General features: G+C 36.7%; 4 protein-coding genes across 4 annotated transcripts in view; all 4 read left to right on the top strand.

Annotated features, from left to right (window-relative positions):
- The first annotated feature begins 34,235 nt into the window (after positions 1-34,235).
- Positions 34,236-49,568, top strand: LOC110803251 (uncharacterized). Its single transcript, XM_056834316.1, has 8 exons — positions 34,236-34,809; positions 34,909-36,628; positions 36,736-36,934; positions 47,915-48,254; positions 48,336-48,421; positions 48,796-48,895; positions 49,071-49,127; positions 49,468-49,568. Exons 1-8 carry the CDS (start codon positions 34,236-34,238, stop codon positions 49,566-49,568), a joined length of 3,177 nt encoding a protein of 1,058 aa, XP_056690294.1.
- Positions 49,569-50,098: 530 nt separating this feature from the next.
- On the top strand, positions 50,099-51,489 carry LOC110780236 (uncharacterized). The gene is made up of 3 exons (XM_021984663.2): positions 50,099-50,690; positions 51,155-51,396; positions 51,445-51,489. The coding sequence occupies exons 1-3, from the start codon at positions 50,099-50,101 to the stop codon at positions 51,487-51,489; spliced, it is 879 nt and encodes a 292-aa protein (XP_021840355.2).
- A 1,118-nt stretch (positions 51,490-52,607) lies between these two features.
- On the top strand, positions 52,608-53,631 carry LOC110780237 (uncharacterized). The gene is made up of 4 exons (XM_021984664.2): positions 52,608-52,705; positions 52,804-52,896; positions 52,985-53,089; positions 53,209-53,631. Exons 1-4 carry the CDS (start codon positions 52,619-52,621, stop codon positions 53,350-53,352), a joined length of 429 nt encoding a protein of 142 aa, XP_021840356.2. The 5' UTR covers positions 52,608-52,618; the 3' UTR covers positions 53,353-53,631.
- A 17,050-nt stretch (positions 53,632-70,681) lies between these two features.
- The window catches only part of LOC110793171 (cytochrome P450 85A), a 3,281-nt gene continuing 1,873 nt past the window's right edge, over positions 70,682-72,089 (top strand). The window contains exons 1-4 of the mRNA XM_056836594.1: positions 70,682-71,068; positions 71,286-71,607; positions 71,852-72,001; positions 72,085-72,089. The exon at positions 72,085-72,089 is cut by the window's right edge and continues 241 nt beyond it. Of these exons, the coding sequence (XP_056692572.1) occupies positions 70,878-71,068; positions 71,286-71,607; positions 71,852-72,001; positions 72,085-72,089 (668 nt within the window). The 5' untranslated portion in view covers positions 70,682-70,877. The remainder of the gene's footprint in view (positions 71,069-71,285; positions 71,608-71,851; positions 72,002-72,084) is intronic.

Genomic DNA, 72,089 nt, shown 5'->3' with positions numbered 1-72,089 from the left:
CTTAATGCCATTTTCGCGAGGGTTAGCAGGATTGCGGTTTTCATACTTAGCCCTACCTCGAGGTATCAAAAGTTCAGCCGGCTCTTCATTTCGAGCCTTAGTTCTCACAGCCTTATCATCGGAACTCATCCACAACTTATAATTCTTGGAAAGACCCACAAAGCCATCTGCAGTCACGGTCCAACGCGGGAGGCCACCATAATACTTAGCCCACGCTTGAACCCGTGCTCGTGAAAAGACCGCTACTTTAGGTGGTAACGTATCAGCAAATGGGATAGTCTGCCTTAAGCCGTATTGTCGCATGGCTCGGTAAGGAAAGATGTAAACAGGCCGAGATAATCCCAACAAAGGAACATGAACTAACGTCTCGGAACCCCCCTGTCATATTAGTCAAACCCCACCACGGTACCACCCACTTGATAGAGCATATGCCATGAGTAAAATAGGAGGCCCATTCGGCCTCGTCCTGGCCTTGGTGCAAATACTTTCGGTTGCCTAAGGCTATAGGGAGATAATGTTTAGGATCGGCAGGAGCTTCTAGAAGCCTAAGTCGTTCCATGAGCCTAGTCTGCGTAAAAAAAACGGGTACGATCAGAAAAATAATAAGGCCTGGGATGCATTTTCGACGCCCAGGACCAGGCGCCAGAAATTCCGACGCCCAGCCCTGGGCGCTGAAAATCAGCTCCAGGTAGAGGCAAACGAAAAGAAAAAATAATTATATACGTGCAAATAAACGATCAATTACCTGCAGCAATAGGGGGCTCCCCTTAAAATTTTCAGACTTGGCATGCTTCTTTAACTCATCCGCACCCAACAAGGTCTCGGCAACAATCAACGGCATAATGGAATAGCAACTCTCCATCTGACTGATCAGGGGAATCAACCTTATGTCACCAAACTCATCATTGTTATTTGACAGTAAATAGTGGTTCAACAAGCTGAATACAAGTGCCGGGATATTCAATTTCTGTTCAGTCATATTTTTACCAGGCCTAAAGTGATGTTTTGCAAGCTTCGGCAAATTAACCTTATCACCCACAATGATCTCAGCAAGCGTGTCATCATCTAGTCCTAGGAAAGCCCCTATAGTTGTTTTACCCTCTTCAACAGTGCTAGGGGTAGCAGGAGTAGCATTGGTAGGATAACCCAGAATTGCGGCAAATTCATCTGGTAAAGGGCATACCTCATTGCCCCGAAAAACAAAAACATGGTGATCTGAATCCCAAAAGTTTAGGGCGGCATACAGAAAGTTATAATCAATGTTAATTTGTTGTAAGCCTAAAAGTGCTTCTAAGTGGTATCCTTTCAACAAAACCTTTTATGTGGAATTAAGGGCTCTAAGCCAGCGCCTAACAACTCGTTGGAGGGAGAAAGGAGGAATCGACATCGCAAGAGTGGAAAAAAATAAAGCTAGATAATTGTAGGAGAGAAGAAGTTGGCAGTGGTGAAAAAAAAGAAAGACGTACTTAATCCCCTATATATACACGAAATCATCCTGATCCCATTCGGAAACGCGTTGAGAAATCTGGAAAAATAAAAAAAGGCTGCTAAGGTAGCATTTTCAGCGCCCGAGGCTGGGCGCCGAAATATCTAACGCCTGTCCTGGGGCGATGAAAATGCAGCCCAAGGCCCAAATCTTTCAAAACGCGAACCAGGAAAATGCCTAAAACCGTGTTAGTAGACACGGGGCCCTTTTGTAATCAAGATCAAGCCCAAAGCACTTTTAGAGCCCAAATAGTGAAAGCAAATGTCGAAACTTAGACTCGTCTCAAAAATTATGTGTACATTTTTAAAAGCAATATAAAAAAAACGTATAATAAACAAGGTCATTCTTCGGAACAAAGAAAAATCATTACGTTATTGGTTTCTCAAATTAAAAGCGTTTATTTGTCAAAAAGATCAATCCGGGCCAAAGTAAGCTCGATGTATTAATCACTGAAAAATGAAGCAAACTTTGTCGCCCAGAAAATGAAGTCGCACTCCACGATTTCATCAAAGTAGCATACCACTACAAAGGTCGCTCGCACTTACGAGCACGATCTCAAACACGATCAAGGACGTTATAAAATACGCACTTTTCTTGGAAAAGAGCAACCATCAAGTACGAATGCTTGGGGGCTCGAAAGAAAGAAAATAAACGATGCAAGTTGAAACAACACTTCCAGGCTGCGTCCCGTGCTTGGGCAAATTCAAAAACGGACTCGACCTCAAAGCAAAGGTCTCCGTTAACATTCGCATATGGTCCCACCAGTCATTTCGCAAGGACCCAAGTAATGGCATAACTGGGCCAGTTCTAAATGGTGACATACATCCCATGGGCCGCAAAGACTTGTTCAAAACCATTACAGGCAGACGGCCACAAAACGATGGTCCGTTTAGACACGTTGCCAACCCACATTCAGGTTACAACTAAATCCGAGCATTTCTCGAGAGAACTCGCTCTTACAAGAATGAATGAAAAATTCTCAAAAGAAATCCCAAGGATAAATGAAATAAGTTCTGGCCCACCTCGATCAGGCAGGATCGCGTCAGAACCATGCGAGTCCCAAATCAAGAAAAACGAATTCAGGTTCGCCCACCTTCAGCGGGCGGGGTCTGTGTCATTAAAACGCGCAGGTCCTCAGTTTTCAAAAACAAAATGAAATCTTCAAAAAACAGGCTCGCCATCTTCAGTCGGCGGGGTCTACGTCACAAACCGCGTAGGTCCTTATTTTCAAAACATCAAAGCAGATTCGTCCACTTCTATCGGACGGGGCGTCCACCCTCAGCAGGACAGGCTCGCCCACCTTCAGCGGGCGGGGTCTGCATCACTAACCGCGCAGGTCCTTAGTCACTGTAGCGATAACTTTTCCTGGTTTCCCTTTTTCGAAAATCAAAGGATGGTTTATCTTTTTCCAAAAATCAAAAGATGGTTTATCTTTTTCCAAAAATCAAAGGATGGTTTATCTTTTTCCAAAAATCAAAAGATGGTTTCCCTTTTCCAAAAATCAAAGGATTGGTTTTCCGCTTTTCCAAAAAGAGAGATGTGCTGGATTTTCCTTCGTTTTACGTCCTATAAAAACAAGGGGATTTTCTCGTATAGCTAATCCTGAAAATGAGAATCTTTAAAAACATTTTTACCTCGTGATCGGGCTTGGCCAGGCCTGAATCCACCCTTGCGGATTTACAGTCGAAGCATCCTTCTTTTCCTGCTCCAGTCTTATCTGATATTCCTGTTGATCACCACCATATCACTGCTTCTTCTGTTGTTGTTTTGGACCGGATTAGGAGTTTTCCACGTGGCACATCTTGTGGGAGGGACGGTTTGCGTGCTCAACACCTTATGAACTGCTTGAGTGGAGCTCCTGTGGCTGTTTCAGATGAGTTAGTTGACCCCATTGCTGGGGTGGTTAACCTCTTTTTTACTGGAGAATGTCCCATGGAATTGGGACAGTTTATTGCTAGTGCTCCTCTCACACCTCTTATCAAGCCCGGTGGTGGTATTCGTCCTATTGCTGTGGGTATTGTTTGGTGACGTCTGGTTTCGAAGGTTGGTGCTGTTATGATTGGTCCGTCTTTGGGGAGTTATTTTGATGGTCTTCAATTCGGTGTCGGGGTACCTGCGGGTGGCGAGGAAATTCTCCATGCTGTGAATCGATTGATTGAGGATCGGGGTTCTAATGTGGGTCTTTCGATGTTGTTGGTGGATTTTCAAAATGCCTTCAATTTAGTTGATCGAACGGCCATGTTACGTGAAGTTCGCCTTCGTTGTCCGGGCATTTCGCGTTGGGTTGATTTCTGCTACTCTACTCCAGCCAGATTGTATTATGGGGAGCATACCTTTTGGTCGTCTCAGGGTGTGCAGAAGGGTGATCCCCATGGTCCTTTGCTTTTTTGCTTTGGTTTTACAACCCCTGATTTGTAAAATCAGAGATGCTTTTGATTTATGTCTTCAGGCATGGTATTTGGATGACGGCACTATTATTGGTGACACCTTGCTGGTTGGGAAGGTTCTGCAGTTGCTTATGGAGGAAGGGCCTTGTCTCGGATTACATCTTAACGTGGAGAAGACTGAGGTTTTCTGGCCTTCAGAGGACCCTCGTAGCAGGCTTGTGGGGGTCTTTCCTGCTGATATTGCTCGTCCCGTGCATGGTGTTAAGTTGCTTTGGGGTCCCGCTAGTTCCGATCCAGTTTTTAGTGGTGAGCTTGTGATGTAGAGGCTAACCAAGACCATTGGGCTTATGGATAAGGTTGCTCAGCTTGATGATCCTCAGTGTGGTTGTTGTTACTTAGGGCATATGTACTGGAGTTTCTAAACTCTACTTTGCTTTGCGTACTTGTCCTCCTGGTATCTTTGGGGCGGCTCAGCGCTCTTTCGATGAGGCTCTTCGTTCTTCCTTGGAGCGTATTTCTACTGCTTCGGGGCCTGGCTTTGGTGATTGGCAGTGGCGTCTTGCCACCTTACCTTTTTCCTTTAGCGGACTTGGTGTCTATTCCGCAGGTGATGTTCGTCATTATGCTTTTCTTGCTTCTCGTTTACAGTCTTCTGGTTTGCAGACAAAGCTTCTACGGCATGTTGGGATTGTTGGTCCTGGTCGAGCATTTGAGGATGCGTTGAGTCTATATAATAGAACGGTGGAGTATGACATTCTGAGTAACCCTAGTGAGATCGATGCCCCTAAACTCATGAAGAAACTGGCAGATATATACTTCACAAAGGTTCCTGCATCTGCAGAATCCACCTTCTCTTTATCTTCTCGACAGTTGGCGTTGTGGAAATCGCAGCAGGGAGATCACACCTCTGCTTGGCTTCGTGCAGTCCCTATATCAGGTTTGGGACAGACGATGAATGCTAAGGCTTACCGATGTGTGTTGTGTTACCGGTTGGGGGTTCCTTTGTTCTATGTTACGGCGCCATGTTCTGCTTGTTCCAGGGTCTTTGCGGGAGACATCTTTGGTGATCATGCGGTATCATGTGCCGGCATCGTGGGTATTAAACATCGGCATAATGTGGTTCCGGATACCCTTGTTGACGTTTGTTATCGTTCTGGCATTTAGGCGCGGAAAGAGGTTGATGTTGGTCTATCTGGAGGGAACGATGGGGCACTCCTACCAGCAGACGTGTTGCTCTACTCTTTGGATCGGGGCTGTGATGTGTGTGTTGAATTGACGGGATCATCTCCTTTGACACAGTCTGGGTTGGCTGGATTTGTTCCGGGACGGGTTGTGGCTGATGCGGCTATTCGGAAACGGGCCAAGTACGAAGCACGTTGTAGGGCCATTGGTTATGGCTTTCTTCCGTTCTTTTTCTCTTCTTTGGGGGAGCTGGATAAGGATGATGTAGCATTGCTGAAGCGGATCCAGAAGTTTTCTAGGAATCAGGACATTGGGGCTCGTGCTGCTGCTCATATTTTCACCAGGATAGGTTTTGCTATAGCCAGAGGAGTGGGGGCCCAGATTGTATCTCGGCTTCCCACTAACTATTTGTAAATTATTTGACTTTGTTGGCATTTGATTTATAATAATAATAATAATAATAATAATAATAATAATAATAATAATAATAATAATAATAATAATAATAATAATAATAATAATAATAATAATGTGGGTGTGGGTGTGGGTGTGGGTGTGGGTGTGAGTTCTTGGGCTTCTGGGGTGACCTTGCACAATGTTGTAGAGAGGAAAAAGAAGTATGATGCAAATGTGAGGAGAATGGATACAAGTTCATCCCATTTGCTTTCTCTACATTAGGGGAATTAGATAAGGAGGCTTTGGACACACTTTCACGTATCAAATATCTCTTTATTAGCCACTCGAACAATGCTAAAAATGGTGCATTTATCTTTCACATATTGAGTTTTTGAATTGAGAAGGGGTGAGAGCACAACATGTTTCTAGACTCTCATCCAAATTTGTGTAAAATATTTACACGTTTCAATAATAATAATAATAAGAAACTTTTTTACCACCTAAAAAAATCGAAATTTTGTTTTTTACCACCTAAAAAATTAAAACTTGTTTTTTACCTCATGAAAATGAAAAATAGATGAAAATATTACGTGTTTGGGGTAAAATAACGATAATATTTATGATACTTATCTTCTTCCACGATTTCATGTATTTAACTCCCTTCTCTTCCTCTGCTCTTTTCTCTCCCCCTGCTTCTTTCATGAATTCACATGATTTTTTCACCCATTAATTCACAAATTTAACAAAATTAAATGGCACTTAAGAGAGGAGAGTGAAAGAGTTAAAGAAACACGCAGAGAGAGTATAGATTTGGAGGAAAATTGAATTAGTGGGATACAAATAATGATTTCATCAATTTTCCGTTTTTAGATGGTAAAAAACAAGTTTTGGTTTTTTTTAGGTGCTAAAAAATATTTTTTCGATTTTTGTTGGTAATAAAAAAAAAATGACTTAATAATAATAATAATAATAATAATTAAAAAAAAAATTTAAAAAAAATGCCTGACAGCCATGCTAAAAAAACCTAGTCGTTCTCCTCCCTTTCTTTTATCTCCCTCTAGGGTTTATAAATCTCAAAGGGTTTTTAGGCCTGAAATTGTCAAACTTCTTCGGGAATTTGGTTATTTCCGGCCCTTCTTGTTTAATTATTCATGTTTTTGTCTTTAGACTCCATAAAACTATATCGTTTGAGTATAGTAAGTTCCGCTATGGTGGGGTTAGTTATGTATTTTGGGTTTAGTATAGTTTTGGTGGAGTATCGTCATGAAGTCGGTTCGTTCATAAAGAATTATACGAGATCGAAACAGTTATCAAGTTTTCAAATTAACTTAGATGTATGGAATGGAAATCGTCCTTGTGGCTACAACAAATCGTTAGACCGTCTCTCCAAAATGATTGTACTCCCTCTGTTCTATAATGTTCCTCACTTTTTCATTTTGCACGGTCTCCAATGCACTAGTTTGATCGTTAATAATTTTAATTTCACATTAGTAAAAAGTATAAAAAATTGATATTTAGAAAGTTTAAATTGAAATGAATCCAATGATATCCCACAAGTTAATATTTTTCTGTTATTATACTAATAATTGCGGTCAAAGTTTTTTAACATTGACTATAAGACTAGTAAACATGAAGAACATTATGGAACGAAAGGAGTATATTCCAGCGATATGTGCGAGAAATATCCACAGTACAAGATCTTTTCAACGATGATAGTTTTGATGAAGGAATACATTTTTTTTAATTAAATTGTTATGTACTTATTAAATTCGATTTCTATTGTTGATATCGTATGAATTTTTATTAATGAATTGGAAACATTACCATGGATATTTATTTCAGACTATTTACACTTATAACACATTTCCTTATATGCTTATTGTTATTAATATTACCTTCGTTTCCCTTTGTTCTACACTATTCACTTGCAATTTATATGATTTTCGATATTCTTTTCTAAAATTAGTCGATTAAATTTTTTTTTTAATTTTTTTTTACATAGGCTTAATTTGCAATAATTAAACAAGTTATATAGTACAACTAAAATTGAAATAAGAAGACCTGTTAGGGTCATTAGGACCTTTACATCACTTGAGATCGTAAGTAACTTAGTGAATGCTCTCCAAGAAGGGCTTAAAAATAAACTAAATACGAACCCCTAAAAGCCAGAGCGGTAGCATAGTCTTCGCCTTGATCGTTATTTTGACTTTTTACAACGCCTAATGATATATAACGCCAAAGCCAATCTTCCTTGTGATTTCCTTAACAAAGATTGAGTTGCGCACTACAAGAAATTGTACCATTAGTGATGGGATTTCATGTCGCTAACCCGTCATAAAAGAGGGGCGTCGTTGATAAAAAATACCGTCGTTATTCCGTCGTAAAAAGCATTTGTGACGGTTGTTCCCGTCTTCATATGATTGTTAACCCCGTCGCAAAAGGCTTTTGCGATGGCATATTTAACCCATAGTAGCGGTTGCGTTGGACATTGAGAGATACCCTTGAGTATTATGTATATAAATTGAGACTAATCTAAAAAATTCTCAAATAATAATTTAATTCTTCTACACAATTTACAAAGAATTGTTAGACGTTTTTATTACTTTTATCATACTAGTTGTTGGATCGTGCGCTAGCGCGCACGATCCTTCAAGGTATAAAAAAATTATTTTATAAAAAATATTACGTAAAAGACGAGCATTTATAAATTTATGGTAAATGCTAGAAAACAATGCTAAAGTTCTATTTGCACGTAATTGATAACGAAATTGATTATATGCGAAGTCTTGCAATAATGAATACTTTCCTACACAACTAGTATGCCTTGTACTATTTACATTACATTGTTTATAACCACATAGCGTTGATATCCAATAAAATCTTACTTTAATTCTTAAATAAAAAAAAATCATAACTATCAATACATATGTTGTCATATTTGTAGGAGTAGGACATTGAAGCAATGAGAAAGGACTCAGAATGAAAAGGGCGAGGAAAGGGTGTGGCAACAGATGGAAAGGAACGTGGCACATAAGATTATAATGAAAGAGAAGGGGTAAAAATATAATCTCACTATTACTAAGGAAAAGACAAAAATAAACAATAAAGGAAATGGGGGGTATATTCGTAAATTCATTTTTACATGAATAGTAAGCAATGTTCAATCCTTTATATATGTTAGGATTAGGATACTATGTACTATCTCTATTTCATAAATATATTTACGGTTACTATTTGAAAAAATATTAAGACATATATGGAAAAATGAAAATAAAATATGCATAAAGTAAGAGAAATGTGTAAAAAGGTGGGTGAACGGAAGAAAAAATAAATAAAGCAAGAGAAAGTTAATGGGAAATTGTAAATATTGTTGGGTACAAAGAATTTAAAGTAGTAATTTTTCATGTCCAAAAAAAGAATAAAACAAAGTGTAAAACTTTTTATAAAACGAAAAGTGTAAAAGTAATTTTGAAACAGAGGTAGTATATTCGAAAAGTGTAAAAATAATTTTAAAAAGGAGGTAATATATTGTATGATATATAAATAGTAAATTCGAACATAAAAATAATGCTCCGTATTTCATAGCATTATTTATACCCAGTTCTTGTTACCATTTACCAAACGAACATGCATGTTAATTCGGTAGAAGAAGGCAGATGTAATTGAAAAAAAGGTAAAAGGAGTGAGTGAAAGTAGTATAGTAGAGCTTGTGATTTTTATCTCTCTTATTTTGGTTGTCTCTCTAATCGGGAAGGACGACTATGTGCATGTGATGTGACCAACTTCTCTTCTGCTTTTCACCTCACAAGTTTAATAGTATTACCATCAATCTTTTCAGATTTCACAATTCTCACAAAAAAGAATGTGTAAAAACCAAAATATTGAAAAATATAGCCTATAGCCTATAGGTAATAAATAAAATAAATAAAAAGGTGAATGAAAATAACAAATTATTGTAAAAGAGGAGCAATAAACTGGCAAATCACATATCAAATTAAACTCTATCTAAATTGACATATTATGTTCTTTTCGCCTGTGTTTTTATATTTCGGTCCGGTCTTGTCAGGTCTGAATGTTTTTTGTAAGCATTTATCTCCTTTTCTAGTAGTCTAACTTCTTTAGGTCTTGTCTAGTCTTAATTTTTCCTTTCTTGTTGTGATAAGATTGTAAAATAAATAAATAATACTTCAATTCGTATTGAGCAACAATAATAAGAATCTATTACATCATACTAAAAAACAGACACCAGAATGACACATGTCATTTTATGGTGTAAAATTTTCCTGCCAAAAACTATTTTCCTAAAATAACATATCTATTTTATTTTATATTTCTCATTTTGTACAAACTGTTTATGTATGAAAAAAAAATTATAGGGTATAATACATCAGTATTTGACGATTTTGTAAATATTTTAGTCAAGTATTCATATAAATAATACAAAATATATTGAATCAACATTTTGGTCAAATTAAGAGATTAAGAATATCGAATATTTTGGTCAAATTATCATATTAAACATATAAAATATATTAGATGATTAAATAAGTACGATAAAGATTATTAATCATGCATTAGTTTTAAGAGATAAATATTTTATAAAAAATGGTCAAATAATAATTTTCGAATATCCGTGCATACACGAGACCTAATTTAGTTTTTTGAGAATTATATATACCTGTTTTTGAAAATTACCACCTAATAAAATCCTTTTTAAAATTACCCTCTTTAATTTACCAAAACATTGAAAATTACTACTCCATACATTTTAACAAATTCGGTTACATTTTCGTCAGATGGGTCATATATACGATTTTTATTAAGTTTCCTCATTTATTTCCTTAGTAAACCATTATTTTGCTCAATTTTTTTTAAAAAAATTACACTCTTCAATTGGTACATAAAATCTCAAACTTCCACATTAAAATTCAAATCGATAAAGACCGGAGTTTTTTCGGAGAGAATTTAGAACGTCCACATAGGATTTACACGTCATTACATATAATTAATTAATATTTTAGGTTTATTAAAAAAAATAAAAAAAAATTACCATGATTAATACGATAAGGTGGTAGATAATATGATAAAAAGATAGATTCCAACAAAAAATTATCCTAAATCTCTTCTACCAAAAATCCTACTTCTCTTAGCTTCGATTAAATGTCTAGAAGCAATTGTAATCTTTAGTCGTGGCATGCTGTGTACTGATGCCTACATGGCTCCATCCATCTTGCACCTATTAAAATTGATTGCTTGATTTTCATTAAGCAGATCCCATGAAATTTGTCTCTTAGTTTCTCTTACAATTTTCATATGTTCTTCGTTTTTCTTTGTGATCGGAATATTATTGATATTCCGTTGATAATACTTACATAGTTGTTTCTTGTTGGCTAAGGTCCCATACGTAAGCTATGTTTCAAGGGAAAACTTAATGGAAACCGCTAAGAGATGGTAATTTTCATAATTTTAAAAATTTAAGGTGGTAATTTCAATTTTGTTACGTTTTTATTATGCATTATTCTTGCGTGGACCTTAGCCAACAATTTACTCTATCACTCCTTTTACATAATAGTGAGTTTTGTTGTTCACAATTTCCATAGTGACTATAATAAATTAAACATCAATTTTCTTAGATATTGTAGACACCTACTTTTGTCCCCATTCCCGAAAGGGAAGGTTCGATGATGAGAACATAAATCTCCTCTTGGCAACGCATCTCCTATAAAATAACGAATCTCAATCACCCTTTCATTTCAGCCAAAACTGCTATTTATTGAAACTTGCTAAGAATAGTAACTGCCGTAAGAAGTAGTTGTTAAAAGTGGCAAAGTCATAAAGATAGAAATCTGTCAGAATTAGGTGTTGCACTCCAACATAAGTCCTAAAAGAGATAGAATTGGCAAAAGGAATTCAATTCCTGCTATAATTCAAAAATAAGAGTTACGTATTAATTAAATTCCTAACGAACCTAGAGTTCGTAACGGGCCCATACGCATTCCGTCATAATTTAATACGCACTAAGAAACTCGGATAAGTCTCAAAAAGCTCCGTGTTTAAGATTCCAAATCTGACAAAAAGCTCGGCCCAGATCCTATTTTCAACGCCTGGGTCCATAACCTCAAAACCGACGTGAAGAGGACACACAATTCCATAACCTGAGCATTGACTCTAGCCTTAAGCCTAGCCTCACGCTGCGAAATTGATCCGGCGTTCTGTCGCAATCGACCCAAAAGTCGAACAGAACGCATCATGTCCCTTGTAGCTGATGATTTAAGCCTAAATACTGGAACACTGCTTAGAAACCCGAGATTCGTTAAATAAAAGGAGAAATAGCAAAGCCAAGTGGTTAGTTTTCTGAGAACCGTGACGCACCTCTCAAGGGTGCGTTGTAATGTGTCCCTCATATGATTTAATCGCTTTCATCACCCTTTTATAAAATTGTCGAACTACTAACTTGATTGATCTATCACGCCTAATAAGATAATACCTTGGACAATTGAATTATCATGCTAGGTACCTTAAATCAATCTAAATAAGATAATCACGATCGACTTAGTATTATGTGTTGCCTATTGCTAAAATTAATTCAGAATAGTTTAATAGTTTAAACGCATGTCCCTTCAATTATTTATGTTGAGCTAGTAAGGATATCCTGCCTCTGGAGTTATCGATGAGCACTCCTCTCGGTAGTTACAGTCCCCCGAACTCTCAATCTCTGCCCTGCGGGTGTACGTTGAGCGATCCCCACACCAGGGATCACAAGGGAACCTATGGCCGTCGTGGTCGAACATAATTGCACTCCCTTTATGTCACGATAACCGGGTTTTGTCAGTTTTTCTCATTGTCGTTAAAAACTGAATGGCGACTCCTATATTACTAGTCGATTGGGTGTAAATTCACAGGAAATCTAACTACACTTGATCTGACGACGTCACGCCCATGAGGGACGAAGTCATGCATTAGCCTCGTGCTTTTTCGACCTTCTCACAGTGGCGACTCCGCTGGGTACGTTAATGAAATACTCGTGCTCGTAGGTAATCAAAATAGCCGAAGGGTGAAATGATCCTACTCCGCGTTTATTTCCTTATCAAGTTGGGACGACCTGAAAATCAGCATATTAATGTGAACGGACAGAACCGCATAACGAATCTCGGCTCCCTTGGCATGTTTCATCTCGGGAGTCGGGACTAAGGATACCCATCGCCAAACGGGGGGTGCATACGCTTCGAATGTTGTCCACTCGGAACTTTTCGCTAGTAGTACACCCGTCCCAAACCCAATCGCTCCCCACTAAGGTCCCTCTCATTGGTGCATGCCCCCTTGGCTTACATCGTGATTGGCCTCTTGGGACGAAATTCGTCTGTTGAATGCACTACCTCGACCGGGGCATGTGTTGGATCTACGATAGAAGCGGTACCAAGCCAGGCGCAAATATTACCCATAGAAGCCTATCATAAACTACGTGACATATTATTTTTTCTTCATGTTGTAATGTTAGTTATGTGTAGCGAATTACGTGATTATGTTGTGATTGTGTGTGACAAATAACGCTAGAAAACCAACGACCCTAAAAAGTTGCCCAAACATTCATAAACAACAATTGGCCAAAGAGTTATACCTAAATACGTGTTCCGCAGTCCCGGGCGATCGCCACAAAAATAAGCGACGCCCAGGACGGCCTGTAACGGATCCCACGACGCTGCATAACGCGCAAAGGACGTTATTGGGCAAGCACGCAAAATTAAGTCATATGTACAAAAAAATATAGACGAACAGAATACGAGTACCAGTCAGGGACGCATTTTCAGCGCCCCTGGCTGGGCGCCAATTATTTCAACGCCCCCTGCTGGGCGCTGAAGTTGCTGCTTGGCCTTTTGGCCAGGCACCGCAGCCTCGGTTCCCGCGCACAAAATATACGTAGCAATAAAAAAATTCGCAACAAATTTGCTACGAGGGCGTATGGAAAAGGCACTCAATTCTAAAAACGACTTATAAAATAAATAGCTTCTTGTGTCGTCATTAGGCCTCCTATGACGGCAATGTTCGGCACAAAAACCGAGCAAGCTAATTAAAATAACTTTGAATGTCACGCGGGCAAGTGTTTTGAAAATCTAAAGAATGACCAAAAAAAAGCCAAAATATACCAACAAGAGAGAGAATAGAAAACCGATAAGAAGAGTCAAAAGTCTAGACTAAGTAATGCTTAACTTTGGGCCTAAACTTTAGCTTGTCTTATGCATAGGGTTGGTTCTGCCGCTTGGCGTCGATCTGAAAATCAAAGGTTAGTACGTCTCGAAGATACATCACCAACACAAGGTTTAGCAACTCCAAGCTCCATTTGTCACTCCCCCTTTCAAGGATCTCCGATTCCCCAACCTCGATTCGCACCCTCAAACATGTCCATAGAAGAGCTGCGGGACCAAATGGCCCAAATGACCCTACTTATCAATGAACTGAAAATGGAAAACGAATCTTTAGCGGCTACGCAAGCCAAACATGACCTCGATTACGAGAAGAAGATCGAAAAAATGGTTCTGCAGCAAACTATGGGGAGCAAGTATTTCTCCCTTGATCCTGAACGTTTTCCCGGCAAACTACCGGAAAAGTTTAGTTCATACGACTTACCAAAGTTCAAAGCCACGGACAATCCCCGTGATCACCTCTTCAGCTTTGTGAATGCCATGAACTTGAAAGGCGTGGACAAGTCCATGTATCTGCCTGCCTTTCCTTTGTCCTTGAAACCTGTGCCCCTCAAATGGTACTACCACCAGGACCCTAAGCTCTTCCCCACTTGGGAGGACTTTGTCAATGTCTTCATCAAGAAATGTACTCGTCGAACATGGATTTTCAAGTCACCATGCGCGAGCTGGAAGTCCTCTTCCAAAAGAAAAATGAAGGTTTCACGACCTACTTCGCTAGATGGAGGGACCAAGTGGCCCAACTAATCAATAGGCCTCCTGAAACTGAATTGGTCCAAAAATTCATTGACAACCTAGACCCAGCTTATAAACAACATCTTAGATACTTGGGCCTTGACACTTTCAAGAGGGTTTACGATGTAGGAATAAAGATCGAGGATGACCTCACAAAAACAGTACAAAGCAAGCCTGCATACAAAAGTAATACCTATAACAGGGGCCACACGCCTCAAGCCCAAGAGGTCCACGCCGTAGAAGAAACCCCAACCCGAAGGAGCCCCGGAAGGTGGACCCGAGACCGAAAGTTTGCCCCACTCGGGTCGACTCTAGTACAAGCCTTCCAAAGACTAACCAAACAAGGAAAACTAAGGACCATTGGCCCCACACTCGACCCTCCATTCAAAAATAAATACTGGGTCGAGGGCGCCCGCTGCGAGTTCCATCAAGGAAATGGGCATGATACTGAAAACTGCTGGAATCTAAAAAACACGATCCAGGATATGATAGAGGATGAAATAATACCCCTCCCTAACGTTGGCAAACCCAACAACAACAAGAGCCCACTCGGCTCTTGTCACATCTCTCTCGATCAACCGGAAAATATGAACTTTGACCCTACGGTGTATATTACGCCCCAAGGTGCACCACTCGCCATGGTCCCTATGGATCAAATCGAGAGAAAAGTGTGCGGTGTGTGGGATGATGATGCTGAAGATATCTACCTGTCTCAAGTATCGGGCCAGGACCTCTTTACTGAAACTTGGCCCGGACATGCTCCCATTGGCACCACCCCTCAAGAGCCCGAAGTTGACAATCTCACTCGGTCCGGAAGGGTATACCAACAGGATATTCGCCCACCTCCCGTGGACGACATCCCAGTCAGACAGACTCCTGAAAATATGCGGCACACCACCGTCGCAGAAGTTATCGAAAATCCTCTCTTGAAGCAACTAAAAAGAACCAAAGCCGAGATTACCATCTGGGATCTCATGTGCACTTCAAAGGAACATCGTGAAAAACTTATTCCCTCACTTGACCTCATCTCAGTCCCTACGAACATCACACCTGACTCGTTGGTTAGCCACGTCACGAGAGATATTGAGGAAAAAGCAATAGTTTTTACTGACAAAGACTTACCTAAAGAAGGAGGCGCCCACAATAAGGCTCTCTATCTAGTGGTTGGATGGAAAGGACAAAACATCCCTCTAGCACTCGTAGATAACGGTTCAGCGGTAAATGTTTGCCCATTGCGAACCGCCCATTGCTTGGGGCTAGGAAATGATGACTTCCAAACCTCCACGCAAGGGGTGCGAGCCTATGATAACTCTCGAAGGCCTGTGTTGGGAAAAATCAACCTCACAATACAAACCGGGCCTGTGGCACGCACCACGGAGTTTCAGATAATTGACATCAAGCCCACTTTCAACCTCCTCTTAGGGCGCCCTTGGCTCCATGACTTAGGAGGTGTGGCTTCTACCTTGCACCAGATGGTTAAACTTAACCATAACGGGGTAATTCTGGAAATACGCGCCCCTCCTCTCGACGTCAGTTGTACTATGGTCGGAACGACCGATGCTGTAGAAGACCTTTAGGATTTTCAAATGGATGAAGTCATCCAAGTCATTGAGGACTACAATTTAGCATTTCTAGATCCGCGAGCGTCCCGGGTCATCCCTAAAATGTTGCTAGCTCAAGGCTATTTCCCGGGACCTCCATTGGGCATAAGGAAGAAGAACAACATGTTCCATTCCCCACCCAACAAAACTATTCCCTTTGGTCTAGGCTATACACCAACGGAGGAAGATATTGCTGACCACTTGTCTAGGCTACGCCTTAAGCCAGCCAAGACAAAACAAACCACCATTCTTCCCCCATACCAAAGAACCCTTAACGGTATGTTTGTCCGAGAAGGAGAAGAACACCCATGATGCGACTTCCCTGAACCCTTTGTTCAGAATGGCCTGCTAAAACCCGGATTTGAGATTTTCCATGACTGTCATACTATGGATGAGGCACCCCACCTCACCAAGACTGAAACAGCTGAAATATTAGACAACCAAGCTCTATGGACATTGTTTAACGAATCAAGGCCTATGGAGGACGAGACTGTAATAACCACCCTAGCCCTGCAAGATGAAGGTTTCAATCCAACCCGATTAATCACTCCTACATCAACACCAGAAGAGACCGAGAACGGATGGGTGAAGACATATCAGTGGGTCAATGCAAAGGGAATAGAATTGAAGATGAGTACAGGCGAAGGACCAAAGTTCTACGAGACTAAACCAAAGGCTTGAGCCATAGAGAGCACTTTAGCAAAACGCCTAGTAGTTCTTTAGATGATAGAAAAAAAAAAACTCTAGAGATGGTCCTAAGACCCCTTAGAATATAGGCTAATTTATTTCAGTGTGTTTTCCTTACTTTCCAAATTAATAAAGGCGTAAAACTTTTCTTAAAAACTCTTATTCTAACACTAAACAAGCACTAATCATATTTGCAAATATAAAATCAAAAAGTATAGGGAAGCGGCTCACTTTAGGCCCAATAGCAAGGCCCACTCGGTCTTGAATCGTGACATCAAAACCAATTCTCGAAATCTACAAAATAAACCGTACCATCCCCTACATATCTCCAAGACGTAAAGGTCAACCCGTACAATCATAAAAGTCAACCCATGCCACCCAAAGGAATCAAAGGAAATCAAATCCAAACAATACAAATGTTGCTCAAAAAAAAAACATAACCCCATTATCCACATCATTAGCAACACACACCTCGACCCACCCAAAAGGCCTACACAAAGAACTTCACATCTTTCGCACCCTGACTCCATTTTCAAAGCCGTTTTGAGTCACGAATAGAAAAAATTAATCCGGACGAAAATGCATCTCACGCTAATAGTCCAAAAAGCTTCCGAATTAGTGTCAAAATTGACTTCTGACGAATAAAGAGTAAAACAAAACAAAGAAAAAGAAATAAAAGCAAGAAACATGTGAAGCAACACGCCCAAAAATCACCCCAAAAATCATTTTCAGCGCCCAGAGCTGGGCGCCGAAATCATTAACGCCCCAGTCTGGGCGTTGAAACTCTCTGCTTGCCGAAGTTTACCCAGAAGTAGACCTGTCAAACGGGTCGATCGGGTCGGGTTGTAAAGAATTACTTTCGGGTTCGGGTTGAATCGGGTCGGTCACTTTCGGGTTCGGGTTTGCAAATGCTTGTTCAAGACCCAGAACTTTCGGGTTCGGGTTGACCCAACGGGTTGAGAGATTTTAAAACGCGCATTATATTTTCATTAATTTAGGTTATAAATATACAAAATATTGGGACAAATTAACAAATTTCTTACGAAAGTTTATATTTAGTCAAATTCAACCATAAAATGGCGTATAATTCAAATTAAAATCATATTACACACAAAAATAGTAAAAACAACGTGTCTATTATGCTTAAATTTTCTCATAATCTCATTTATTACTATAAATACAATGATTTTCAATCGGTCGGGTCCAAAACGGGTTCGGTCGGGTTTTGACCCATTCATTTTCGGGTTGCTCGGGTTCGGATAAAATCGGGTTACGGGTCACAAAATCTTGTTCAGGACCCAGTATTTTCGGGTCGGGTTCGGGTCGGTTTTCGGGTCGGGTCGATTTTTGACAGCTCTACCCAGAAGTGCTCGTCATTTTATCCGCGCATACACGGAAAAATAACAAACACTTGGGGGGTACAGCACGTATTCACGTATTCAGATATACATACCAAAAAGAAAAAATAAAACAAAACATGAAAAAACAATGTGCAAAATACATGTACTCAAAAAAAAATCATAAATTAAATTTCGACTTACGGCAAAGCAGCAGATTCTACCGTTTCAAATAATATGTTTCCATCTCAGAACATACTTATCGAATTCGGCATCCTAGAATTCATTCTAGCTAGAACTACGCGCGACCTGATTCTAAGTTAAAGTTATTTAACAAGGATACGTAGGCAATCCTATTTATGGATTCGGTCCAATCAAATAATAATATAATGTGCATAAGTGTTGGGAATGAGTAAATAAAAAACATGGTAGAAGCAAAAAAAAGAAAAATAAAATCACGCCTTTATTAATATTTAAAAATAAATAAGAAGGAAAACAAAAGTGCTAGGGAACGAAAAAGCAAACACAACTGAAATAAATAAAGGGCACCTACACCCTAACAAGAAGTACACTACTCGAGTTCTTCCGGATCATCAAACAAAGTGTTGTAGAGGGCAATGTTCGCAGAGTCCACTTCCACGGGCTTCTGCGCTGCCCCTATATCAATCTCCATAAGAACAGGCTCCTTGACACTAACTTTCAAGGATGCCAAGGCCTTAGAAAAATTTTCAGTTTGAACAGCTATAGCCCGATCAGCCTCAAGGGCACAAATAATGGGAGGGGAAGGATTATCAACATCAGTTGGATTAGCCACTGGTTCTACTAGGGGCTGAACTTTCCTAACCCATACATTATTCCGGTGACGATCTCCGCGAGAGCTTGCATTTCTTTTGGGAACAGCAGGCCCCTTCATGTTAGGTACCTTTTTAGGCCTAGAACTGGAACGGGGAGGAATTTCCTTTCGCTTTCGATCAGGACGAGCTTTCACAATCTTAATGCCATTTTTGCGAAGTTTAGCAGGATTGCGGTTTTCATACTTAGCCCTACCTCGAGGTATCAAAAGTTCAGTCGGCTCTTCATTTCGAGCCTTAGTTCTCACAGCCTTATCATCGGAACTCATCCACAACTTATAATTCTCGGAAAGACCCACAAAGCCATCTGTAGTCACGGTCCAACGCGGGAGGCCACCATAATACTTAGCCCACGCTTGAACCCGTGCTCGTGAAAAGACCGCTACTTTAGGTGGTACCGTATCAGCAAATGGGATAGTCTACCTTAAGCCGTATTGTCGCATGACTCGGTAAGGAAAGATGTAAACAGGCCGAGATAATCCCAACAAAGAAACATGAACTAACGTCTCGAAACCCCCCGTCATATTAGTCAAACCCCACCACGGTACCACCCACTTGATATAGCATATTCCATGAGTAAAATAGGAGGCCCATTCGGCCTCGCCCTGGCCTTGGTGCAAATACTTTCGGTTGCCTAAGGCTATAGGGCGATAATGTTTAGGATCGGCAGGAGCTTCTAGAAGCCTAAGTCGTTCCATGAGCCAAGTCTGCGGGAAAAAAAACGGGTACGATCAGAAAAAAAATAATAAGGCCTGGGATGCATTTTCAACGCCCAGGACCAGGAGCCAGAAATTCCGACGCCCAGGCCTGGGCGCTGAAAATCAGCTCCAGGCAGAGGCAAACGAAAAGAAAAAATAATTATATACATGCAAATAAACGATCAATTACCTGCAGCAATAGGGGGCTCCCCTTAAAATTTTCAGACTTGGCATTCTTCTTTAACTCATCCGCACCCAACAAGGTCTCGGCAACAAACAACGGCATAATGGAATAGCAACTCTCCATCTGACTTATCAGGGGAATCAACCTTATGTCACCAAACTCATCATTGTTATTCGACAGTAAATAGTGGTTCAACAAGCAGAATACAAGTGCCCGGATATTCAATTTCTGTTCCGTCATATTTTTACTAGGCCTAAAGTGATGTTTTGCAGGCTTCGCCAAATTAACCTTATCACCCACAATGATCTCAGCAAGCGTGTCATCATCTAGTCCTAGGAAAGCCCCTATAGTTGTTTTACCCTCTTCAACAGTGCCAGGGGTAGCAGGAGTAGCATTGGTAGGATAACCCAGGATTGCGGCAAATTCATCTGGTAAAGGGCATACCCCATTGCCCCGAAAAACAAAAACATGGTGATCTGAATCCCAAAAGTTTAGGGCGGCATACAGAAAGTTATAATCAATGTTAATTTGTTGTAAGCCTAAAAGTGCCTCTATGTGGTATCCTTTCAACAAAACCTTTTCTGTGGAATTAAGGGCTCTAAGCCAGCGCCTAACAACTCGTTGGAGGGAGAAAGGAGGAATCGACATCGCAAGAGTGGAAAAAAATAAAGCTAGATAATTGTAGGAGACGTACTTAATCCCCTATATATACACGAAATCATCCTGATCCCATTCGGAAACGCGTTGAGAAATCTGGAAAAAAAAAAAAAAAAAAAAAAAAGGCTGCTAAGGTAGCATTTTCAGCGCCCGAGGCTGGGTGCCGAAATATCTAACGCCTGTCCTGGGGCGATGAAAATGCAGCCCAAGGCCCAAATCTTTCAAAACGCTAACCAGGAAAATGCCTAAAATCGTGTTAGTAGACACGGGGCCTTGTTGTAATCAAGATCAAGCCCAAAGCACTTTTAGAGCCCAAATAGTGAAAGCAAATGTCGAAACTTAGACTCGTCTCAAAAAATATGTGTACATTTTTCAAAGCAATATAAAAAAAACGTATAATAAACAAGGTCATTCTTCGGAACAAAGAAAAATCATTACGTCGTTGGTTTCTCAAATTAAAAGCGTTTATTTGTCAAAAAGATCAATCCGGGCCAAAGTAAGCTCGATGTATTAATCATTGAAAAATGAAGCAAACTTTGTCGCCCAGAAAATGAAGTCGCACTCCACGATTTCATCAAAGTAGCATACCACTACAAAGGTCGCTCTCACTTACGAGCACGATCTCAAACACGATCAAGGACGTTATAAAATACACACTTTTCTTGGCAAAGAGCAACCATCAAGTACGAATGCTTGGGGGCTCGAAAGAAAGAAAATAAACGATGCAAGTTGAAACAACGCTTCCAGGCTGCGTCCCGTGCTTGGGCAAATTAAAAAACGGACTCGACCTCAAAGCAAAGGTCTCCGTTAACATTCACATATGGTTCCACCAGTCATTTCGCAAGGACCCAAGTAATGGCATAACTGGGCCAGTTCAAAACGGTGACATACATCCCATGGGCCGCAAAGACTTGTTCAAAACCATTAAAGGCAGACGGCCACGAAACGATGGTCCGTTTAGACACGTTGCCAACCCACATTCAGGTTACAACTAAACTCGAGCATTTCTCGAGAGAACTCGCTCTTACAAGAATGAATGAAAAATTCTCAAAAGAAATCCCAAGGATAAATGAAATAAGTTCTGGCCCACCTCGATCAGGCAGGATCGCGTCAGAACCATGCGAGTCCCAAATCAAGAAAAACGAATTCAGGTTCGCCCACCTTCAGCGGGCGGGGTCTGTGTCATTAAAACGCGCAGGTCCTCAGTTTTCAAAAACAAAATGAAATCTTCAAAAAACAGGCTCGCCATCTTCAGCCGGCGGGGTCTACGTCACAAACCACGTAGGTCCTTATTTTCAAAACATCAAAGCAGATTCGTCCACTTCTATCGGACGGGGCGTCCACCCTTAGCAGGACAGGCTCGCCCACCTTCAGCGGGCGGGGTCTGCGTCACTAACCGCGCAGGTCCTTAGTCGCTGTAGCGATAACTTTTCCTGGTTTCCCTTTTCCGAAAATCAAAGGATGGTTTATCTTTTTCCAAAAATCAAAAGATGGTTTATCTTTTTCCAAAAATCAAAGGATGGTTTATCTTTTTCCAAAAATCAAAAGATGGTTTCCCTTTTCCAAAAATCAAAGGATTGGTTTTCCGCTTTTCCAAAAAGAGCGATGTGCTGGATTTTCCTTCGTTTTACGTCCTATAAAAACAAGGGGGTTTTCTCGTTTAGCTAACCCCGAAAATGAGAATCTTTAAAAACATTTTTACCTCGTGATCGGGCTTGGCCAGGCCTGGTTACACTTTATAGCTTTGATTTCGAAAGCGTCTGTAGATACTTCCAATGACAAGGTGAGGGAGTTTCTATACATCTGTAGGTACTTCCAATGAAAAAGTGAGGGAGTTTCTATACTTAACAAATTCCAATGACACATGGGAATGTGTTAACACTTCAAGTGATGACACTTAAGTCAAATGTTATCACTCGGGGGCTCGTGAGACCCTCGCAAAACAGGTCACATACACCATGGCTTGTATGACGCACTCCGTCTAATACTTTGACCATCGTCTTATTCTAAGACTCATTCAAAGAGGGGGCTAACTGTAGACACCTACTTTTGTCCCCATTCCCGAAAGGGAAGGTTCGATGATGAGAACATAAATCTCCGCTTGGCAACGCATCTCCTATAAAATAACGAATCTCAATCACCCTTTCATTTCAGCCAAAACTAACTGCCGTAAGAAGTAGTTGTTAAAAGTGGCAAAGTCATAAAGATAGAAATCTGTCAGAATTAGGTGTTGCACTCCAACATAAGTCCTAAAAGAGATAGAATTGGCAAAAGAATTCTATTCCTGCTATAATTCAAAAATAAGAGTTACGTATTAATTAAATTCCTAACGAACCTAGAGTTCGTAACGGGCCCAGACGCATTCCGTCATAATTTAATACGCACTAAGAAACTCGGATAAGTCTCAAAAAGCTCCGTGTTTAAGAGTCCAAATCTGACAAAAAGCTCGGCCCAGATCCTATTTTCAACGCCTGGGTCCAGTCGCCGAAATCTTCGGCGCCCAGCCCTGGGCGCTGAAAATACCTGGGGCCGTGTCGTCTCCGAATTCTTTTTGGATTCGAATTCTAAAGATCTATCTTTCCACAAACTCTTTCCCTATAAATACAGCCTCAAAACCGACGTGAAGAGGACACACAATTCCATAACCTGAGTATTGACTCTAGCCTTAAGCCTAGCCTCACGCTGCGAAATTGATCCGGCGTTCTGTCGCAATCGACCCAAAAGTCGAATAGAACGCATCCTGTCCCTTGTAGCTGATGATTTAAGCCTAAATACTGGAACACTGCTTAGAAACCCGAGATTCGTTAAATAAAAGGAGAAATAGCAAAGCCAAGTGGTTAGTTTTCTGAGAACCGTGACGCACCTCTCAAGGGTGCGTTGTAATGTGTCCCTCATATGATTTAATCGCTTTCATCACCCTTTTATAAAATTGTCGAACTACTAACTTGATTGATCTATCACGCCTAATAAGATAATACCTTGGACAATTGAATTATCATGCTAGGTACCTTAAATCAATCTAAATAAGATAATCACGATCGACTTAGTATTATGTGTTGCCTATTGCTAAAATTAATTCAGAATAGTTTAATAGTTTAAACGCATGTCCCTTCAATTATTTATGTTGAGCTAGTAAGGATATCCTGCCTCTGGAGTTATCGATGAGCACTCCTCTCGGTAGTTACAGTCCCCCGAACTCTCAATCTCTGCCCTGCGGGTGTACGTTGAGCGATCCCCACACCAGGGATCACAAGGGAACCTATGGCCGTCGTGGTCGAACATAATTGCACTCCCTTTATGTCACGATAACCGGGTTTTGTCAGTTTTTCTCATTGTCGTTTAAAACTGAATGGCGACTCCTATATCACTAGTCGATTGGGTGTAAACTCACAGGAAATCTAACTACACTTGATCTGACGACGTCACGCCCACGAGGGACGAGGTCATGCATTACCCTCGTGCTTTTTCGACCCCCTCACAGATATATTACCTATTTTTTGTATCAAAGTAATCCTACGTTTTTGAAAGAGAATCGTGACTTAAAATCACATTATTCAAGCAAAACATGCATTAATGATACCAATTTGATAATTTTTTCATAGTAATTCTAAATAAGCACGTCAAGATAAATTTAAATCAATTTGTTGACTTTTTATTTTAGGCATGATCCATAATAAATTTGGTGTGGATCAGTTTCATTTAAGAGTTAGTGTTTTATTAGGCGGGAAGTTTAATAAATAAATAAATAAATATATATATATATATATATATATATATATATATATATATATATATATATATATATATATATATATATATAGGGGAGAGATCCGATAAGAACACCTCTCTATGTAAGAACACTTTTTACGGTAAGAACACTTTTACACTCTCTATGTTCTAAATTTGTTCAACCATGTTATAAATTTATTCAACCATGTTTTAAATTTTCAAACTCATGTTCTAAATTTATTCAACCATGTTCTAAATTTATTCAACAATGTTCTAAATTTTCAAACTCATGTTCTAAATTTATTCAACCATGTTCTAAATTTCATCAACGATGTTCTAAATTTGTTCAACCATGTTCTAAATTTATTCAAGCATGTTCTAAACTTATTCAACGATATTCTAAATTTGTTCAACTATGTTCTACATTTATTCAAGCATGTTCCAAATTTATTCAACATGTTTTAAATTTATTCAAACATGTTCTCAATTTGTTTAACCATGTTCTAAAATTATTGAACAATGTTCTAAATTTATTCAACCATGTTCTAAATTAATTCAAGCATGTTCTAAAATTATTCAACCATGTTCTAAATTTTCAAGATCATGTTCTAATTTATTCAAGCATGTTCTAAATTTATTCAACGATGTTCTAAATTTGTTCAACCATGTTCTAAATTTATTCAACAATGTTCTAAATTTAGAAATGAGAACCTAGTCAACACATATACCTATATACATGTTCTAGAATTTCAAGCTCATGTTCTAAATTAATGCAAACATGTTCTAAAATTATTTAACATGTTATAAATTTATTTAACCATGTTCTAAAATTATTCAACAATGTTCTAAATTTATTTAACCATTTTCTAAATTTAAAACATGAAAACGCAGTCCACACATTACATATATACATGTTCTAAAATTTCAAGCGCATGTTCTACATTTATTCAAGCATGTTCTAAAATTATTAAGCATGTTATAAATTTATACAAGAATGTTCTAAATTTATTCAACCACGTTCTAAATTTATTATAGGCCTTCATAGCGCAATTAAAGCAGTACAAGATAATTATCTAGAGGTTCAATCAAATTATAATGCGAATTGAAAAAATAAATCAACCATATAAATCAACAAAATAAGTTATTGAAATTACAAAATTGATAACTAAACCAAAATTTGGAATAATACGTTTGAAACAAACCTAAGAAGAAATTACAAAATTAAAATTAACAAAAAACTTTAAAATCTGTACTCTTGAATTTATTATGGTTCGATTGAATTAATACGTATCGCTTGGCAATCCATGCGATCTATTTACCGCGGTCTCTCTGTCTCTCTCCTCAACATCTACCTCCATCTCCGTCGTCGCTCCACCCTCATTTGACTGAGTTGACTCGCTCCATCTCCACCGTCTTATCTTAGTCTCTCTCCACTATAAACCATCAGCACATCACCACAACCGCATATATGATTTGCGGCCACCAAAATTGAAATCGATTTTAATTTTTGGAATTGAGAAATCAATTAAAATCGATTTTAATTGTTGAATTCAGATTTCGAAGAATCGATTGAGAAGCCGATTGAAAGTTCGATTTTCAAAATTTTGAACTATCAATTGAGAATGTCGATTGAAAATTTGATTTCGAAAAATCGATTGAAAATTTCTAATTGAGATTGATTGCGAATTGAGAAGTGTTGATTGATGAATTGGAGGAGGAAGGTGTTCTTACCGGATAATAGCGACGTCGTCGGATTTCTGCAAGCGGCGATTTCGAATTGATGCAAGAGGCAACCGGCGAGCTACGAGCGGCGACCGACAAGCTACGAGCGGCGACCGACAAGCTACTAGCAGCGACCGACGAGCTACAAGCGGCGACGGCGAGCGGCGAGCGGCGACGGCGAGCGACGAGCGGCGACGGCGAGCGACGAGCGGCGACGACGAGCGACGAGCGGCGACGACGAGCGACGAGCGGCGACGGCGAGCGACGAGCGGCGACGACGAGCGACGAGCGGCGACAGCGAGCGGCAATCGCCAACCGTTGGTGGTGGAGAGAGAGAAATCCGAAAAGGAGAGAGAGAGAGAGAGTGAGAGAGAGAGAGAGAGAGAGAGAGAGAGAGAGTCAGACATAGTGAAAAAAATATCGTGAAAGAATAATTAAATTTGGGGTATTATTCATAATAATTACGAATATTCCATTATCAGAAAGTGTTGTTACCGAGAGAAGTGTTCTTACGGAGAAAAATGTTATATATATATATATATATATATATATATATATATATATATATATATATATATATATATATATATATATATATATATATATATATATATATATATATATATATATATATATATATATATAGAGAGAGAGAGAGAGAGAGAGAGAGAGAGAGAGACTCGTAAGAACACTTTTCTCGGTGAGAACACTATCTGGATCATGGGATCAAATCAAATCTAACCACTGAGATTTATTGTCCTAGTAATGGCATTTTTCGTAATTTTTATGAACAAATACCCCCAATTTGATTATTCTTTCACGTTTTTTTTTTTCATTATTTCTTACTATCTCTCTCTCTTCTTTTCGAACACCACCAACATCCGGCCATTGCCGCTTGTAGCCACCACCAACGTCAGCCCATTGCAGCTCGCTGATCGCCGCTCGCACCAATTCAATCGTCCGTCGCCGAACCAGAAATCGAACCAAAAATGTTGGCGGTCGTGGTTGTGGTTCGCGAATCAGATAAAAAGAAATTCAATCCAGCAATTCCAATTGATTATTCGAAATCAAAATCGATTTCAATCGATTACTCAATTCAAAATTTGAAATCGATTTCGATCGATTTCTCAATTCAAAAATTAAAATCGATTTTAATCGACTTCTCAATTCAAAAATTAAAATCGATTTCAATTTTGGTGGGCGTGAATCAGTTATGCGGTTGCGGTGATGTGCTGGCGATTGCTTGTGGAGAGAGACTGAGAGGTGGAGGTGGAGATGGAGCGAGTCGACCTAGTCGAATGAAGGTGGAGATGGAGATAGATGTTGAAGAACTCTGCTTATTCTGTTCGTATTAATATCAATCTCCCTCAAATCTGGTATAAAAACATAGAATTATGTTTCTTTTTATGAAATCATCGCATGGATTAGTGTTGCTGATAGAAGCGCATCTAGAAGAATCGTGCATTGAAGACGAGAAGACACCTGACAATGAGCTTCAGAGCGCGCTAGACTGGGCTTGTGGGAAAGGAGGAGCAGACGGTAGTAAGATTCAGAAAAACCAGGCTTGCTTCTTGCCAAACACAGTTAGAAACCACGCTTCGCATGCCTTCAATGTCTATCGCGAAAGTTTTAACAAAATCAAATCGAATTTCGCCGATTTTCTAGCGAGGAAGGTCGCGAATCAGTGTTGGTGGATAAAGTTATAACACGCTTGAATAAATTTAGAACATGCTTGAATAAATATAGAACATTCTTGAATAAAGTTAGAATATGCTTGAATAAATTTAGAACATGCATGAATAAATTTAGAACATGCTTGAATAAGTTTTGAAACACGGTTGAATAAAGTTAGAATATGCTTGGATAAATTTAGAAAGCATGAATAAATTTTGAACATGCTTGAATGGATTTAGAACATGCTTGAGTAAATATAGAACATGGTTGAATAAATTTATAACATGTTTAATAATTTTAGAACATGCTTGAATTAATTTAGAACATGAGCTTGAAATTTTAGAACATGTATATATGTATATGTGTTTACTAGCTTCTCATGTTCTAAATTTAGAACATGGTTGAACAAATTTAGAATGTCGTTGAATAGATTTAGAATATGATTGAATAAATTTAGAAATGAGCTTGAAAATTTAGAACATGTATATACATGTATATGTATTGACTATGTTCTCATGTTCTAAATTTAGAATAGGGTTCAATAAATTTAGAACATGGTTGAACAAATTTAGAACTGTTGAATTATTTTAACTAAACCATGGTTAAACAAAATTAGAAAATGTTTGAATAAATTAGAAGATTGAGAGTGTGGAAGTGTTCTTATTGATATAGGTGTTCTTACATAAGGAGGTGTTCTTACCAGATCTCTCCCATATATATATAAGCATTAAATGCGTCCACGTAAGAATGTCCAGTCACAAAGTAATTATTAATATATTTTAAATTAATTAAAAAAGATAAAATGAGTTCATAATAAGATATAACAGATATGTTTATTCGAAAGATAAACTTAATGTCTCATGATAAGATAAAGATATATACTACGTATTTATCATATTTAAAAATAAAAAGTTAATTTCAAGGAAAAATCAATTAGGACTGAACTTTGGAGTAGTATACTTTATATATATTGTTAGAATAAAGATATATACTACGTATTTATCGTACTTAAAAAATAAAAATATAATTCAAGAAGAATTCAATTAGGACTAAACTATGGAGTAGCATGATTTTATATATATTGTTAGGCCATGCTTAGAAATCAAACTAGCTACTTCCTCCGTCCCAGATTACTTGTTACACTTTCCTTTTTCGTCCGTCCCATATTAGTTGTTACACTTCTAAATTAGGAATGACCTCATAATTATTATATTGTCTCTCTCTTCCCACTATATTTTTTTGCCCCCACACCCTCTCTCATTAATTAAAAAAACACCCCACTAACTCCTATCACATATACTTTTTCAATAAAATAAAAATTGATAACCAAACAACCATTTATGACCTAAAACTTTGTGCAAAGATAATTATGACGAGTAATTTGAGACGGAGGGGGTAGGATATTTGCCAAAAGACATTAATGTATACGGAGTATATCATATTTAGTAATTCGGATTTTTTAAAAATAAAAACCCGTGCATCGCCCGTAAAAAAAATCATAAGAATAACGTGAAGAAAACATGACCTAAACAAATACTTTCTCCGCTTCAAAATAGTTGCAACGCTTTGTTTTTTGCAATATTCACATAGTCTACCTTGTTTATTTTTGATGATCTATAAGTTAGGAAAAAACATATTTATGTGGGATCTTGTTAGATTCGTCTTAATGTATTTTGCGAAAATCAATTTTTTTTACAATTTTACTTATCGGTAATTAAATATATTAATTGTTCAAGATATGCATTGACAAGCGTGAAAACAAAGTGGCATAAGAAAAACCTGAAGAAAACATAACCTAAACAAAAAGGTTATTTTGTACTCCTTCCGTATTTTAAAAAGAGATACACTTTCCTTAAACAACCATATTTTAAAAAGAGACACACTTTCCTTTTTTGACATGTCTTAGTCCCCAATTCCAATTACTCCCATACGACCCTTAATACTCGTTGCGGTTTGACCAGCACATAGTTTTAGGCAATTTAATTGACTTATTAGTTTATTAGGTAATAGTTGATATTGAGGTATTTTTTTAATATAGTTAGTGAAAAATGTGTCAAATGCAGGGGTTGGGATGGGGTGGGGTTGATTTTCTTTTTTAATGTTTTTTTAGTAAGAATGCATATATGTGAGTCCATGATGAAGTGAGAGAAATTATATAATATTAGTAAAAGTATGTCATTTATAGAAACGAGACGAGTATTAAGGCCCTGTTTAGTTCACCTTATTTCAGGACCTTATTACTTATTTCAGATTTAATCAGATCAGATCAGAAAAAATAAGTTCAGATCAGATCAGATCAGATCAGACCAGACCAGATCAGATCAGATCAAATCAGATCAGATCAGATCAGATCGGATCAGATCAGACCAGATCAGGTCAGATCAGACCAAATTATTATGATGATGATTATTATTATTATTTATATCAGTGTTATTATATTTAATATTTATTACTATTATTGCTTTAATAAAAAAGAATTTTGTTGTCGGAGCAATTAAAATCTATTACTTAAGGCATAAAAAAACATTAACAAAACATTCAAATTCATCATGTCCAAATTAAAACCATTAAGTCCAGATCAGAAACGATATGATCAGGTCATGTCCATATCAAAACTGATTTTTATAGATCAAAACTATTACGGAGTATATATCTAGACCATAACTGATCTGTACAGATCATGTCCAGATCATGTACAAATTTGCAAAGATCTTGTCTACATCAGAACCAATTCTTACATAATCAATATGTTCAGATCATAACCGATTTGTACAGATCATGTCACGATCAGAATCGATATGTCCAGATTATAACTGGTCTCGATATCGACTCTGTACAGATTATGTTCAGATCGGAATTGATCGGCAAAGATCATGTCCATATCAGAATTGATTAATAGTGATCATGACAAGATCAGAACTAGTCTGTGCAGATCATGACCATATCAGAAATGATATGTACATATGATGTCTAGATCAGAAATGATGTGTACAGATCATGTCCAGATCAGACCTGATCTCTACAAATCATGTCCAGATCAGAACTGAACTGTACAGCTCATGTCCAGATCAGAACTGGTCTATACAGATCATGTCCAGATCAGAATTGGTGTGTACAAATCATGTCTAGATCAGAACTGATCTGTACAAATTATGTCCAGATCAGAACTGGTCTGTACTGATCATGTCCATATCAGAACTGGTCTGTACAGATCATGTCCGGATCAGAACTGAACTGTACAGATCATGTCCAGATCAGAACTAATCATGTCCAAACAGAACACATCTGTACAAATTATGTCCAGATCAGAATTGATCTGTACAGATTATATCCAGATCAGAACTTATATGTATAGATCATAACCGATCTATCTAGATCATGTCTCGATCTATCTAATATAAGGAATAGTTAAATCATGAGCAAAGTCAAATAAATAATATCAATATTCACTACTACAAAACATGCTATATTTGGACGCCATATCCTCGACGCAAGCAGTAGCGCGTCAGGGGCCAAAAAAAAAATTCCGTGTTTTTTGGACGCCTGTTGGCGTCGAGATTTCATTGGCTACGTACAGCGTCCATATTACATGTGCACATCGTCCAAAAATCACGTGCCCTGTACATAAGCCCGCTGAAAATTTCAGATCTTCTAATTCCATGTTAACCGCCCAACTCGACCCACTACTACCACTCTCCCAACAGAAACCCTAAACTGATCGATTTAAACACAACAAAATTCAATCTTCTCGTCAATTCACCACCTCTTCGCCAATTCCTTCAGGTTCGTCACCTCCTACGTTTCTGGTTTCTGGTTTCTTTTGCTTTTGTTTTTTCTTTCTTCTCTTTTGCTCAATTTGATAATTTTATTTTTTTTATTAAATTCTTTATCTTTCTCATGGTTTCCACGAGTCACAGTTGCGGAGAACACCATTAGAGCTTCTTCAATTCACATTCGATTTCGCGGCTTTGTGTTGGAATTTTCAAGGTACCCCATAAACGACTAATACATGTTATCTTGTCCATTTGTGTTTTCCTTTTTTTCAATTCTCTTTGATATTTTCAGTTTGATTGCTATGTGATTATGTAGAATTTTCGTGTTTGATTGCTATGTGATTGATATTTTCAATTCTCTTTTATATTATGCAATTGTCTAGGCTGGTAGTAGTTGTTCTAGTGTTATGTAGTTCTTGGTGGAGCAGGACTAGGTGAAGGTGGTGGGTCGGGTATATTTTGCGGCTGAGGGATTAGAATTGATGCCATAAAAGCTAGCAACACTGTCAACAGGAAACACACCTTGAGTTATAAAACACGCTTCTGAATGAGAATTTATTATTTAGGGATAAGACTATGTTTAGTTCAAGCTAATATTTAATTTTTGATCCTTCTATATGACTCACTTCTGATCTAATATGATTTTTTAAAACCTGAATTAAGTAATAAAGTGGAACAAAAGGAACTAAGCAACTAGCATAGCCTAAATTGGTAAGTCTACATGTAAAAAAGATAAACACTATCAGAAAATGTACTTAAAACAAACTCATTCTAGATTAATCCCAGTAAACGTATGCATAGAGTTATTTTCTAAGTTTTAGGTCTTGATCAACGAAAATGTTTAAAGTTGTTTAATAAAAATAACATTTTAAAGCTGATAAGGGTACCTTTTTGGTTTCGGTAGGGAAGATGCTGCTGCATCCACTTTGCAGGAACGTTCTGCAAAAAAGAATAGTCAAGACATATGCTAGAAACTGAAAACTGAAAAAATGTAGTATTGCCGATAATCATTACCAAAAAAAACCTATTGTCAACACTAGTAGGTCGCATTATTGCAATGAAGCTATTTTCAGTCTGTATCTGATTTGCCCTCTGCACAGCTTGCTCTTTCTCCTGCTCAGTTACTGGCCTTCTATTTGACATGTACTCCTTCGAGAACTTCCTTTCATCTGAAACTATTTCCCAGCAAAATTTATAGTGAAAAAGGAAGAAAACAAAAGTTTGTTAAGCCATTCTGCAGAACATAGCACATGCATAACAGTTCACAGACTCAAGAGTCGTAAATTTTGGTACAATACCCTAGTTTCAACTCAGTAATGAATTAAACTAACAACCCAATTCCAGAATAATCAGTATTATCTTGTGGCAGATCCACCCTTTAGTTTACAGTTAGGTAATAATAAATTTAATCAACTCCCAACTTATCATATTGATTTCAAGCAGCCAAGCAGGTTGGTATATAGTACACACATTGGAAACATGAAGTTCATAAGGTCTAGTCTTTGGGAACCCATATAAAATTCTTCCCACACTTAACCATCAAATATTCAAAATAACCCCTTCTTTTATGAATTTCACTACCAATCTACCATATCGTTCACAAAATATATAATGCACGCAAGTTTCTTGGATTCACCACTAGGTTACTAGTATCTTATATTATACATATGCATAGAGTTATTTTCTAAGTTTTAGGTCGTGATCAACGAAAATGTTTAAAGTTGTTTAATAAAAATAACATTTTAAAGCTGATAAGGTTTGACCACAAAAGTCATATCTAGTTTGGAGCCGTGAATAGTATTGCAGATCAATTTCTCCTGGATAAAATGACGTAATCAAATTCATAAGATTTACCGTGCTTTGAAATGGGAAACCAACCAACTTAGATCAACTGTTGGTGCTGTATAATGCGAAACAACCAAAAATAAAACCATTTTATACAAAGACAAAAAATCAGTTTGTTAGGATTAGGAAAAAATCAGTTTGTTATGATTAGGAAAAAATCAGTTTGTTAGGGTTAGGAAAAAATCAGTTTGTTAGGATTAGGAAAAAATCAGTTTGTTAGGATTAGGAAAAAATCAGTTTGTTAGCTAGGATTAGCCTTTAGTCCGGGTTTTTTTTTACTCCGTATAAAGTTATATATACCCATAAAACCGATGATGTTAGCATTAGGAAAAAATATTGTTTGACTAGAAACTATAACTATTTGATTAGAAAATATAACTAATTCGTATTTGATTGTAGATTATAATTAATAGTAGAAATGTAGAATAATGTAACTATTTAATCATGTTGAGTAACCATTTGGTAAGAAATTATACTACTTCGTATATAAGATCTTCATATATAAGTCTTTGGACCAAAACATAGTACGGCTAATTAATAAGGAGTAATATGTTTAGTGGAGAATTAAGTGTTTCTGATTTTTTATAAAAATATAAAACTGCTTGTATAAATGGAGTACAGTAAAATTAAGTATTTCTGATTTTTATAAAAAGTAAAAAATTATAAATGCAGTACAGCTGTCATCAACCTTTTCATTAAAAACAAAACTAAAAAATAAGTTACAAAGGGCGGGATTCGAACTTGAGCCATCTCAGCATTGCAACCTTAATCATGAATGGAAAAACTACTTAAAAAATGTAGAGATAATAGTTGCAAAATAAAAAAACCATGGTTAATACATTCGGAGATTTATTAAGATAAAGTCCTTGATTGTCATTTGTTACCTCTACTCCTTGGATACAAAAACAAACTTTTGTTTTGTATGTTCTTTATGTGTTATGAGAAAATAAGAGAAGTATTATGTACTGATCACCCAAAAAACTAAACGAGAATGCGATGTTAACTATTTGCAGATTAATTAGTGTGGTTTAATGGTTCTTTGTTTTCTATAAGTGTGTTTATTTATAATTATAGTTTTTTTTTTTTCTTAGACATGGATACTAGTTGGATTGACTTACGAAAAGGGGATACTCGTTATTATAACGGTTGCATGGAATTTTTAGAGGTTGCAAAGGAGACTCTTCTAAAGGGAAAAACTCGATGCCCGTGTAATAAATGCAAGTTAAATAAATGGTTTGACTTAGGAGAGGTAGGAGGACACATTTTATTTAACGGTTTTTATAAGAATTATAGGCAATGGATTTTCCATCGTAGAGTTGAAGAGAGTAATACCTTAGAGATCCCTAATGATCAAGAAAATGTAGTTGGTCGAGATGATATAAATGGGTTACTAAGAGCAGCTTTTAAGGTTGACAATAGTCCACAACCCACCAATGAACCCCAAGACCCATCATTAAGCGAAGCTGATTTTGAAGATGAATATTCGTATGACATGCATGAAGAGTTAAATTTTGATTGTGAGGAAGATGATGAATTTCCATCAACCAACACCAATGAAGAAGAAGCGAAGTATAAACGACTTAGGGAAGCTTCTGATGAGGGCCTATATGAGGGGAGTACAACTTTCTCAAAGCTGTCGTTTCTATTGCACTTGTTTCACCTCAAGTGTATGTTCCATTGGTCTGCCGCATTATTTAATAAGTTGCTTGAGCTTCTATTAGACGCATTTCCTAATATTAAGTAGTTTCCATCGTCGTATTATGAAGGCATGAAGATAATGAATGATTTGGGATTGGGTTACGAGAAAATCCATGCATGTCCAAATGATTGCATGTTATACTGGGGTGAATTTGCAGAAAAAACTGAGTGTCATATCTGCCACACATCAAGGTGGAAGAATATGAAAGAAAAGGAGGGTGATGTAAGAGAGAAAGATAAAGAAGCATGTAAGAAGGGTGTTGCAGCTAAAGTGATGCGGTACTTTCCTCTGATCCCAAGACTAAAGAGGATTTACATGTCATCTAAAACAGCAGAAGATATGAGATGGCATTTTGACCATAAAGATGGAAATATCATAAGTCACCCGGCGGATGGTGAAGCTTGGAAATTGTTTGATAAAAGATACGAGGAATTCGCCAAAGATCCTCGTAGTGTTAGACTGGGTCTAGCAAGTAATGGCTTTAATCCATATCGTTTGATGAATACTAGTTACAGTACATGGCCGGTGATCATGATTCCTAATAATTTGCCACCGTGGCTTTGTATGAAGTCGACATCATTCATTTTGTCTTTACTTATTCCGGGGAAACAGGGTCCTGGTATGAATATTGATGTGTACTTGCAACCACTAATCCATGAGTTAAAATTGTTGTGGGAAGGTGTAGATGCATTTGATGCTTATAGCGGAAAAAATTTCAAGATGCGAGCACCCTTACACTCTACTATAAATGACTTTCCAGCATATGCTATGTTGTCGGGTTGGAGTACAAGAGGTTATAAAGCTTGCCCTTCATTTGCCGATTCTACTTATGCGTATAGCTTTGGTGGTAAAGTTGTCTACCCTGGATGTCGAAAATGGTTACCAATTGACCATCCTTATCTTTCTCAAGCAAATTTATTTGATGGGACAGAGAAACATGGTCTTGCTCCGGTTCGTGTAAGCGGGTCAGAAGTTTTGAAGCAACAAGAAAGAGTTAAGTATGTGTTTGGAAAGTCAAAAGTTGTTCCGAAAAAAAGAGGGAGACTAGAAGATGATGAACTTGATGATGATGATAATGATGATAATGACGAGGACGAGTCTAATCCTGTTCTGTGGAAAAAGAAAAGTAAGCTTTTTGAATTAGAATATTGGGAACATAATCCTCTTAGACACAACTTGGATGTTATGCACATTGAGAAGAATGTTTGTGACAATTTCTTAGGAACTCTTTTAGATATGAGCAAGAGTAGAGATGATAAGAATGCTAGATTGGCCCTTAAAAAACTTAACATAAAACCTCATCTTTGGCCTCAATCTCATCCAAGTCCTGTTAACGACTATTTGCCTCCAGCTGCATACACCATGTCTAAAGAAGAGAAAGAAAGATTTCTTAAAGTCCTACAAAATCTTAAAGTTCCCGATGGGTGTGGATCTAATTTGCAAAGGTGTGTGAATTTGAAGCAACGAAAACTTATTAATCTGAAAAGCCACGACAATCATATGCTCATGCAAGATATCCTTCCTGTTGCTTTAAGAGCATCGAATGCTACAAAAGTAATTGATGTGCTCGATGAATTGTCGTACTTTTTCAAGAACATATGTTCAACATCTATTGAAAGAGGTGAATTAGATACCATTCAGTCGAATCTTGTGTTGACTCTTTGTAAGATGGAGAAAGAGTTTCTTCCAACATTTTTCACAATCATGGTGCATCTACTAATTCATCTAGTGGATGAGGACAAACTCGGCGGACCTGTTCATTATAGGTGGATGTATCCCATTGAGAGGTCAATATCTTAAACTTCAATATTTTTTTAATCATTTTAAAATAAGAATACATCACAATACTTGTCTTATTCTTTCATGTTCACAATCTTGTTCATTATATTTCAAGGTATTTGGCCTTTTTGAAATCTCATGTGAGCAATAAAGCGCAACCAGAAGGATCCATAGCTGAAGGGTACCTTTTATGGGAAACAATTGCATTTTGTTTGAGATATTTAGAAAGTGTCGAGACCGTATTCAACAGACCGAAAAGGAATGAAGATGGTGTTCCAGACATCAACAACTATTTATATGACTCTGCTGGTCGTGTAGTTGGGACGAAAAAAAATGTCCGCGTTGATGACAATGAAGGAAATAATGCCCTTGGTCCAAGTATGCATTCTAAGTTAAGTCTAATAAATGCGGTTCAGTATTAATTAACAAGTTAATAATTCAGTGAGATCAAGTGAGCTGAATGCCTAGCTAGAGGCCGCTTCAGTTCAAGTGGAATTAATGATATTAATCCACAGCTTACTCTTGACTGAACCCTTAGGGTCACACAAATAGCACGTAAACGGATCAATTATTTAATGGCATTAAATACTCTATCTATGGATATTCGGAATCGACGGATCTTGGTTTCAGTGGGAGCTGAGATCGTCACAGGCAAGAAATGAATACTCCGGAAACGATGATATTACCGGAAACGGAAATATGGATCGTATCGGAAATATAAATATTATCCAAGTCGTAGATGTTGCCGGAAACGGAAACATGGTACGTATCGGAAAATATTATTGGAAATGGAAATATTACCAGAATCGGAAATATTGCCGGAAACGGAAATATTGTCAGAATCGGAAATATTACCGGAATCGGAAAATAATTCCGGAAACGGAAATATTAAATATTTGTTCGAAACGGAAATTAATTCCGGAATCGGAAATGTTAAATATTGTTCGTATCGGAAATGAATTCCGGAATCGGAAATTTAATCGGAAGCGTATCGTACGAATAAGCATCGGACGAGGCCTGCCGGACGAGGGCCCAGCACGAAGCCAGGCCATCGCCCAGCAAGCCAAGCGCGCCACACAAACAGCCACGCCAGGCCCAGCGCAAGGCCAGGCCCAGCAGGCCGTGGCAGCGCGCGCAGCGCGCGCGGGTGCTTGCGTGGGCTTGTGGCTCGCGCAGGCCTCGCTGCGTGGGCTGCTGCTCGCACGCACGCATGGGCGGCCCATCGTGGCTGCCGTGTGTGTGTGTGTAAGTGTTTGTGTTCGTGCACGTTTCCTAAAACGTGCAGAGTTCGGTTAATGATTAAATTCCTAATTCTATTTGATAAATTAATTAAATTAGAGTTCTTGTAGGATTCTACGTTTAATTAATTTGTATCTGAATAGGATTCCAATTCCCTTTCCATAACCCTATAAATATGTGGCCTGGGTTCACAATTTATAACGAGTTTTCAAAGTATTCAAAGTGAGTTTTTGAGAAAAAATTCAAACACACATCTTGCTCAAAAGTGCCGAAAATTCTAGTACCTTAAGGGCGATTCTAGTTGGTCAATCTTAAGGCGGATCCGGACGTGCTGTGGACTATCTACGGAGGGACGACACTTGGAGTCCTAAAGACTTGTTCTTGTTCGGTTCGGGCGCAGCTAGGGAGGGCACGCAACAAAGAGTATGCATCTAAATTATGCTATATGATTATGTGTAAATAATATGTATTCCTGGGTTATTGGTTGTTTCCGCATGACTTATGTAATATCATATGTATCATAACCTAACAGTGGTATCACGAGCCCCTTATTATTTTCATAATCTAAATTGCATGAACATGGTTAAATATTACAAATTTGCAAGAATTAAAAGGGTGATTAATTTTCGTAATTGTTAATTAATTGCAAATTGCGTTTATTTAATTATACGTACGCAGTTTTTCGGCAGTTTCTTCGTTACTCATCCAAATCGAGTGATTTTTGTGTCAATTCCGCATGTAAAAGGCATTCTAAAATTTTGACAAAAATACTATTTTTCTGCCGAACCCAGAATTCTCAAATTCGAAGCCTAACTATGACTTTTCGAAGGTTTTAGTTTTTCGAATGCAAAATTTCGTAAATTTAAGATGTTAAATTAAATATTTGCGATTCTTGTTAATAAATCTTGAATTTTTGATTGACCTACTGTATATGTTTAACAAGTTTGAATGCCTAGCCTTGTTAATTATGCAATCTAATTTGTAATTATGATTAATTTGTTGAAAATTAGAATAATTTAGAATTAATTTGATTTTCATAATTAATTATAATTTAATTAGAAACCTATGATTAAAAACCACCATAAAAATTGTAAATTTATGATAAATTTTAAATTTTTATGACCTAGACTTGAATCCATGTAAATCGGAAATCAATTGAATAATAAATTTTCGATTTTTCGCCCTAAAATTATGAAATTAATATTATTTATTAATTTGTCATTAATTTTAAAATATAAATTTTAAATTTTTATGCGATTCGTTCATAAAACTTGCACGCACAAAGCAATGGACGCTTCGTGTTACCCTTAAGGGGTGTTGTATAGTGCGGGCATGCGACGACGAGCAAGGGAGCTCGTCGCCCGTGCGGCACGAATGCAATGGGCAAGGGCGTAGTGCACGAGCACAAGGCAGCAGCCCTGCCTTGTGTCGTGGGCCACGAGCAATGGACGAATGGGCATGGGCGAAGGGCGAGCCAAGGCAGTCGCGTGTGGGCAGCAAGCGAGCTGCGCCACAACGCGCACTGCCTCGCGCAAGAGCGCGCAGCGAGCGCAAGCTCGCGTGCCACGAGCGCTGCGCCCAGCGTTGCTCGCGCGCACAGCGAGCGATGTCGCGCGCCCAGCGAGCGATGGCTCGCGCGCCCAGCGAGCGATGTCGCGCGCACAGCGAGCGATGGCTCGCGCGCACAGCGAGCGATGTCGCGCGCCCAGCGAGCGATGTCGCGCGCCCAGCGAGCGATGTCGCGCGCCCAGCGAGCGATGTCGCGCGCACAGCGAGCGATGTCGCGCGCCCAGCGAGCGATGTCGCGCGCCCAGCAAGCGATGTCGCGCGCACAGCGAGCGATGTCGCGCGCCCAGCGAGCGATGTCGCGCGCCCAGCGAGCGATGGCTCGCGCGCACTGCGAGCGATGGCTCGCGTGCGACGAGCGCTGGCGCGCGCGCAGCAAGCACCACAGCGTGCGATGGCTTGCGATGGAGATGCAGCAGCTATGCGACGAGCGCATGGGCTGCGCGCACATGGCCAGCGATGGCTGTGTGCGAGCGGTCCATGGGCGTGCAACGCGTAGGGTGTTTGCGTTACGATTAGATCGCTTTGAATGTTTAATTTGAAAATTTCAGTTCACGTAATTTTAATTAATTTTAAAATTAATAATTTAAATTAGTTTCTTGGATTTTAATTTTGAATATTGTAATTATAATAAATGTTATTTATTCTAATTATTTTACTAAAATTAAAATCATGAATTAATTTAAATACGACTGAAATTAAATTAAACTTTTTGGATTCAATTATAAATTTATATGAGCTTTAAATTTTAATTAAATTTGTATGTTTCCGGTTAGACTAGAAATACATTTTTATGTTTAAAATTAGTAAAGCATATGAATTTATTGGTTTAAGTGGGAGCACTTTTTAGTCATAAACTCTTGATTAGGTCTACAAATCCTTAAGGTTAAAACAACTTGATTAGAATTAATAAGGACTGAATAATTGGTAGATTATTGGTGCCCTTGATTAATTGCTGCAAATATTTACGTGATGCATAATGTGTTTTACTAACCAGCTATGTGGGCCATTCATGATAATGAATGGGTGAATGGTATATATTGTATATGTACTGTTTTGCAGGTTATGAAGTGACTAGTATGGCCCAAATAGGATAGAAAATATGGTCTGCGTACCATTAATTTGAATGTAATTGGTCTAAAGTACCAAAGTTATTTTTCAATTCAAATATGGTCTGCGTACCATCAAATAGTTGTAATTAGTTATAGCTTATCCTATTTGAAGAAAATGGTGCCTCCCACGGAGATTTTCAAGACGGACTTTGAAGTTAAAGCTTCAAGATGAAGTCGGGTCATACTAGATCACAAATATCTTATGCATGTTTTAAGTTATTTATTGCTTTTAAATATGTCTTAAAATGCATGAGATCAAAAGCTTGATTATGTTGCATGATTAAGGATTTTAGTTCACTTAAAATCTAACCAACATAGTAAGAGCCTTAAGTTCCAAACTTAAAAATTGAGTTAAAAGGTGCCATGCCAAAATATACACTTGCTTGGATATCCTTTACATCAATCTAGTAATAGTTTTCGCTCAGCGAGGTGTTACTTATTGGTCCTAAAGGGGCAAGGTACACAAATAATTGTGAGTACATGTTAGTTTTGGTGAAACTCAACGATATAAGTAAGGAGTCCTTTTATGTCGTGGCAAAATCGATAGGTTTACCTAATAAGTTCTTAGACGTACCTATCAACCAAGAATAGTTTCTAGACTATTAGCAAAAGGCTTTTGCTTACCTAAGATGTTCTAGGATTAAGTCGACAAACTGTGCTTAGTTCTTCAATGATTTTAGGATCTTGGAATCATTTTATTCACACCTGCCGGAACAATAAATTCGAATAATTTGCTAATAACTTGTTGAAATTGCATGATTGCTTTAATTTTCAAGTTATTATTCATGATAAATGATTAGACTTTGCATGCTTCAATGTATGTTTTAATTATTGTTTATAATTAAATATCTTGCACTGCAATAAATCCTTTTAGAAAGGTAACAGTAAATTTCCTCGATTGGTAGTGAATCCAAGAACGATTCACGGAAATGAGAGAAAATGAGCAATTTAAAATGTACGTTTCTTATATCGACTTTTATGGTTGTTTTCGAATATCAAAATCGAATGGCAAACCAATTGGTGCTTGTGAATTCAAAATACACTGTAGTTTTGAGATCATAAAGCATTGAGCTTAAACGCTCAGCTTTACCAATGGTTAACAACCTAATATCTTTGTCCATTTAATTCTCGAATGAATCTAGTCCCTAGACATTCGAATAGATCGATGCTTAGAGAACTTTAGAAGCTTCTGGTAAGATCATCTAGTTGAAACTTAATATTCAACATAAATTAAATGTTAAGAACCTTGTTGGGGTGACATTGGACATGTCTAACAAAGTATAAAAGTCAACACTAAAGAATTCAATTCTTAAGACTATAAGAAAGGGTACAAGAAATAGGAAAACGAATGAAAGGAATTTACGATTCCGTTTCTACCTATAAGTTTATGTTTAAAGAGAAGTGACCTAGCAATCAAACTTCCTTGGTATCATATACCACTTGAGGTTCTTACTTCGGTAATAACTCAAACAATGGAAGCTAGGATACACTAATGACCTACAAGTGGGAAATGAAGCATGGCATTGCTACATTAATTGTAGGGTCATCTAGTTTGTTTTAAGTCCTTTCAAAGGCTGGAACTAAATGGCTATTTTGTTCCATAATCAGCATACCTAAATTTCTGTTTTCAAACACAGAAAGACTCACATTCAAGAAAAACAAAAACAATGTTTGTTTGTTTATTTGAATGAAATGGTCAATTACAGGTTGAGTCAATATGCTTGATTAAAACAAACAACTCTTTAAAGAACTTTACTAGGTTCAAATCAACCCCTTGATTTGAGTTCCACTAAATCTTTGGCATTGTTGCTTAGACCATATCAACAAGTTAACATTCAAAAGCTCTATTTTGATGGACTTTTGAAAATTCATTGATTTCTAGATCAATTTAAGACGACTAGTCTTACTTGTTGAAAGTAACAAAGAATATGAACTATTGTTAGAACGCCTAGACGATAGAGTTCAAAGCTAAAGAAAGGTTTTATGACTTTATTATTTCACACAGATTTGAATGAATATAGGTTTATTTACTCAATGTGATATAAGTTTGAATCTGTTTGGCTAGTTCAAAGATTCAGAAGTATAAATCCCACTTGGTAAAAAATCATAAAGATCTAGGTTAGATCATGTTGATGATTACTTAAATCAAGAATGATCATCAATGATTGTGTAGTAAAATTCACAATCTAGCTCCATAAGATATGGCATATCTAAGTAGGGATAATCGAAGTCAATTAGTACTTGATTCGATTAATGATGAATCATAAAGACTTTTCCTATAATTTCTAAAACAAAATGCTCAACTACCACCAAACTAAACCAAATTCGTCAAAGCTTTTGAAAAGTAATTTCAGAATAACTTTTCATAAAATATCTAGAGAGTTGCTAAACTTAGTGGGAGCTTAGTGTTTGTTATTCAACAAACTAAGGCCCAAGTATAGATATATGTTTCATTGTGATTTATTCAAATGAGACACAAGGGTATTGTTTCTACCACGAATTTTTGAGAACATAATGTTTGTTTGCTCGAAATAATGTCCTTTTGGAGATTCGTTTCCAAAATGACAAGTGGGAGAAAATAGACCTCGAAAGTCTTCGAGGCGAACAACAAACATAAACGGACATTCCGGAGACTTTTCGAAGTGCTTCAGAAAATCCGAACTTATTCTTTAAGGACTTTAGAAGTGACTTTAAAGAATAGACATCTCTTAGAAGACTTTACAAGTGCTTCAAGAAGAACAGAATATTCAAAGGACTTTCAAGTGGCTATTGATATTCTATTGTTTGATGTTCTATACCCAAGTAGGCATAGAATTCAAGTCACTGAAACTATGAGATTCTTCTATTAGATAGTGAAGAAACATAGAGATCAGGTAAATGAAACTATGAGATTCTTCTATTAAATAGTGAAGAAACCTACAACTTGCAGTCAAACTATTATCATGTAGATTAATGAGTTTGTGACTTGTAAGAAAGCTATGACGAAACCCAGATTCCCTAAAATGGTTAGAGGCCATATATAGACTCAAATGTTTTAAATGGTTAGAGGCCATAAAACATACTCAATGTTTTGATGACAAAATTGAAATTTTGATGATTTGCAAGAATAGTTTCACACCTATTGGTTGCAAGTTTGTTTTAAGGATAAAAACCATCAAACAAGAATTGTGTTCACACACAAAGCTAGATTAGTTGCTAAAGGTTACAAGAAAATTCATGGCATGGATTGTGTTGAAACCTCATGCATAATCATAATGCTCAAGTCTATAATTCAAGCAATGATTGCATATTGGTACATATGACAATTGGATGACAAAACGTATTCCTCAATCAAATGATGGGAGAAACTATGTACATGGAATGTCATAGGATTTGTGGATCCAAATAAATGCTTGAAAAGAAAGCTAGCTTACGAAATCTAAGTACAGATTTAAGCAAGAAATTGGGAGTTGGAACTGTATTTTAGTGAAGCTAATAAGTATTTTAGTTTCATAAAATGTACATGATTCTTATAGATGTGTAAGAAGTTTAGTGGGAGTACGTAAAACTTAATTGGTCCTATGTGTATCACACACATACCTCTCTATTGTAAAATAACATTCAAATGCTAATGACTTAGATTTGAAATTATTCATCAATGATGGACCAAGGCGAAACTTAGTACATACTGGGTATTAAGATCTATTTACAAAGATCTTATGATATTGTTTTGGATTAAGTAATGGCATTTACTAAATCAAACACGAAAGTCTCCATTGGAGATATTCGACCCATGTGAATAAATCTAAGTAAAGGATGTTTGAACTATGTATAAGCATTTACTAAGTTAAAAATCAAAGAGTCTAAATGAGATTCTTAACCTATATTATATGTCAAAGAATTTAGCTGAATTTAGTATCTACTGAAACTAGATAAGCTAAAGTTACATGAATAGAATTCAATTGGGAAATATTCTGCAAAAGAATTTATCATGTATGATATAATATGAGGATCGCCAAAAACGTGTCGTATGACTTTAGGCATGACGAACATATACCAATCTCTATTGATCTAAGTGAAGATCAACTAGATTGAGATCAAGAATACTTATGGTACTTGAAAAGGTACATAGGAATAGTTCTTGATTCAAGGAAATAAAGATATGCTAAATATTGATGCTACACGCATAAACACTGGCAAATGATCAAGCAAGACCCTTTGGAGTTAACCATTGATAAGGACGAGCTATAGAGCATCGTGTTTTGAAAATGGCAACATGGGTTGGAGACCATGAGTTGTTGCGTGGGAAATTAAAATAATAATTTCTATGTTCTAAGATATAGTTGGAGAATCTTCCACATATCTATGAACTGCCTGGATAGGTAAATCCAAACAAAGCATCACTAGCAACCTATACAGTTGAAGTAAAAGTAATTATTGCCTAAGAAGCAATAAAACAGGGTTGTTTAAAGTTCTTCACTGAACTTGGGTAGATCACCTATCTGCTGGCTTGATGGTTCTTCATTGAAAAATATGTAGAACCACTCTTGAAGCAAGAAAAACGTCTGCTAACTTGATGGTTCTTCATTGCAAAATGAGTAAAACCACCATCGAAGTAAGAAAGACTAGATCACATAATAAACAAACTCGAAAAGATCTTATCATCATATCTCGAAGAACATTCGATGAAAAGGATATTAAGATTGGTAAAGCATGATAACTAAACCTATGCAACAAGTGAGAAGCAACACTCACGTTGTAGCACTGGAAATCAAGCATAGCTTTGAATTCCATGAACTGTTTTAAAAATGGGTTTGAGGCCCATGGTTGTAAAACAATGGGGTTGAACATTTATCATATATGAAATGTATTTTCATATTCCATTTAATCTTGGTTTAGTATTAAATGATGAGTCCTTTCAATTTGACGATATATTCAAGATAGACTGTCAGGACCAGTCCTGTGACTAAGAAATGTCTATCAAGTGAACTTGAATGTCAAAAGTTGAAAATGGTCCCTAATCGGAGTTTTCTATAAAATTGGACGCATAGAAAACGTTAGACGATTAGAATGCAAGATGACTAGTAGTTCTGTTTCTTGAACTATGTGGACATGGCAATGTCATAATCATTTGCATAGATACTTACTTTGGGAAGACTAGTATCGGACAAGACCTATGAAACTTTACTGTAAGAGATGAAAGTCTGTCATAAGTAAATTTCATTAAATTATTAGACACTAAATCCTCAATACCTGAGTGATTTGAGATTACTTGTTTGAGAACTGGTTGCTTTGACGTTGACCAACCGTCGCACCGTAAAAGGAGGCTATAAAGGCAACGCTCAGGTAATCACCTATCAAACGAAGTCTAATCTCAAGATCGCAAGATTGGGATTGTCCTCCCATAAATCGGGATGAGATGCTTAAAAGTTGTACAAGGCCACTCGGAGAGCTAGAAACTGTGAAATGCATGGCCGTGCTCGGATGAATCATAGGCTATGATTATCTGTTTATTTGATCAGTTGAACTCTGAAACCGAGGAACACCTCTGGACATAATAAGGATGACAACTCTTACCTTATGTTCAAGAGCAAGCATCGAGCGACAAAGGAATTAGGAAATGCACACTTGTCCCTAAGGACAAGTGGGAGACTGAAGGAAATAATGCCCTTGGTCCAAGTATGCATTCTAAGTTAAGTCTAATAAATGCGGTTCAGTATTAATTAACAAGTTAATAATTCAGTGAGATCAAGTGAGCTGAATGCCTAGCTAGAGGCCGCTTCAGTTCAAGTGGAATTAATGATATTAATCCACAGCTTACTCTTGACTGAACCCGTAGGGTCACACAAATAGCACGTAAACGGATCAAGTATTTAATGGCATTAAATACTCTATCTATGGATATTCGGAATCGACGGATCTTGGTTTCAGTGGGAGCTGAGATCGTCACAGGCAAGAAATGAATACTCCGGAAACGATGATATTACCGGAAACGGAAATATGGATCGTATCGGAAATATAAATATTATCCAAGTCGTAGATGTTGCCGGAAACGGAAACATGGTACGTATCGAAAAATATTATCGGAAATGGAAATATTACCAGAATCGGAAATATTGCCGGAAACGGAAATATTGTCAGAATCGGAAATATTACCGGAATCGGAAAATAATTCCGGAAACGGAAATATTAAATATTTGTTCGAAACGGAAATTAATTCCGGAATCGGAAATGTTAAATATTGTTCGTATCGGAAATGAATTCCGGAATCGGAAATTTAATCGGAAGCGTATCGTACGAATAAGCATCGGACGAGGCCTGCCGGACGAGGGCCCAGCACGAAGCCAGGCCATCGCCCAGCAAGCCAAGCGCGCCACACAAACAGCCACGCCAGGCCCAGCGCAAGGCCAGGCCCAGCAGGCCGTGGCAGCGCGCACAGCGTGCGCAGCGCGCGCGGGTGCTTGCGTGGGCTTGTGGCTCACGCAGGCCTCGCTGCGTGGGCTGCTGCTCGCACGCACGCATGGGCGGCCCATCGTGGCTGCCGTGTGTGTGTGTGTAAGTGTTTGTGTTCGTGCACGTTTCCTAAAACGTGCAGAGTTCGGTTAATGATTAAATTCCTAATTCTATTTGATAAATTAATTAAATTAGAGTTCTTGTAGGATTCTAGGTTTAATTAATTTGTATCTGAATAGGATTCCAATTCCCTTTCCATAACCCTATAAATATGTGGCCTGGGTTCACAATTTATAACGAGTTTTCAAAGTATTCAAAGTGAGTTTTTGAGAAAAAATTCAAACACACATCTTGCTCAAAAGTGCCGAAAATTCTAGTACCTTAAGGGCGATTCTAGTTGGTCAATCTTAAGGCGGATCCGGACGTGCTGTGGACTATCTACGGAGGGACGACACTTGGAGTCCTAAAGACTTGTTCTTGTTCGGTTCGGGCGCAGCTAGGGAGGGCACGCAACAAAGAGTATGCATCTAAATTATGCTATATGATTATGTGTAAATAATATGTATTCCTGGGTTATTGGTTGTTTCCGCATGATTTATGTAATATCATATGTATCATAACCTAACAGACAAAAGTTTAAAGCAAGCACATCGTTATGTTTTGCTTCATTCAGATGAGATGAAACCGGTGCTTGAGTAAGTAGTGTTATGGATTATTTTAGAGCGTATCGGTCATTACTGTTAGTAACTCGATTTTTTATTTCTAAAGGGCTTTCCTACAAGAAAAACGACAAGAAAATCAAGCTGAAGAAAGTCAAGAAAGTCGGTGGATAATCAATGAATTTTTCGATTGGTTGCTAAACAAGGTCATATGCTTTTAAATTTGGAATTTCCTTATTTATTTTGTATATTTACCATTCTAAAACTTATGTTTTTCGAATTATAGGCCTATAACCTAGATGATAGCACAAAAGAAGGAAAATTGAGAAAAGCCTTGGCCTATGGTTTAAGCAATCGCGGCAAAAGGATGAAAAGTGTTATTATCAATGGCTATAAGTTTGACACCGTGGACCGTGAGCGATCTCGAAAGACTCAAAATTCTGGAATTATGGTAGAAGATGATGGCCAAGAGTATTACAGAAAACTTAAAGAAATATTAGAACTTGATTATTATGGTTCTTTCAAGGTTCTAATGTTTCGATGTGACTGGGTTGATGTACGGAGGGGTGTCAAAACATACTCGAGCGGTAGAGTTCGTGTCAATTTCTCAAAGTTGATGCACACTGGTAAAAAGTTGGATGATGATCCATTTATTTTCTCTTCTCAAGCAAAATAAGTTTTTTACATTGAGGATGAGATACAAAAAGGATGGCATCATGTTATTAAGACTAAGCCTAGGGACTTGTTTGATATACCTGATGATGACGATGATGATGAGCTTCTAAATGATAGTGTTTTGGATTTATAGTACTCTTTGTCATAGTTTATATAGTTCATTATTTTTCTTTTGGATTCGAGTTATGAACTTCTTTTTCACCTTGTAAAATGAGGTTTCATTTAGTTATACTAATTTCAGTCCTTAGATTCATATGTACGCACATATTAATCAAAAAGGCATGCGTGGTAGCTTTTGTTTGGTTTGAGGAACATTAAGAACAGAACTAGTATTTTCTGTGGAAGTAAAAGCAACAAATTTACAAGGATTGCTGTAAAAATTTTATAACAGAATTTTAGATATTTCAATACAATCCATGCTTGACTTGTGCAGTTGTACTGTACTCAAGAACTGCTATTTCCATCAAAGATTTTTCTCCTTGCTTGATTTAGTGCCAACTTGCTGTCTGCGAATCTCTAGAATCAGAGGACTACTTATCTGCCATAGCTACACAAGATGACATTTCATGTTGTTTGGACTTGTGTGATCAGGGTGAACTGGAATCCGCATGTCTCTAGCAATTAAATTGTCATAACATAAGGACTTATCCCTATTACCTTGCTTAGAATCCAACTGTTTATTTTCTACATAATCTTAGAAGTAGAAAATAGGCTTCATGTCTTTCCTCTTCTGTCACTGTTATTGAAATCTTGGGTTGTCTTGCCAGTGGTCATTTTGAGCTGGGAGATTTTTCCACACATGATATGCCTGAGCTACAATGATGGTATCTTGTTGTGTTATAAATTTCTCTAGTCAAGTAATCATGCATGTAGGGTTGTCTTACAATACCAGAGGCTATATTGTTTCTGAAATTCTGCTTATCAAAAGAATATGATGATAGTAAATCAAAATGGATCCCTCACGTTGCATGAATCCCTCACGTTCTTGTCTGTCGTGGCACAATAGACAATCAAGGAACAGAGAACTTTTCACTATACTATCTAATCAACCAATCAATTTAGATAAGTTTATATTCTCTTTTAAATTTTAACTTTTTTGCTGCATGAATCCCTCATGGTCTTGAATCTAAGTGTTTAGCTGATTTTTTGGGTCTTGAATTTCAGGCTCGTGTTATTTAGATCTTCTTGACAATGTTGTAGCTTATTATTTCAAGAACAGGAAGAGTCTGGTGATGATTTCTTACCCTGCTCTCCTTAGACCTTAGTTTAATGCATTTAGCACTTAGCACATAGCCTCATTTTCTGTGCTTTCTCAAGCAGGGGTGTGGTAAGAATCAACCTGATTTTCTGTGCTTTCTGATATTGTATTCGACTGAAAAGAAAGCCAAACAAAATAGGGTAGCAGATATTTGTATTATCTAGAATTAGGAAATCAGACTAATACAATGGGTATGGAGTTATGGACTATTGAATATATAACTGGATACTGCAAGGTATGAATGTATTTGTTCAGTTCAGTTGTTCAATTCAGTTTTCATTAGTTCAGTTGTTCTGATTTGTCCATTTGTTCAGTTCAGTTGTTTTCATTAGTTAAGTGATGTTCAGTTGTTCATTTGTTCGGTTCAGTTTGTTCTGATTTGTTCATTTGTTCAGTTCAGTTGTTCATTTGTTCAGTTCAGTTGTTTTCATTAGTTCAGTCCGTTTAGTTGTTCTGATTAGTTCAGTTGTTCTGTTGCCTTGCTTGCTGATATTCTATTTTTTTGTGACTTGTCTTGCAGTTGCTATATAGTAAGGGATGACTTATCGCAAGAGGGTTCGAGCTACTGCTGAAACAGATGCTACTGGATCGGCATCAAAGTCGCTACCTTCACGTACCTCATCTTTGAGTGAAGCTGCATCACAACCAACAAAAAAGCATGCTACTCAATCACAACCATCTCAGGTTCCTAAGTCTGTTATATTTGGACCATTCTCTCCACCGGGTACAACTACATCGATGGTTGCACCTCCATGTTCGAGTACTGCAAAAAGTGTGCAGCAAACTATAAGGAAAACACCACCTACTGGATCAGCATCAAATTCACTCGAGGCATCAACTAAAAATAAAATTCCACCTAAGATTACTTCCAAGATTTCAATTCAACCTAATATCCCACCTTCAAAACCACTTAAATACCCTTCTACTTCCTCCGGTCAGATCCCACCTAATATGCCACCTCATGTGCCGCCTTCTAGTCATACTAAAACATCAGCAAGAGATTCTCAATCACAACAAAAAAGTGTTCAAGAACCAAAGGAGAACTCAACAAAATCGAAGTCCTTACGGGAATATCCGGATTGGCGCGAAAATGTAGATTTTGATGACAAGGAAGAGGTTATGACCATTGGTAAGTTCACTTAGTACTGCTCCTAGTATTCTTATTCTGATTTTAGCTAAGCATTTCCCTTTGATAACGAGACTGTTCAGAACAAGTTTTATAGGGCCTTGAAAGAAAGCCATGGGTGACTTTGCAGTTTTGCCTCAATTAGTGCCTCATATATACAGCTGAATCTTAATTAATAGTTATCTAGACCATTACCACCTAGAAATTCCTGGTTACTATCTCTGTCACAAAAAATAGGCCATGGTACATCCCAAAACAATAAATAACTCCTACCTAAGTCTATAGCTAATCTGATCATGGACCAGGCAATACACCAATACATTGTATTTCTGAATGTAAAACCAAAAGAATCTGAAATGTTTAAACAGCCGCAAAACAGATAAACAGCTGGTCATATTTTGTTTTCAGCTTTGGTGTACTCCCTTATTGTATGTTCATTGCTATTATACTAAACTCTTTTTATGCAGATGCTAAGGGTAATATTGGAGTGGCGAGTGGTCCTATTCAGGCAATCGATGTCTGGAGTAACAACGGCGTCAGGTACTATGTTGAATTCAATGACTTATGTCAACCGCTTAGGAAAGGTGGACAGATCCTGGTCAAATTCATTGGTAGCCTTGCAAAGATGGAGCCTTACTGTCCAGTTGGAGAAACGGATTGGAAAGATGTCGATGGGGCTTTAAAAGGAAAATTGATAGACGAGATAAAAGTAAGTATAATCTTAGTAAATCATCTATTTCAATATGAAATATGACAGTTTAATCTGAAATCTAATATGCCTTTGATACCTGGTGTTTGTTAGATTAGAAATTTATTAGAAATTTTAATAAAGGAAAAGAAGAAAAAAAATTCTGAAATCTGGGGATAACATATACGAAGTAGTTGGGATTATAAAAAGAGAAACAACCATAGTTAGTATCCTTACTGTCAAATTTTTTACTGCAAATTCAATGTTGTGCAACGAAATTATCTTAACTCTGCTAGTTGACCTCAGAAACCTTTAGTGGGAGATGAGGTTTGCTGCAAATAAATAAGTAATGTGGCAACAAAGCCTACCAAACTCTCTAATTGCTACCTGTATATGAGAATACCTACACTACACTTCTCCTGTAGCTACTATTAATATATAGTGCTTGCCAGTACATTGCCACCATCTTTTACTGCCGAATGATGCTGTTATTTTTAGTTTTCTTACTGTAACCTCTATGAATAAACATTAGAAGCCACCTTTCTGATATTTATTTGTTAGAGCCACCCAGCTAGCTGCTTCACAGCTACTGAATGCCTTTGCATTTCTCTTCTAAATTCTGCACCTGACTTCCCAACTGAATACTTTATGAGCCTTAAAGCCTAAAAATAAGACCAATAACGGGTAAAATTACCATTACCAAAAACCAATGCACCCAAATCAACCAACAAAGACGAGTAATCACATAAATTGTTCGAAGAAAACACGAAAAACATCAACAAATATCATCAAAGTATTAACTTGAAACAAAATCCACACAGCTAGATCTACCTAAATGAAAATTAACCATAAAAAACAAGTAGACAAAAATTTTACCTTCTGTTTAACAATAGGGTTCTTATGATCAAGCCTTTTTAACAAAAATTCAGAAACTTAATTTGAAATGTTATTATTGCATATTGCATAGCATTAGCTCTAGAATCAAAAAGCAGGGAGAAAAAACCTTTGAAAATCCCTGCCCGAATGGTTTGACAATGGTGAATTCTTTATAATTTTGACTTGGAACCCTTTCTTGATTCCTATGCTGATTGTGGTAAATTCTTTTTTAAAGGATCGCTTTGTTATTCCTGATGGTTCGATATACGTCACGCAAATTCTCTAGCGTGCCAATAAAAGCTGGAAGCACTATAAATATACTCTCAAGAAAGATTACTACAAACCAGAGGAGAAAACAGAAGAACAGATGGTCAGTGAAGTAGTGTCGCGACATGGAATTAGCGGTAAAGAGTGGGTAAAGTTGGTTAGATATTGGTATTCAGATAAAGGGAAAGTAAGTACCATGTTTTTAATTGAAGTTTGATTGATCTTTGTTTATTATTTGAAAAAGATAATTATTTTCTTATTAAATCTCTTTGGATGTGAGTGTAGAAATTGTCAGAATGTGGAAAAGAAGCACGAGCCTCCCAAACTCAATTTCACAGATCTGGTTCTAATAGCTATGCGAACCAACAAGCTGATTATGTACAAATCATGAATTCTTTTATTTATTTAGGATGGTGTCATATTTCTAGATTTTCTTTATACTTCTTACATTGCTACTCATATATAGGAAGACGAGCATGGAGTAAAAATGAGCTTATTAGCCCTTTGGATAAAGACTCATTCGGGCAAGGACGGAACCTTTCTTCCAAACACACTCACTGAAGATTTTGTTGTATGAGTCCATATTATTAAGCTATTTGATTGAAATACTTACGGTGCATACTGCACCAAATGTAATTCCCGAACAGTTTCTGAAATTCATCTTGCATTGTTATCCTATTTTTTGTGCAGGATGATGCAAAGGCCAAGGTTGAATCGCTGAAGATTGTAGATCCTTCTAAGTCTCAACAAGAACTCGAAAATGAAGCCTTTGAGGACACTATGCATGGTGGAAAGATACCAGAACGTCCTGTAGGTTACGGACTTGGAGTTTGAAAGAGCGACGTTTATGGAGTGCATGGTGTGCTAAGGAAGAATGGGTATGGAAAAATCCGTCATAGGACCGTGGTGATGGAAAATGTGAAAGAAGAAGTGTCAGCTATCAACAAGAAAAATGAAACACTGGAGAAGGAAAATGGAAAGCTGCAAGAGCAAGTGAAAGAGAATAATTGGCTGCTTAAAACTGTTATTGGACAATTTTCTCAACTTGTAGGTCAAGTTCGTACGGGAACTGCTTCAAAAAAAGCTCTTGATTGTGCACAACAAGTCTTGGGAATGGCACATCAAAGGGTAATTATTCTAATTTCTTCTCGTTAAATCTGCTTGTTACAATCACATACATTTTGATAAATGGAAAGTAGATGATGTAGAATGGTCCAATGAACTACTTAATGCATGATTACAACTTACAATTGCACCTATATATGTTTTAACCACTTGATTAAAATAACTATTAAGAGAGTAATACCTAATTAAACTAAGCTTTCAGACTATATAGAACCCTGTATTCAAACCTGCTTGGGGTGCTTTCCATTGTATACACCTCTCTACTTTCCTTTAAACATATGCACTAGTAGTCAGAGTTTCTTGCAACCAGTGACTTACCTGTCCGATCCAAGTAGATGCTAATTGTTGCATTGTTCAGATCCAAGTAGATGTGAAATGTTCAATTAGATCTGATCGATGTACTATGTCGATCTTCGTGTTGTTGTGTTTACCGTGCTGCATTGTTGTCGGGTATCTTTAGTCAAACATCAGTTATAGTAGTACCACTAGTTTAGTCTGCAGCATCTGAAATGTTTTAAGCTGTTGTATAGCATATGTTGGTTTGATTATTTTTCTTTTTGTTGAGTACTGAGAACCCCTGCAATTGATCCATTTACGGAGTATTTCTTAATTCGGTTGTTTCATTTTAGAATTTTATTTTTTCTAAGGTCTATTGTATATATAAGAAATAATTGTAACTTAACTGGAAGTTGTGCAAGAGTAGAGAAGAGTGTGGAGTGTGGAGTCTGACCTTTGCTCCAAAATCTGTTAGAGCAAATGCAGAACCACTGTTACGTGGTTCGCTAGTACGAGAATGGGTACGGTACGCAATTCGCTGCCTAATTATCTAAATTAGACCAAAGGTGTACCATTTTCATGTTATCACTTGTTTTTTCGGTTCGCGGTTCGTAGGGTGATTAGAGAATTAGGTAGCATTATGCAGAACACATGGCTGACATGGCTGACAAAAGCAACACTTCACCCAGCTTGGAAACTTCTCAAGGGATAAGTGTTGTTTGTGTCAAGCAGTAATATTGGTTGCTAATATTTTCTTATTCCACAATAAATTTAGCTGTTCACTTTGTTTAATGTCATCCCATTCTCATCTTTGTCTAGCAATTGAAGTATTGAACATTGATTCTGTCCTGGTTAATCTACCAGAGCTGTAGGATGAGCTCGTTTATGTTGTCTTAAGTTACAGAAGGACCCAAATCAAAACAAAACCTAAGTCCTTCTACAGGTAAACAATTAGGTCCTTTAAAAATTTCTTTGCATCCTTTTGAGTAGTTATCAAAGTTATTCGTCCACCTATTTTATTACATAACTGACTGTTATCATCTTAAAATAACTATAAGGCAGAGGTCAGTCTATTTTTATAGAGTGGTGTAATAGTTTAAACTCAACTGAACTTAGAGACAAGTTTAAAGGATATTTTGAATTTCACTCATATCTTGTCATTCAAGGCCTCCTCTCCCAACCTTATTTCACTCATATCTTGTCATTCAAGGCCTCCTCTCCCAACCTTACTTTAGTTTCTAAAATGACTATATACAAAGTTGATACAGGATGGACCTACTGAAATTTACTAGATTGTAGTATAGTAAAGGTATGGGAGTATGGTACTGTTAAAATACATTTATTCGAGAAAATAAAGAAATAACTTACACTTTCAAAAGTAAAGCAAAGAAAACCATCCATGTAGTCTATATCCATCCAGATTACATCCCAAAGTATGTCCTTTTTTCGAAAAGCTCTAGCAACCTGTATATTCAGTTGAAGATTGCATTTAGTGAGGAAATGCAGATATAGATAAAAGATAGGAAAAACGAGAAGGACGTCCAAGCAATGAACAAGAAATCACTAAGCATACACCAATTATAAAATGATGCATGAACTGATAAATAGTATACAGAGCCAATGTATGCCCACATGTAGGACTAGGATATGATCTTAGAATATCTTGTGAAAGGATCTGTCATCCAGGTTGCTAGAGCTTTCAGTTCTGGACTGGACTAGAAGCTTTCAGTTTTGGACTGTATAATGTTTTTACATGGTTCAGACCTACAATTTTAAAAGAAATAATTGTGCTCTACTAAACTTAGATAATTCGATGATGTTAGCCCGTTAGGTTTCTTGTATTCAGGTGGTTTGTATCATATAATGGTTTGTTGCTTAAATCTAGATATCACTTGTATTGGGATGTCAGATTTATCTGAGTAATATATGTGGTGCTAGATTTTTGTATGGAAAGCCTAGCAATATACAACACCTTAATGACTGTATCACAAAACAAAAGACAGTAGCCCGAAGCTGAGAATTTGATAGAAAAAGCTGAATGGGGTTAGGTTGAGGAGGAAGTTGAGTATTCTGTTACCTCTGCATGCCACTGGGGTTCAATAATTCTGATTTTTTCTAGCTACACCACCTACCCCAAGAACGTTGTTGTTGCTCCTTTTCTTGTTTAATAGCAAAAAATTAACATCATCAACTGAGGCGACAGTCTGCATTAGTTGACAACTCTCTTCCATGTTGTATTTAATTTCCTTCGTAGTTTTGGTTTCCGACTTATTATGTACTTATTTTTCTTTGAAGGTTGTCCAACGTGATAAGGTGCAAAAGCAAAATGAAGGCCAAGACACTTGAGCTTCATATGAGCTACTGCCATCGATCATCTATATATAGTATATATATAGACATCCTAGGTAGTTAGTTTTTCTAAGTTTTAGTTTTTCTAAGTTTTAGTTTTTCTCGGGTTTGATTTATGATGTTGTTTTAGACTATTTGGTTAACATTTCGGTTAGTGATATAGATGTGTGTATGTTTGGATTCTGGTTTGAAACATACGTGTACGTATTATGAATTTTAACTACGTTACTTAAGTTTTTGTAAGTTAATTTTATTGTTAATTGAAGACCAAGTATTCACAGTTCAGGTTTTATTGATTGATCTTGTGTTGTAATTTAATTTTAAATTTATATATATATATATATATATATATATATATATATATATATATGTATATATAAAATTGTGATGAATAATGTTTTATTATATATTTATTAAATATGCGATACAGGAATAGGTGGAATATGCGATACAGAAAAAGGTGAAAAAAAGTCTTAATTAATAAATCTAGACGTTTTTAATTGGGGTCGTATTATCGTGCTCATTTAAAATTAAATTCCCGCCAATACAAATTTCTGGACGCTTGTAGGTGTCGAGGACATCAAATAGGAAAATAATGGGCAAAGCGGGAAAAAAAACTGGGGGACGCAATAAATCAAACTTGTGGACGCCTAAAGGCGTCGAGACTAAAGAAAATATGGACGCCTGTAGGCGTCGAGCACTTTACGTAGGAGAATGGTGGTCAAAGCGGGAAAAAATCGAGTGGACGCATAAATCAGACCTGTGGACACCATAAAGCGTCGAGGCCGTCGACGCTGAAGATAACAGCTAGTCAGCGAAAAGCGTCCAGAATCTCGACGCTTAAAGGCGTCGAGTAAATTCTCGACTGTAACACCCCGACAATTCTTTCTTTTCTAAAATAACCTTTTAATATAAAACATAGAGAATTATCAAGGCATTATCGCCCGTGTGAAAACGTAACGGCTTATTCAGAATTTTGCAGCGGAAAACATAAAACTAACTTTAGGTTTATAAATAATCGATTACAGGTTTAGTCCCAAAAATCAACCAACGAAAATAAGGAAATATAAATAGTACGACAAGTTTAAAGTCCAATTAAACAAACCCAAGTCAACTTAGCAAATCAAAACTAAATACAAGCTCTCTATTCCCGATCCCAATGATGCAACATCTTCAAACCTGCAGATGGACAATGCTTATTGATCCTTAGAGACTGCTCACCAAAGATTGGGTCATCACAGGATCAATAAGGCATAGCCATGATCAACATGCACAAGCAAAAGCACGTAATCAGCAAAGCTGAGTACTACATACTAAATCAATAATAATCCTAACATGATTCTATTAAACGAACAACCCTAACATGATACTAATGAACACAAATAAAGGCAGACAAAACATGATAGTTTGACGACCATACTTGACCAGACTAGACTAGGCTAGACTTTTAGCAATAATATTATTTTAGTTGAAATAGACAATGGACCGAGTTGTCCATCCAGAAGTCTTCACTAAGGAAGACGAGGTACGGGCGCGACTCCGTAACCTCAGTGACCTGCGATATCGAGGAACGTTTGAATAAAAATAGAACACGGTGATCAATCCGGTCCCAGAAAAGGCCATGGGCTACCACCATGAACCCCAACTCCTGTTTGTCCGTCACTTCAGACGTGCACAGTCTAAAGCTATTGCTACTCAGTTTCACTTTACATGATTTACAAATTGAGACTCTGTTATGACTCAACAATCACATTTGTTCACAACTGTTTTTATCTTGGAATTAAGTAAGTGATCACAAAGGCATCAATCAAGACTCATTCCCATTAATCCAACCTTTTCTTTAACCATGATCAACCCCTGTATATGGGTATAAGGTTTCAACTTACTAAACAAGGTCCACAGCCCTCATAAAGTAGTGAAAAGCTAAAAAGGGAACAACGATCAATCGATCTGAATCAATGTATATAAAATAATCTAGTGTTCCCAACCAACATGTTTGTATCAATCATCCATACTAACATGTTACAATTCTCATAATGCAATATAGGTTCAATATGTCCATCCAACAGTATTAAACATGCAATTTCAACATAACCAAGTTCGTCAATAATATCAACATAACCAAGTTCAACAACCATCTCAACACAACCAAGTTAACCAATAAGTTCAACATGGTTTCAACAATTAGCACACATTCCAAGCACACAGGTATGTACGTACCTTGTGTAAACAACTAATAGGCCACTTTAACACTTTCAAAAGTCGCCTAAAGAGAATTCTCCGCCTAAAACAACCAACAAATATTCCCAATCAACTTCTAATCACTCACAACAATAACAAAGCATTCTAAATACATCCTAAACATATTTAGGACATTCCCTAACATTAAAACTTGAACATTTGATTTCCTAGCATCATAATTATTGAATCAATGATCGAAATTCGTTGAAAACTCTTCGCAAACGTCATACTTTAAATTTTCAGCGAAATCAAATCGTTTAAAGCTTTCCCAAAACCAAATTATCATGCTTAGAACATAAAAATAATAATTTTAATTATTCATAACCATTCTATCATGATTTTAAAACTATTAAAATCTTAAAAATTCATGTGTTAATAATTAAAGTTCTCGTTTCAATCAAATTATGTAAATCTGAAATTTAATATTTCAATTATGTAAAATATATAAATCTGAAATTGATAATTGACTAATAAAAACTATACATTTAATTCAATGAAACATAAATTACATAATTTAAACATTTAATTCACATTGGGTTTTTAGGGGATTAACCAAAAAGGGAACAGAGGAGGTTGGCCGGCGGAGCATAGGTGCGGCAGCGACGGAGCATAAGTGAGGCAGCGGCGGAACGACGGTGCGACTGGGGTGCGCGGTGGTTGCTGCCGAAAACAGGGGGAATACGAGTGAGGAGGAGCACGAAAATGAAACAGAAAAGAAGAACGAAAGAGGAAAGAAATGAGGGGAGACTACCGTGCAGCAAGGCGGCGCGACAAGGGCGGCGCACCAGCAGCGACTCGGTGGTGGTGGTTGCGTGCTCTAGGTGGCTGTCGAGCAACATAGACATCAAAACAGAGCCATTGATTAATGAGAGAAACCGAAAGAGAGGGAAAGGAAGAAGAATAAGAGGGAAGAGAAGGAGAGGAGTTTACCGACGAGGGATGACGGTGGTCCGGTGGCTGGGTCGACGGCGGTGGCTGGTACAACAGCTAGTAGGGTTACACGTGAAGGAGGAAGCAAGGTTTGAGGGTTTTGGTGTTTTTGGTTTCACGTGAAATTGAAGCAAGGAGGAGTTGAGTTTCACGTGAAACAAAACAAGGGTGGGGAATTATGGGCTTATTTATTTTGGGCTTACCAAGTTGGTCTAGAATTAGGAATGAATTTTAGTGTTTGAATCCAAAAGGATTATTTTCTAAATTCACGTGTTTTCGTAATTCAAATTCTTTTCAACATAAAATTCTAAAATTATTTTAGTTTCATAAATCGTTGAAATATTTAAAACGTATAAAAATAAATATTCGTAACTTAAATATTTATTTCTAAAATTCGTAAATTCTATTTAAATATAATTAACTATACGTTAAAATATATTAATAAAATGTATAAAATTACGGGGGATTACAATCTACCCCTCTTAAAAGAAGTTTCGTCCCGAAACTTGACACGAAAATTCACATATTTTTCCAAACTTTTCAACTTATTCTTACTGGAGAAGTACTTTGTGCCACTCATGTGCACTCTTTTGCCAACTTAGAGTTACTTGTGTTACTCATGAACACGCTTTTCTTATGCAGAGAATCTAATTCTTGCATCAACGTGCATAATTTGCTAAAATAAGCATAAAAATGCATAAAAATACCATAAAAATAGGTAAAAAGCGCGAATTTCTATCGCATTCTACCCCCCTTAAAGAAAACGAGTTACGCCCTCGTAACTCATCTCAGGGAATAACTTTGGATATTTCTACTTCATCGAATCATCTCCCTAATAATATATTTCCACTAAAATCGTAGCAAGTGGGATTTCTACACTTCTTTCCACACAATGCCTCAACAGGTTCCATCTTAAAGCTCGCATAGTAACTATTGTTGCAAGAAATTCAATCACTCTAGTTGGTCTTCCCAATTACCCTTAAAGTCAATAACACAGGATCTCAACATATATTCCGTTAGTAATCTCAGTCTGTCTATCGGTTGCAGGGTGGAAAGAAATACTCATTTCAATGTCGTTCCCAAGATTCACTGGACCTTTTTGCCAAACTTTCAGACTTTTATGGTCGGTAAGGATCTTACATGTTTCCCCAGAAAAGTAATGTCTCCAAATCTTCAAAGCGGACACAATAAAGTTAGCTCTAGGTCATGGGTAGGGTAATTAGTTTCATAAGGTTTCAATTGACGCGACAACAGTTAAATCTAGAAAGCTTCCTCACATTTCTCAGTTCACTTGAATTTCGATTCCTTTTCCAACAAGTTGGTCATTGGTTTGCTTTCTTCCAAAAGTCCTTCACAGCCTCCTACAATGGTCATATAGGCTTAGAAAACTTCAAGTATCGGACACGTTCTTTGGAGTAGGTCACTCACTCACATCTTGGATCTTAGTAGGATCTACAGAGACTCCTTCTGGTCAACTTTTCCTTTTTACCAAACCTCATTATGCCTTTCATGGGTGTATAACTTTTGGCACAACTCCTAGCTCTTCACCAATTCATATATTTCTTTTCATCTTTTCAAGACAACAATGATTTCTAACAATCCTGGACCACTCAAATCGTCTCTTAGGTTTATTCCCTTACGTAACATAGTTCTCAATCAATTTAGTCCTTCACTTTTCTGTCGGTGTCACTTATACACAGATGACTTCAAGATTCGTATACTTCATTCACATAAAAAAAAATTCTTTCTAAGCGTCTCCAAATAATCCTCAAGTGTTTGTCATGCCCTTTCTCGTTCGTTGAATAAATCAGGATATCATCAATAACATAATAACAGACTTAATTCGGAATTCGTAGAAAATCTCATTCATCAAATCCATAATTAGTGCAGGTGCATTGGTTAACCCAAAAGACGTTACTCTAAACCCATAATGACAATAACGAGTCCTAATGAGGTCTTAGGTATATCTTTATCAGCTATCCTCAATTGGTGATACTTCAAAAACAAGTCAGTCTTCGAGAACACACTCGCCCAATTCAATTGATCCAATATGTCATCTATCCTAGGCAAAGGATACTTGTTCTTGATGATGTTTAGCTCCCTAAAATCGATGCATAATTCCATACTCTTATCTTTCTCCTTAACAAACAACACAGGAGCTCCCCACGGTGATGCACTAGGCCCAATATATTCCTCATCGAACCATTCTTGAAACTATGTCTTCAATTCACTCATTTCAGGAGTTGTCATTCTATATGGTGCTCTAGATATATGCGTCATTCTAGGAACTAAGTCTATAGGGGACTCAACGGCTCTTAGCAAGTGGCATACCTGCAATCTCACTAGGAAACACATCCATGAATTCATTCACAATTGGAACATCCTCGATCTTCATTCCGACTTCTTAACTCACATCTAGCTCACACAACCGAAAAATGGTTCACAAGGCAAGTTCTTAAACAATTTGGTACACCTTATGGTTACAACGGTAGGAATACTTACGGGTAGATCAATCACCTCAAAATCTACTAACTTCAGACTCTTAATAAGAGATGACGAAACAAAAGAATAAGCTTTCCCTGAATCAAATAACTTTCTAACTAGCACGGAGTTAATAGAAAAGTAACAGAAGCTAAGTCAACAGGTCGTTCAGCTTCATTTCGACTTATCACAAACAGTTTGCCCGGAGCCTTATTATAGTTGTTATTCTAATTAGCAGACTTATGGAGGTTTCCTTGGCTGTCTTGCGACCCTATAGGCTTCGAACTCTGATTTCTTGACTGGTTAAATCCCGACTTCACCTGTTTACCACTCTCATCACCATTTTGTTCCTTTTTCTGCTTAGTAAAGCACTCATACTTCCTATGCCCCTTTTTCTGACAATAGTTGCAGTTCATTAATTCTCCCTTACAATTCCTACCAGGAAGGTTGTTATTGCACATCTTACAGTGATACACTCTCTCAGATTGGTTCCTATTGTTGTGCCCTTGTTTGTTCCTTCCTTGAAAGTTTCCATATCCATTCCCATTCCCATTTTCATTCATATTCCTCTTGAAATTCCCTTGGTTTTCCCCAGCATTAAACTCTTTTCTTTTCTCCCCAAGAACAAATTTTTTTTTTTTGTCCCTTCTAGACTGCAAACCATAAATATGAGCAGCTTTCCCATACACAATATCCAAAGATGTAAAGGTTTCCCCACCTAATCCTAATTGGATCTCCTCAGTCAACCCCTGCTCAAACCTCTGAGCCTTTATCTCCTATGTGGCTACAACCTCAGGTGCAAACCTCGATAGTGCTATAAATTTGCTATAGTAATCGGCAATGGTCATGCTCCCCATACTAAGGTTTATGAATTCCTAAACTTTTTGCTTTCTCATAAAAGGTAGGGTAAAACTTTCCCTTAAGGCAGTAACAATTGAATCCTAATTGAATCTCTCAGTAGTGCTAAGCCTAACTCTATTCTCTCTCCACCATAAATCAGCTTCATGTTTCAAATACATGACAACTTGACACACTCTCATATTCTAAGGACAGTTCACCGCCTCAAACAATTTCTCAAACTCTCTAACCTATTTCTCTAAAAAGTAAAATCAGTTTCCCCCTTGAAGTATGGTGACTTAACTTTGACTAACCTTTCAAACATGTCCCTAGCAGAATCAGGACACTCAGTTCTTTCCTGTGTCAGTTTTTGCGAAAAGCAGCAGCTAACTCACTGTGGTTGTTTTCCATTCTAGTACGCGGCCTGAAATTTATGACTCTACCTTAGGTTCGGTACATGACTTATAGTTCATTCCCTACGGAGGAAATATTTGATTTGATCATACAGATCACCTCAACAAACACTTATTCAAGAAAGTACAACAATATTAGATTAATCCTCGTCACTCATTCATGAAAAAAATTATCTCCATCAAAGACACACAATTTGAAAATCAATGAATGGAAATTCAATCACAACAAATAAATAATAATATTCCCATTCGCGTGCCCAAAATAAACTCTGGATCATTTGGATTATCAATAATCTAACTTTTACTCCTCGAAAGAAAAAATGTTGATAACACTTCCTAAACCATAACACTATATTTGTCCTAAAATAAAATAAAGGTTCTATGACATAAACATAAACTATTGTTGGGCGAATTATGGAATTCTCATATTGGAAACGAATACTTTAACTTTATTGCTAATTCTATAAAGGTTTAATACATCCTTGAAAAGAATAAAGAATAACTCAAACTCCTATTGCTTTAACTTTAAACTGTTGTAGCTTTGCTACTTATTCTCCAAAACATTTAAGAACAAACTAACTATTACAACTTCAAATGTTTAAGGCATCTTGTCTATCTGTTCTTTCCTTGGAAATTTGTGAAGTGAAATCTAGATCCTCAGTATTCGTCGATCTTCTCAAAGGATCCTATGTTGGTGTACTTGGAAAGAAGCGTTTTATTCATGAAACAAACAACTTAAGATCTTACTAACGATTTCCCAACCAAAGCATAATCAGAATTCAATAAAACAATAAGTTTGGTGGAATCAAACAATTTCTATGCACATTTACATGCAATAGTTAAACATTTAACACATGCACATAGCAATTAACTTCTTATGCTAGCAATTAACTACTAATGCACATATAATTCTATCCTATATGCCCTTTCCTATATTACCCACCTCTCATAATAAATCATAATAGGTCAAACATTGAAGAATTTAAAGAATAAAACAAGAACGATTAGTAAGAAAAAGTTTATTAAACGAATTAATAATAAACGAATAAATAAAATAAAGAAATTTTATTATTATTATTTTTTTTAAACGAATAATTAATAAGAAATTTTTATTAAACGAATAAATATTAAACGAATAAATATACTTAAGGAATAAGATTTTTATTTTATTTTTTTCGAATATATTTAATTTAATTTCGAAAATAAAGAAAAACGTACTTAATTCACATAAACGAAAAGTTTCGAATAAATAAGTTAATTCCGAACTTAAATAAGAAATGTTAATATACTTTCGAACAAAATAAAATGAAGTTGGTCCCCAAAAAAAAAGTACGCATTTTTTTAATGATATAATAAGTAGAAGCTCAATTCCAGGAAATTCGTTTTAGGAAAAATAGCTAGTTTAGGCGCCTAAAAATTTAAAAAGTAAACACGAAAAATCAATAAAACCTATAGCTTTAAAATACCACTTTGTAACACCCCGACAATTCTTTCTTTTCTAAAATAACCTTTTAATATAAAACGTAGAGAATTATCAAGGCATTATCGCCCGTGTGAAAACGTAACGGCTTATTCAGAATTTTGCAGCGAAAAACATAAAACTAACTTTAGGTTTATAAATAATCGATTACAGGTTTAGTCCCAAAAATCAACCAACGAAAATAAGGAAATATAAATAGTACGACAAGTTTAAAGTCCAATTAAACAAACCCAAGTCAACTTAGCAAATCAAAACTAAATACAAGCTCTCTATTCCCGATCCCAATGATGCAACATCTTCAAACCTGCAGATGGACAATGCTTATTGATCCTTAGAGACTGCTCACCAAAGATTGGGTCATCACAGGATCAATAAGGCATAGCCATGATCAACATGCACAAGCAAAAGCACGTAATCAGCAAAGCTGAGTACTACATACTAAATCAATAATAATCCTAACATGATTCTATTAAACGAACAACCCTAACATGATACTAATGAACACAAATAAAGGCAGACAAAACATGATAGTTTGACGACCATACTTGACCAGACTAGACTAGGCTAGACTTTTAGCAATAATATTATTTTAGTTGAAATAGACAATGGACCGAGTTGTCCATCCAGAAGTCTTCACTAAGGAAGACGAGGTACGGGCGCGACTCCGTAACCTCAGTGACCTGCGATATCGAGGAACGTTTGAATAAAAATAGAACACGGTGATCAATCCGGTCCCAGAAAAGGCCATGGGCTACCACCATGAACCCCAACTCCTGTTTGTCCGTCACTTCAGACGTGCACAGTCTAAAGCTATTGCTACTCAGTTTCACTTTACATGATTTACAAATTGAGACTCTGTTATGACTCAACAATCACATTTGTTCACAACTGTTTTTATCTTGGAATTAAGTAAGTGATCACAAAGGCATCAATCAAGACTCATTCCAATTAATCCAACCTTTTCTTTAACCATGATCAACCCCTGTATATGGGTATAAGGTTTCAACTTACTAAACAAGGTCCACAGCCCTCATAAAGTAGTGAAAAGCTAAAAAGGGAACAACGATCAATCGATCTGAATCAATGTATATAAAATAATCTAGTGTTCCCAACCAACATGTTTGTATCAATCATCCATACTAACATGTTACAATTCTCATAATGCAATATAGGTTCAATATGTCCATCCAACAGTATTAAACATGCAATTTCAACATAACCAAGTTCGTCAATAATATCAACATAACCAAGTTCAACAACCATCTCAACACAACCAAGTTAACCAATAAGTTCAACATGGTTTCAACAATTAGCACACATTCCAAGCACACAGGTATGTACGTACCTTGTGTAAACAACTAATAGGCCACTTTAACACTTTCAAAAGTCGCCTAAAGAGAATTCTCCGCCTAAAACAACCAACAAATATTCCCAATCAACTTCTAATCACTCACAACAATAACAAAGCATTCTAAATACATCCTAAACATATTTAGGACATTCCCTAACATTAAAACTTGAACATTTGATTTCCTAGCATCATAATTATTGAATCAATGATTGAAATTCGTTGAAAACTCTTCGCAAACGTCATACTTTAAATTTTCAGCGAAATCAAATCGTTTAAAGCTTTCCCAAAACCAAATTATCATGCTTAGAACATAAAAATAATAATTTTAATTATTCATAATCATTCTATCATGATTTTAAAACTATTAAAATCTTAAAAATTCATGTGTTAATAATTAAAGTTCTCGTTTCAATCAAATTATGTAAATCTGAAATTTAATATTTCAATTATGTAAAATATATAAATCTGAAATTGATAATTGACTAATAAAAACTATACATTTAATTCAATGAAACATAAATTACATAATTTAAACATTTAATTCACATTGGGTTTTTAGGGGATTAACCAAAAAGGGAACAGAGGAGGTTGGCCGGCGGAGCATAGGTGCGGCAGCGACGGAGCATAAGTGAGGCAGCGGCGGAACGACGGTGCGACTGGGGTGCGCGGTGGTTGCTGCCGAAAACAGGGGGAATACGAGTGAGGAGGAACACGAAAATGAAACAGAAAAGAAGAACGAAAGAGGAAAGAAATGAGGGGAGACTACCGTGCAGCAAGGCGGCGCGACAAGGGCGGCGCACCAGCAGCGACTCGGTGGTGGTGGTTGCGTGCTCTAGGTGGCTGTCGAGCAACATAGACATCAAAACAGAGCCATTGATTAATGAGAGAAACCGAAAGAGAGGGAAAGGAAGAAGAATAAGAGGGAAGAGAAGGAGTGGAGTTTACCGACGAGGGATGACGGTGGTCCGGTGGCTGGGTCGACGGCGGTGGCTGGTACAACAGCTAGTAGGGTTACACGTGAAGGAGGAAGCAAGGTTTGAGGGTTTTGGTGTTTTTGGTTTCACGTGAAATTGAAGCAAGGAGGAGTTGAGTTTCACGTGAAACAAAACAAGGGTGGGGAATTATGGGCTTATTCATTTTGGGCTTACCAAGTTGGTCTAGAATTAGGAATGAATTTTAGTGTTTGAATCCAAAAGGATTATTTTCTAAATTCACGTGTTTTCGTAATTCAAATTCTTTTCAACATAAAATTCTAAAATTATTTTAGTTTCATAAATCGTTGAAATATTTAAAACGTATAAAAATAAATATTCGTAACTTAAATATTTATTTCTAAAATTCGTAAATTCTATTTAAATATAATTAACTATACGTTAAAATATATTAATAAAATGTATAAAATTACGGGGGATTACAATAATTTTCTCGACGCTTTCCGAAAGCGTCGAGGTGTATTTTCTCGACGCCTGTAGGTGTCGAAAAACCTTCAAAAAAGCGTCCATAAAAGGCGCGATTTGTAGTAGTGATTATAAATTTGTGTAACATTTATTTTACACGTAAGTCGTTTAATATTAATAAATGTAGATTTTTGTTTAAACTTAATTATGAAGAATCAGATCAGATCAGATCAGATCAGATCAGATCAGATCAGACCAGACCAGATCAGATCAGATCAGATTAGAAAAAATAAGTTCAGATTAGATCAGATCAGATCAGGAGAAATAAGGTGAACTAAACAGGGCCTAAGGAACGACTTTATAAGGAAATAGAGACGAGTATTAAAGGACAGAAGACGTATATTAATATTCTCTCTTTTTTGTGGTCCATACACTTGCTCACATAATCTTTTTACTATAATAAATAATTAACTCACTATATCACTTTTATCTTATTTTAATAAATTCAACTCATTCTAATAAAATTATGTGCCGCTCAAAATATATCTCTTTTTAAAATACGGATGAAGTATTATCCTACCGATTTGATAGGAGATTAGCCGACTGAAAATATACTCAAATAAATATAAAATACTTATAAATACTCCCCCCGTCCCTTAATACTTGCACCGTTTTGACTGGATACGTTTGCCAATGAACAACTTTAACTACCAATATCTTTAACTACATATTATAAAAAGCTATAAAAATATTAATATTTTAAAAATATATATTAAGATGAAACCAACAATATATCATATACTACTCCCTCTGTCTATTTTTGTTCTTTACGTTTTTCTTTTTGGTTATTTCAAAATGTTCTTTACATTTCCTTTTATATTATCACATAAATGACTAAGCATTCTATCAAAATTTGTGTCCAATTACTATTTTAACCAATTACTATTTTCATTGGGTCATTTAATATCTCACACTTTTCCATTGGGACATTAAAATTTTCTCATTTTTTCAATATTAGAATTTTGATAAAAGTGAAAACATTATAAATAAACGTAATTTATCTTATTTAAATAAAAAAATTGAGGAATCTCAATGCAAATTAATTAATCGTTAAAACACGTGAAAAATACCAAACATAAAGAACAAAAAGAGACGGAGGGAGTAACATTTATTTTCATACAATACAAATAAAATAGGATCAAAGTAAATTATGTGAATAATGCAAAAAGTCAAAACGGTGCAAATATTAAGGGACAAAGGAAGTACTCCGTAATTCATAGTGAGTAATTTTATTTTAATTAACAACAAAGTCATTGATTGATTAAAGAACTGGAAAAAGAAACTGTAAAAAGTAGTGTTTGTAAATAATGTATTCAAGTGTCAACATCCTGCCCATATCTCAATCTCTTTTTGCGTGTTTCCATCCACACGTGTGCACTATTCTAAATAACAACAAAAGTTTTTACAGATGAACAGACTCTTGAAAGACTTGAAGAGTTGTCATATACCCCTATTCCTTATTCCTTGTATTTTTTTATTCTAACTTCCACAACATTTGTTACACTACGTTGTAGTACGCGTACTTGTGTTATTCTTGTTAATGGTAGTTTAACCAATTCCCCCTCTATTTACATACGTACTCCTTTTGTCCCATAGACCGATTTTAAACAGTTTTACAAGGGGATTAAATCGAAAAAATTAAGTAATATATTACAATTCTAAAACAAAATTTTAATAGGGTTGTAACTAAAAATACAATGCGGAATTTTCCGCCTTAGGAGTCCGGGCCCACCTTAGTAATAAGGAACATCCGACACTGCTCGGTTCGTTTTTCAAATTTCTTTCTAGTTACTCTTAACTCACTATTCAACTGTGTACAATCAATCCGTTTTGTAATTATCACAAAGTAAAATTATACGCGCTCCCTAATGCTTACTCCGTATTTATTTGCTCTTGTTTTATGGCAACTCATTTCCTTACTTTTTATTTTTGTTTTTTCACCGGTTCTTAACATTTTAATATGGTTATATTTTAACAACCTTTCTTAATCAATGCATCGAAAACAACTATCTAGTTTTTGTGTAGTGGAAGATGTATGTGTTTGATATTATCTTCTACCGAAGAAGAAATAAATCGTTCTAGTGTTCATTCGATACAATCTTCATCAGATTGATTAATGACTATGATATGTTTTCAACTCAAACTTCCATGCCCTTTATTCCCTCTTATAACTCCTTTACAGTTTCAGTTGGTAAGAAATGTATCAACTTAGGTGTTCCACTCTTCATCACAGAAGCATAGAGTGAGATCATATTCCTATTTTAAAAAATCAAGTTCAACCACTTTGGATTTAGAACTAAAACTTAAGAAGTGTTCTCTAAACGTAATTTGTCCATGTCTTTTTTAGTCTTTTTTTCCATAACCTAGCGCATTTTGATAAATAATAAAAGGTTTTACGATGACAAGAAGAATTGACGCAATGAAACCTTAGGGCCCGTTCTGTATCGTTTTTTTTTCTTTTCAGTTTTCTGTTTTTTACACACTAAAAACCAAAATATGAAAATTACAAAAAGTACTCCGTAGTTTCTAGTTTTTTAGTTGTCAGATTTTAAAATTAACATGATTATTATAAATATGATTTTTTTTTAGTTCATGGTTTAATATATATCATATTACTTCTAAAACCAAAAAATTGGAAACTGACAACTATCTATCGTACACATTTTTCATTTCATCTCAGTTGATTTTGGCACCAACTGTTTTTTCCCATCCTAAATGCGAAATTGATAATTCAATAATTAAGAGTAATCGTTCTCAAACAACTACACCGCTTATAGAATACTTATTGAATAATCAGGAATATGTGACAATTCAATTTAATGGAGTAATTACTTAAAATTTCACCTACACTTTTTAAAAGAGTCTAATCCCATCACATTATTATAATTACTTTCACATTCAAAATAAATTTAATACACACAAAGTACAACATTTATGAAACATCAACTTCAAAAATTCAATTTCAAAGTGATTTGCTATCAATCCTAAATCCTAATAATAATGAACCTATAAATTCCCAAAACAATGACAAAATATAGGATACAATGCATTTATTAAAAGGGGCAACACTAGTAGCAACAATAGGTTTGTATTATTTTCCAAAAAATGACCTTAATGTTATAGGATAGTGGCCTTCCATAGCTAAGGTGGGTGCATGATTTTGGCCCTATATAACCCCCCACCCGTCCTATATAGTCCTATCCCCCTCACTCATCCCATTTTCATTGCACATTTCTTCTCCCAAAAAGGCCTATAAATACCACCCTCTTTCACCTCAATCTCCTTAGTTCTAAACCCACTTCACTTCCCTTTCAAAAAATCATTTTCTTTTCTCTCTCTCTCTCAATTTTTTCTCTCCTCTTTTGAGCCAAAAAGGAAGTTTCTAGAGAGAGAAGAGAAGGTTATTTACAGCATCATCAATGGCCGTTTTTATGGTGGTTTTTGCTGTGATTTTCAGCTTGTTTTGTTTCTCTTCTGCTTTGTTAAGATGGAATGAACTTAGATATAGGAAGAAAGGATTGCCACCTGGAACTATGGGTTGGCCTATCTTTGGTGAAACTACTGAGTTCCTTAAACAAGGCCCTAACTTCATTAAGAACCAAAGATCAAGGTTAGCAAAAAAGAAAAGAAAAAACAGAGTCCTCTGTTTTCCCCTGTTTTACATTTCCTTAAAATAAAATATAAAAAACCCCATTTTAGTTTTATTTAAAAAAATAAATACCCATAAAATTTTTGTTAGTGGGTATTGGTTTTTGCTCATGTTGATTGTTGAATGTTGACTATAGTTTGACCAAAAAATAATAAATTTGATTATTTAATTTTTGCAGATATGGGAATTTTTTCAAGTCCCATATATTGGGGTGTCCAACAATAGTGTCAATGGATGCAGAACTAAACAGGTTCATACTAATGAATGAATCAAAAGGGTTAGTACCAGGGTACCCACAGTCTATGTTAGACATTCTTGGAAAATGTAACATTGCTGCTGTTCATGGCTCCACTCACAAGTACATGAGGGGTGCCCTTCTTTCTTTGGTCAGTCCCACCATGATTAGAGATCATATTCTCCCCAAAGTTGATCAGTTTATGAGATCCCATCTCTCCAATTGGCAAAATCATGTCATTGACATCCAACAAAAGACTAAGGAGGTTAGTTCTTTTTATTCACTCATTATGTTTCTCCTACTCGAGAGTCGAGACAACCATCATATTCATTTATAACAACGTAGGCAGTTTAAATTTAAATTTAAATGAAGAGTCTGAATATCATAGACAGACTTATTAGCCGTAGCCTTGTTACATTGTAACATACTCATAAGTCATAACATTATCAGTTTGTATGTAGTACCAACTTCTAGTTGTCTAATCCCTGCATGTGTTTATTCATGTTCAGATGGCTTTCCTGTCTTCCTTAAAGCAAATTGCTGGTATTGAATCAAGCTCAACTGCCCAACTATTTATGTCTGAATTCTTCAAGCTTGTTGAAGGGACACTTTCTCTCCCTATTGACCTCCCTGGCACAAATTACCGCAGGGGTTTTCAGGTAAATTTTATTAATATTTTATATAATACTATAAAAACAAAATGATTGATTATTAATTAAATTTCCGTTTTGTATTATTGTAGGCAAG

The sequence above is a fragment of the Spinacia oleracea genome, chromosome 1 (genome assembly GCF_020520425.1).
Source record: "Spinacia oleracea cultivar Varoflay chromosome 1, BTI_SOV_V1, whole genome shotgun sequence".
Taxonomy (NCBI): domain Eukaryota; kingdom Viridiplantae; phylum Streptophyta; class Magnoliopsida; order Caryophyllales; family Amaranthaceae; genus Spinacia; species Spinacia oleracea.
Note: the sequence above shows the minus strand (reverse complement) of the source record. Positions and strands in the feature narration are given on the sequence as shown.

Bases quoted from the DNA above. Each gene is read 5' to 3' on its own strand.
- LOC110803251 (XM_056834316.1), top strand. From the start codon at position 34,236: ATGGATACTAGTTGGATTGACTTACGAAAAGGGGATACTCGTTATTAT. The intron at 36,629-36,735 runs GTCAATATCTTA...TTATATTTCAAG, and splicing joins TGGATGTATCCCATTGAGAG to GTATTTGGCCTTTTTGAAAT. The intron at 36,935-47,914 runs GTAGTTGGGACG...TTCGAATTATAG, and splicing joins TATATGACTCTGCTGGTCGT to GCCTATAACCTAGATGATAG.
- LOC110780236 (XM_021984663.2), top strand. From the start codon at position 50,099: ATGACTTATCGCAAGAGGGTTCGAGCTACTGCTGAAACAGATGCTACT. The intron at 50,691-51,154 runs GTAAGTTCACTT...CTTTTTATGCAG, and splicing joins GGAAGAGGTTATGACCATTG to ATGCTAAGGGTAATATTGGA. The intron at 51,397-51,444 runs GTAAGTATAATC...GAAATATGACAG, and splicing joins AATTGATAGACGAGATAAAA to TTTAATCTGAAATCTAATAT.
- LOC110780237 (XM_021984664.2), top strand. From the start codon at position 52,619: ATGGTCAGTGAAGTAGTGTCGCGACATGGAATTAGCGGTAAAGAGTGG. The intron at 52,706-52,803 runs GTAAGTACCATG...ATGTGAGTGTAG, and splicing joins GGTATTCAGATAAAGGGAAA to AAATTGTCAGAATGTGGAAA. The intron at 52,897-52,984 runs GTACAAATCATG...ACTCATATATAG, and splicing joins CGAACCAACAAGCTGATTAT to GAAGACGAGCATGGAGTAAA.